The sequence below is a fragment of the Lolium perenne genome, chromosome 7 (assembly GCF_019359855.2).
Source record: "Lolium perenne isolate Kyuss_39 chromosome 7, Kyuss_2.0, whole genome shotgun sequence".
NCBI classification, from domain to species: domain Eukaryota; kingdom Viridiplantae; phylum Streptophyta; class Magnoliopsida; order Poales; family Poaceae; genus Lolium; species Lolium perenne.
Genome location: NC_067250.2, coordinates 226,442,441 through 226,514,333, shown reverse-complemented (window position 1 = coordinate 226,514,333; position 71,893 = coordinate 226,442,441). Strand labels below are relative to the sequence as shown.

The 71,893-nt window shown below is 45.9% G+C and overlaps 2 protein-coding genes across 4 annotated transcripts; both read right to left on the bottom strand.

Annotated features, from left to right (window-relative positions):
- Nucleotides 1-24,101: 24,101 nt before the first annotated feature.
- LOC127313789 (probable apyrase 2) lies at nt 24,102-40,094 on the bottom strand. 3 transcript variants are annotated; one of them, XM_071823315.1, is made up of 9 exons: nt 39,639-40,094; nt 39,468-39,524; nt 39,222-39,314; nt 35,046-35,251; nt 33,740-33,851; nt 33,163-33,342; nt 32,741-32,807; nt 24,913-25,018; nt 24,102-24,452 (listed from the first exon to the last, which is right to left on the bottom strand). In XM_071823315.1, the coding sequence occupies exons 1-5, from the start codon at nt 39,657-39,659 to the stop codon at nt 33,785-33,787; spliced, it is 444 nt and encodes a 147-aa protein (XP_071679416.1). In that variant the 5' UTR covers nt 39,660-40,094; the 3' UTR covers nt 24,102-24,452; nt 24,913-25,018; nt 32,741-32,807; nt 33,163-33,342; nt 33,740-33,784. The 3 variants fall into 3 exon arrangements, with proteins under 3 accessions (XP_071679416.1, XP_071679415.1, XP_071679417.1); XM_071823314.1 differs by lacking the exon at nt 24,913-25,018; XM_071823316.1 differs by lacking the exon at nt 24,913-25,018 and having other exon boundaries at nt 33,740-33,873; nt 39,639-40,093.
- A 2,171-nt stretch (nt 40,095-42,265) lies between these two features.
- Nucleotides 42,266-48,665, bottom strand: LOC127313788 (exonuclease 1). The gene is made up of 11 exons (XM_051344255.2): nt 48,424-48,665; nt 48,122-48,333; nt 47,579-47,657; nt 46,160-46,204; nt 45,937-46,086; nt 45,750-45,864; nt 45,404-45,504; nt 43,921-44,018; nt 43,729-43,821; nt 43,095-43,312; nt 42,266-42,878 (listed from the first exon to the last, which is right to left on the bottom strand). Exons 1-11 carry the CDS (start codon nt 48,499-48,501, stop codon nt 42,409-42,411), a joined length of 1,659 nt encoding a protein of 552 aa, XP_051200215.1. The 5' UTR covers nt 48,502-48,665; the 3' UTR covers nt 42,266-42,408.
- Between the last annotated feature and the right edge of the window lie 23,228 nt (nt 48,666-71,893).

Sequence of the window (71,893 nt, the reverse complement as noted above, 5' to 3'; positions counted from 1 at the left end):
TGTCAGGTGGGCCAAGAACGTCATAAAAGAAGACCGACATTTCACCACCATGGTTATACCCGAAGCTAAATCCAAGACAGCGGGCGCAAAGGTCACCGCGAAATATGAGCCATGGGTACTAGCTTCCCAAGTGGACCAATGCTTCTTCATTACCGACCCGCAAAAGCCCAGCCGTGTTGTCGTGAGGAGAGGCAAAAGGAGCATCATCGGAATGGATGGAGCTGCCAACGAGCTAGACTTTGACCAGTACGGCGATCCGAAGATGGAAGATGACGACGACGATGATGAAGAACCATACACAACAAGAAGAAGCAGGACCACCCTACCTAAAGGCCGTCCATTCAAGAGAAGAAGTCTAGGAGTTCCGGGGCTAAATTATTCAACCGCGAGAAAGAAGGGCAAGAACATTGTGAAAAGATAATTATGTATAATTTTCTTGTATGAATAATGGATGTCATATTGTTAATCTACACATTGTACCGATCAAAATAGACATATAATTTATATTTTTGGATATTTTCTAGATTCTATAGTATTTTAAATATTCTACATAATTATAATTATGTATGCCTTTTATGTTCGTGTATTATGCTATTTTGGATGTTTATTATAGTGTTAAATCAATTTAAAAAGAAAAGGAAAAAAATGGGGCCGCCAGGGTTCGAACCTGGCCGGCAGGGGTTTGGCACAAACCAACCAGGGACAGAGCCAGTGCGGTACTAAGCGGGATATGTCAATCCCCCCCCCCCCCCGCGTTATTCTTTTGACCCAGACATAAAGAGGCAGTGGCGCACCCCTAGAGGTGCGCCATTGCTAAGCCTCATAGTGGCGCACCCCGAGAGGTGCACTATTGCTAAGGCGTCAGGGGACTTAGTGAAATTTCCCCTTTCTTCCCCTGTCCCGACCAGATCCCACCTGAGCCACCCCTCCCCTTCTTCCCCTGAGCGACGCCGCCGTCCCTCGATCTGCCTCGCGCTGCCATCCCTCCCCTTCTTCCTCTCCGCCGGCGACGCCCTGCGCCCAATCAGTACTGCGCCCTCCTCTCCGTCGGCCACCTTCTCCTGGATCTCCGAAGCCACCTGCCCTCCATTCCCCACTGTGGCCAGATCGAGATTTCCCCACTCCCCACCGGCGACTGCCACTCCCCCTCGAATCCCCGCCGGCGACCACCTCTCCCACCACTGGTGCCCCATCCTCTGCCTCGTCACTCCCCAGGCTACGCACCGTGGAGAAGCGCACGCCGCCTGCGACCTCGACCTCTGACGCTTCCTGCGACCTCGTCCTCGACCTCACCGCGGAGGAGCACCCTCGTCAGCCTACCTCAACCACGCGTGCACCCTCCTCAGCCTCGCCGTCAAGCACATCGACCCCGCCGTCGTCGTCCTCTCCAGGTTCCCTCCCCTGATCTTATTAATTGGTGTCCCATTTAACTCATGGTTTAGTTTGATGGCTTCCTTGTGATAAATGGCTTGATTCTGTAAGTGCAAATTTATAATTGCCCAGTAATTAGTGGGGTCCCTCATTTTGGATGATTAGCTCATCCATGGCTTGCTACTAATTTTAATTGAGCTCAAACATGTTGATGATTTCAATACTGCAGCTACTACTGTATAACTTACTTGATGGCATGGAGTATTTTCTAGTCTCAGAATAATCCTCTAGAATTTGTTGGTTGTTACTCTAGCTACTCTAGTTGTTGTTGTGCCTATACTGTGCCTCTGTTTGGATGATGAATTTATCATCAGCACTCTGGATCTAGTGGCTTGTGGGTCGGCTTGTATGAATACCTATATATAGTTTCTTAGCTGCATCTAGGATACTACTTGGTTGGCCTGGGATGAATGTCCTGGACCCTAAGTAGAATTCTGGAGCTTATTGATTAATACTGGCTGCTTATGGTGATGAATGTCCTGCTTATTCTGATGCTTGCTGCTGCTAGTTGCTTGCTGCTTGCTGCTGCTGCTAGCTGTAGCTGCTGCTTGCTGCTGCTAGTTGCTGCTTGCTGCTTGCTGCTTGTTGCTACTTGTTGCTTGATGTATGCCCATGGTTAGCTGATGCATATGGCTAGCTGATGCATGTTGTTGAGTGCTCAGCTGGTGGAGGATCAACTGTATATGTGTCATGGTGTATATGTGCCATGGTGCTCAGCTGGTGGATTGTTTTCCTGGTGTCTTTGTGTCATATTCTTGTGCATGGATCGACTGAGTTGCCCATTATCGCCGAAATGTTGATTCATTTCCGTTTCGGTGAAAATGGGGCACTCATATGTACATAAATTAGCATAGATCATGCCCAATTTTTCCGTGGAAATTTGCGCTAACTTTATGCATTTTTTCCTACTTAGTTCTAACATGGCCGACAATGATGAGGCCGGCGGCAGCGGCAGCAAGCCGTTCTGGATGATAACCGATGAAGTGGAGATGATGGAGTCACAACCTCGCCGCGACGACGGCGAGGATGATGGCACCGATCCAGACTACCTAGCGGATGATGCCGCCGAGGATGCCTCCACTGAAGATGGTGCCGCCGAGGATGACACCACGGATGCCGGCGAACACATGGACGGCGGTGAACACACGGACGGCGGCGAGCCGAGGAAGCAACAGAGGGAGCGTCGCCCGAATGTGCTCAGCACCGTGAAGCAGGCATTCACCAAAGTGGACGCCAGTGGGCATCCAACGGCGCCCCCTGAACTAGTCAAAGGGTACTCGGCCCAACTCGGGTGCATCCTCCGGAGCACGGTCTCGATCAACACCGAGAACCTCAGGCATCCTGACCGAGCGAATTTGCGCTCCCTCCTCTTCACGAAGCTGCACGAACGGTACGAGTTCCCGGTGGACTGCTCAGAAAAACGTCTTGGGCGGAACAAAGTGCACAATGCCGCCCTCACGAAGATGAGCACCGCCCTCGCTAGTTGGCGGAACCGAGTGAAGAAAATGATTCAGAAGGGCGAGAGTTACGAGAAGATCAAGGAGTCAAATCCTTCTATCACCGAGAAAGACTACGCTGATTTCAAGATCAAGTGCGAGAGCGAGTCAACGTCGGATTCTAGTCAGTGGGGGAAGGACATGCGGAGTCTGAACTTAGGCATCCACAAACTTGGTCCTGGCGGGTTTAGGGCGGCGCAACCGAAATGGGACGCCCAGGATAAGGAGCGTGTGAAGAACGGCCTCCAACCCCTCTTCTCACAATACAAAAACAAGCAAACCATGCAGTTCCTCCTGGCCTGGTACCGTGTTGACCCGAAAACAAAGGAGCTCACCACCAATCCAGAGGTGAAGGAGTTTGAGGCTCTTCTGGTACGGAGTGCACCCTCTTAATTAGCTCCTTTATGGTTGCATTCGAATTGATGAATCCAAATTACTAAGTGGTTCATGCATGTTCCTCCCGTAGGATAAGGAGGAAGCTGAAATCAGTAGCGGCGCGGGGTCCACGAGCTCCTCGCAGTGTGCCCCTTGGGACAACCCTTTAAATAGGGCGTTGAATGCCCACAAGAAGAGGGATCCATTGAGTAAGCCGACATCGGCTGGTCGTGTGGTCGGCGAAGGATGCTCTATGAAATGGTCGGATTACTACAAGTCGGGGAAAAAGGAGAAAAAGGCCACCATCGATGAGAAGGAGGTCGCACATCTCAAGGCACAAGTTGCGCAGATCCCGACATTGGTCGAGACATTGGTCGAGGAGCAAGTGCGACAACAAGTGCAACATATCGTGGAGACCCAACAGAGGACGCAACGGCAGCAAGTGGAGGACCAAGTGGGCAACACGCTTAGCTCTATCATCCCTACCTTGGTTGCCGGTCTGGAAGCGTGGTATAGGGGAGGAAAAAAGGGGCCTCCCCCGGTTCCCAGTTTCACGAGCAGCAACTCACACAACGTGGAGCCATCTGTGAGTCCGCAGGTGGCAACAATGGTGTCTCCGGCGGCGCAAACCTTGGTGGCTCCGGCGGCGCCAACATTGGTGGCTCCGGCGGCGCCAACCTTGGTGGCTCCCATGGCGCCAACCTTGGTGTCTCCCGTGGCGCCATTACTTCAGCTCAATGCACCCGTCGCTACGGATAATACGCCGCCCGGCACCGCGCCAACAAGCGGCCACTACATCAGTGGCACGCCCGCCGCCGGCGGTGCCTCGACCTTAGCCGAGCTGGACGCCATCACGGTAACCAACCCTCGTCTCCGATGACTTCAATATCCTTGCCTTTGACTAGCTAGCCATCCCTAACGCCCTACATGTTTTCCGCAGGGTGCCGCCGCTGACGTCCCATGCACTCTCCTGCATTTTGTGAACGGCGAGTTGATCGATGTTGCCAAGGCCAAAATCGTTCAACCGAGCAACCGCCAGTTACACGGTGTACCCATGGCACCCGACGTGTATAGGGTTCAACTGGTTCGGGTGCTTAGTGGCTACGACGACGTGGTACCTCCCTTTCAACCCCATGGTGCCGACGAAGATGAGGTCCTTACCCTCCACCAATGCTTCAATTGGTCCATGGTTTGGCCAAAGAGCCAGATTCGTTTGGGGGCGAGTGACACCACCCCACAGACAGCACCCCAAGCCGTGCCGGTGCCAAGCCATGGCAAGACCACCACAACGGTGCCGCCATCAGCCGACGAGCACATGCATATGGCACAGGATCCTCACGATGGTCCGGACGAGGACAGTACGTTTGCCAACCTTGACTGCAACTTCAATTTTCCGATGGACTATGATCTCCTTGGCCAACCCTCTCAAGCTGCCGCCGAGGGGAAAACCTATTGCAACAAGAGGCGCCTATTCTGCTCTCAGGAGACGCCTCCAGCTGCCGACTTCACCGAGACTCAGCCGATAGACGAGGTGAGAAGTGTTATCAGTCCTAACACACTGAAGAAGGCTTGCGAAGAGGAGAATGCAGTCCCAATACATACGAAGTCGAAGGGACGGAAAAGAAAGAAGAAGGACAACAAGTCTGCCAGTCAGCCGGCACCGAACCGTGCTCAGGACGAGCCACCAGTGCCCAAGGATATGGAGTCGAGGGTGCATGTGTCGGGTGAGCCGATGCTAATTAAAAGATTGTACGATGCTGCACCCGGTCCTATGTGATCTCTGGTGGACGGTGTTTGGCATATGGAGGAGCGGCGTCTCAAGGAGAAAGATAATGGATACCCGGTGTATGTGGCCAAGGTGCCCTCGGGCCATGGCTTTGTCGATAGCGGCTTCGCCCAGAAGATCTTCTTGCGGTATGATGAAATCTTCGCCATGTTGAACAGTTATCCGCTGCACTACACCTTCGTTCGCCTATACTCGATCAGTAAGGCGATGCGGATCATTAGAGACAAGACCCCGGGCATCGCGATAGCCGACCCCTTCTACATGCGTGCCGTCCACTTGGCCAGCGCCGGTGACCGGAAAGCGGCTGAGTACCTCAAAGGCTTCTTTCTAGCGAACCAGAAGAAGTACAACCTCCTCCTGCCTGTATTTCCTGAGTAAGTCATCCCCTCACCGGTCTTAACACGTGATTGTTTTAGATTTCTATCGTCCTGTTCTTAAACATTATGTGTTCTATACGCAGAGACAATACCTGCACACTCATCTCCATAACCCCGAAATATTCCATGGCCACATACTTTGATGCGGATAGTAAGTCAAGCACGGACTACACGAATGTCAAGGCTGTACTTGATGAAGCTCTCAATGGCTACGTCAAAGCTAAAGGCATCATGGAGAGGCCAAATCGTAGGTACGGGAAGCACGTGTTCAAGCACATAACAAATTTCCCCTGCGTCAAGAAGCCGCCTTCTAGTAAGAAGGATGCCTACTACGCCCTCCACCACATGGAGGTGTTCATACGGGACCAGCAGCAGCTTACGCTGCCTGAGCATCTCAGAGAATGGGGCAACGGCTTGTCGCGGATCCGGGACGACGGCATCAAGCAAGAGTTCTTTCGCATCCAAGTAGAGTTTTGTGAAATCATCTTTCAAGATGTCATTAGAAGCGCGGGGGAGTTCTATGCCGGCTATCAGCCGTCAAACAGTGACATAGACACAATGCTCCAAATGCAGGGTGATGACTACCGCTCATGGATGTGCTTGAAGAAAGGCGGCGGTTTTATCCACGCTCCGTCGTCCGTTTAGCCGAGTCTTGATGTGCGAGCCTAGTTATATAGTTGTGAACTAAAGACGAGCTTGTGTTGTAATAAACTTTATCCAACACTTTACTTGCATGTCTGTTTAATTAGTTTCGACGGTTGTTGAACTTATATGTAATCGATGCTATTAATTACTAGTTCGGCTATGTTTGTTTCATTTTGTTTCCATATACCATTTAGTTGATACCACTTGGCTCTTTCTTCCATTTTAGCGCCGATGATTAGAATGTTCGGTGAACTGTACACCCCGGGGTGACGCAAGTGAGCCTGGTGTGATGGCACAAGTATCAATCTCTTGTGCATCCTACCTGGCCTCACTTACGCCATCCCGGGATGTTCATATTTGTTTCGACCAACAATGTATGAGGCCCTCGTCATTCCATTTGCTTTGGTTTTTCAGAATGCCGATGATTAGAATGTTTGGTCACCTATACACTTGGAGGAGGAGCCAGTGAACCTGGTGCGATGACACAAATATCAATCTCTTGTGCATCCTACTTGGTTTCACTGACGCCTTCTCTAAATGTTCATATTTGTTCCGACCAACAAAATATGAGGCATTCCATTTAGTTCATAATAGCTACTTGTCTCTTATTTGAGTTGGCACTTCTTAATTGCATTGGCCTTTCTTCCATTTTAGTGCCGATGATTAGAATGTTCGGTCAACTGTACACTCCGGGGTGACGCCAGTGAGCCTGATGTGATGCACAAATATCAATCTCTTGTGCATCCTACCTGGCCTCACTGACGCCATCCCGAGATGTTCATATTTGTTTCGACCAACAATGTATGAGGCCATCGTCATTCCATTTGCTTTGGTTTTTCAGAATGCCGATGATTAGAATGTTTGGTCACCTATACACTTGGAGGAGGGGCCAGTGAACCTGGTGCGATGACACAAATATCAATCTCTTGTGCATCCTACTTGGTTTCGCTTACCCCTTCTCTGAATGTTAATATTTGTTCCGACCAACAAAATATGAGGCATTCCATTTAGTTCATAATAACTACTTGTCTCTTATTTGAGTTGGCACTTCTTAATTGCATTGGCCTTTCTTCCATTTTAGTGCCGATGATTAGAATGTTTGGTCAATTGTACACTCCGGGGTGACGCCAGTGAGCCTGGTGTGATGGCACAAATATCAATCTCTTGTGCATCATACCTGGCCTCACTGACGCCATCCCGGGATGTTCATATTTGTTTCGACCAAGAATGTATGAGGCATTCCATTTAGTTCATACTACTTGGATCGTTTTTGAGTTTGCTCTTATTCGTTGCAAACATCTATGAGCGTGCACTAATGTTTCTTTGGCTTGTTCATATATGTGCAGATATGACGTGGTATGTCGTGTACAAGGGCAAGGTTCCCGGAGTCTACAACGACTGGGAGGAGTGTCGGAGACAGGTTCACCGTTTTAGCGGTAACAGCTACAAAGGGTACACCACTAGAGCGGAGGCCGAAGACAGATACGCACGCTATCTGGCGGGAGAGAGGACGGAGCGGAGGAGGAACCGGATGAAGACCACTTTCATCGGGACGGTGCTAGTAGTGACTCTAGCTCTCTTCTATGTGATGCTAGTTAGATGATCGACCTTGTGTAACCACTAGCTCATTTGTGACTTGTAACCCCGTAACTTGCATTGTAACCTTCGTAACTTCTCTAATGTGAATGCTTGTGAATCATGTGAGGCTAATGTGAAGAACTATGTATGGATAAGCTGTGCTGTTGTTTATATGCTGTTATATATCCTGTATTGTGCTATTGTACTGTCATATACATACAACCTGTATAAATATCTGCCAGGATACCCAAAAAAATTCGAAATCATAGCAGTGGCGCACTAGTGGACCATCTGTGGCGCACTGCCACTAAGTAGCAGTGGCGCACTGCTCTGGATCCAGTGGCGCACTGTCCTGTGATCCTCTCCGAGACTAGCAGTGGCGCACCAGAATAAGCAGCAGTGGCGCACGTCCTGGAGATGGCAGTGGCGCACGTCCACACGCAGCAGTGGCGCACCGAAACAGTGGCGCACGGAAGACGGTGGCAGTGGCGCACCTCGTCTACACAGTGGTGGGGCACTGCCTCTGACCAACAGTGGCGCACCAATTTGGAGTAATAGTGGCGCACTGCAGGACATGTCAATGGTGCACCAGGCAGTGCGCCACAGGTATCCAGGCTAGTAGTGGCGCACCCCTAGTGTGCCACTACTAGGAGTTAGCAGTGGCGTGATAACAGTGGCGCACTAGTGGTGCGCCACTGAAGGCTATAAGTGGTGCGCCACTGAATGCCTTTTTCCTAGTAGTGACTGGTAAAATGATGTGGATCCATCGTATCCAACATAAGTTTTACAATACAATCATGAAAATGAAAACTGGGAAAAAAAAGTTAGTAGTTCTATTTGTGGTCAGACTCCACGATTAATGCATGATTATGCACAATCAAGGATATTCAAAGTCCTTTGCATGGCAATTCGTTGTGCAAAAAGTTTTGTAATCCAAAGAACACATCGTTAAACCGCAACACATACAGAATACACACATAAGTCGGTAGGTGGACACTAATCAAACAGAAGTGTTGAAGCAAAATAACTTCTATAGTCCATACACACAACAGATGCACTAAAGCAGGCATGCTAATACATGTATTGTTCCCACAAACGACACACTAACATGTCCTTGCCAATTAATACCATGTTCATCACAGTAGAGGCCGCCACAGGAGAAGCAACATGCCAACAGCCCTAGCAACCAAAAATCACAGTGTTTCCTCACTGCAAGCACCATACAATGTCATCAATAAATAGTCTTTGATACTTTCTATCATTTCTTGTTAAACAGGAAACAGAAGGATATGCATACCAATTATGAGGATGGCCACAAAAGCAATATAAGCAGGTTCCAGGAGGCCTGGCCACAAAAGCAATATAAGCAGGTTCCAGGAGGTCCTGAACATAGGAATCAGAGGTGTTAAAAGGCTGGCGTATGTACAACAAAGTTACTAAAAATAAAAGGATAGCTTTTGGAGAATTGGCGCTAGTACTACATATTTGCAGAATATACTATTCTAAAAATAAATAAAACCAAATTATTTTCACAACATCTACAAATATGCATGTGAAATACACACGCCGATGCACGATTGAAGAAGGAAGAAAATCAAAAGCCTTACTCAGTCTTACCATGCACTAATAGAACTAAACAAATGTGAGAAATATCACCACAATAAAGCTGGAGTTCAATATCCCGCGTAAACCAGACTACTTGGAAAATATATGATTTTTATGTGTCATATTTCATTAAATCTAGTCCACAAAATAGATGTTTCAAATATATGTTTCAATTAATCAAAACCAATACCACCAATTTTGTGTTGCTCAACCGAAGTTGTATTTCATGTTCATATTTCGTAAGCATCATATCTTTCCTAGATTACACATGTGACTTTCTTATTGCAAAAATAACGTCTTTACAGATAGTTCCTCTATAAGGTATAACAGATGATGAGAAGCGAAAAGAAAGGACTATCGAGAAATTTACGTGAAAAAGAATCCACTGAACTAAATATGACTTAGCGCTACAAATATAAAGTGTCAAACTACACATAATGGTTTAGTGAAAACTCAGCTTGTTTGTGACAAACCCCAAAATGTTTTAAGAGTAGAAATCCTTAACATATACTCTGTATATATGTTGATGGACTTGATTTGTCTTTTTACTGATGTACATTAAATGAGCACGTGAATAGGAGTACCTTTTAGGGAATTAAACCATGTATGCACTTATTATGGTGTGCTGGCCTCTACAAATTAGCATAAGAAAAAGGGATGAAACCTGACTGCCTTTCAACATTAGGAGGGAAAAATAAACCTCCATTCAAGCATCATGTGTAATCAAAACAACAGTTTTCATAAAAAAAATTACATGTGCGGAATTAAATTCCATACAAATCCACCACAATTATAGGTCATTTCGAAATATAGGGAGCATATGCACCCATGTTCCAAAACCCCGCTCCCTTATTTTCATTACTACTGCTAAAAACACAAGGTAGACCAAAGAAAAGGAAAATTATTGTTTAACAGAGTGATATACCAGAGAAAGATTTAATGTGGTTGGTCATGCCGCTCTCCCTCCTTTTGAAGCCATCCAACATTCACAACGATGCAAGTCATGGATGCACAATACCTGAAATAATAACTCAGTAAGGTTATGCATCAAATTGTCAAGGAAAATCCAGAAGGGAGAAGTCCAAATTATCAGAAGCTCGCAACAACCTATACAAAATTCTAGAGCATCAATCCCATATCTTATCTTCGTCCCCAAGGAGGTGCAACGCCACGTGCTGAAGTGTATTCTGACCAAGAACTGTGAGCCCCTCCACGGAAGCTCCTACCATGGCACAGAGGAGGAATACGGAGCGTGGATGATGCGAGCAGCAGCCTAGATACCTTCTCGTGCGGTGAGGACGTCGGGAGAGCAAGATATTTGGGGCCACTAGGAGCCAATTCGACATCCTCACATGCTGCCTTCTCGTGCCGTGAGACAGCAGCCCTTGCTCACATGCTGTACCTGCCGACACTAGTAGAAAAACGTCCATGCGTACCGATTCCAGAGGGGCATTCGTACCGGTTTTGCAACCGGTATAAAACTTCCGGCACTAAAGCCCCCCCCCCCTTTCGTACCGGTTGCTTACGAACCGGTATAAAAGGGGCCTCCACGTGGGCCAGCAGGAGAGCTCAGGGCTAAGGATCTTTGGTACCGGTTGGTAATACGAACCGGTACCAAAGGTTCCCCCCGCGGCAGGGAATTTGCCCAAATCTCTGCCGCGGCAGAGAATTGGCTTTTTAGGGTTTTGGAGAGGTTTAGGGATATCGGTTTGTTTCATATCGCGTCGATGCACCAGAAACGCGTTTGGGTTTAGGTAGTACATGAAGATCAAGATGATGCATAGCAAGTTGGTGCATTTAATATAACACACATGTTATTGCATAAGATCGCAAATTAAGTAGCACTATGCATGAAGATCGATCTTCATGCATATATAGTGGTGCTCTCCGAGGCGTACTCTATATATGTCTATTACATGTAGCATAGTGGTACTCTTCGAGTCAACTATATATGTAACATGTACATCTTCATTCATAGTGGTGCTCTGCGAGTTGTGGTATGACGTCCCGAAGGAAAAATCCCGCCAATTCCTCGCCTATTGCTATGAAGCGGTCATCGAGTGGGAGCTTGTTCTGCTTTCTTGCCAACTATAAAAGAATAAGATACAAATGAATACATGAAACAACTATTACTGAAACTCAGCACAACTTATGATAACAAAACAAATTTGTGAAGATTGTTTTTGTACCTCTTTATTTCTTTCATTATTCGTTCTCTCGTTGACAATTCTGCGGATGTACTCGCAAATGAAGAATCCACAGAGATCGGTCCCCGGAGGTTGTTGCGGGCATTTCTTTACAAGAATATAATTCAATCAAACAATAGTCAAGTATGACAATTAAAAGGTGTGTGGACCTAGGTAGTACTACTTACTTTCGCACGCCATCGCAGCTTCGGTGTCCATTCACGGGACGTATCTTCCTTGATGAAAGTTTGCCATACGCTGCTCGACAAAAGAAAATGCATAAAAGAGTCATCAATTAGTTCAAAGCAGGAAATTAACGAAACAAACCGATAAGAATTAAAATTACCTTCTGAGCATTAAAAAACAAGACACGTATAGATCCTTTTTTTTGCTTAGTGAGTCCAAGACTTCAACTTCTCCAATTTCCAAATTGATGACGAGAAGAATAAAGTGAAACCTATGCACGTTTCAATATGTAGTGTCATATACATAAGTTATTAGTTAAAATTTTGACATACGGTGAGCAAAATATAATGTGTTATAAGACAGTAAGACTCACTCGAAGTTGTAAGGCCAAAGTATTAGCTTTTTGTCACGTGGTCGCTTCAAAAACCTTAGCAAAGTCTGCGGTGTATCCTTGTTATAGAGGGGATTCTCTATGGTTTTGACATGCATTGTGTTCGGGTCAATGAACCCAATGTCTGTGATATCGTCCCTTTTGCATTCGAGCATCTTCGATCTGCATAATATAGCGCACAAAAGATTATAATCTGCAGACAATGAACGACTTCTCAAATTAAATAAATAAATCACTTACGAGACAATAGCAACCGATGATTGATTTGTCGAGGGCCCGGAGATTGTATAAGCGAAAGAGTTCGGCGAAGTCAACGTTCACACAGTACTCCTGGAAGTAGTGCTCTTCCCTAACTCGCACCATGATAGTCTGGATCCCTTCCTTTGAGGCCTTAAGGTACCACGAATGCAAGTTACGCATACATGTTGGTACCTTCCTGAGATTCTCGACCAAATCTTTCCCTTGAACAAACTGATATGCTCGTTCAGCTAAGGCGTAATCAGTTGCGTCTTGTCGAGAACTTTGAACGGTCTTCCCGTCAAACACCTTGAGAGGGGCGACCGATTGAACGGGTTGTTGTCCGAGCTGGTAGACACTGTGTATCCCTTTTATCTCCCTGATACCCGATTGAACGGGTTTTGTCGCCTCGATCATCTTGTCATACGACCTTTCAATAGAACGCGCATAGTCAGATGGCGGCGATGGTACAGGGTCATATAGATTGTCAACGGTACGCACAACTTTCTCCCGATCTAGTGTCTTCTCGAAAGGTATCTCTGGCACTTTCGGTGCAAAAAATTTCTTCACCTCGGCCTGAACGGCCTCCGCGTTTTCCTCTGGAGTTTTTTCCCAAGGTAACTTCTCAGGAGGCGGCAGTTGTTTCTCCTTTCTAGCTTTCTTCCTAGGCGGCGTACTGTTCCGCTTAACGGACGCTGTCTTACGCGGAGGATCTCGAGATGGTGGACTCACGCTGGGGTCCCTCTCGTGTAGGTGTGGACTTGGCTGCTCACCGGGACTGCCACCAGGAGGAGTCGATGGCATTTGCTGCTCATGTGTAGGAGTCGGTGGCCTTTGCAAAAGGACGACGTACTTCTTCGGCCATAGGGCGAAACCGTGCTTGACATCGGCCGAGTGTCCTCTCATCTTCACCTCTAGGAATATCAAGCTCCACTTTTTCAAAACCCGAAACAACTTCATCCACCCCGACACGAACACAACCAGGTGGAATGGGCATATGATGGTGCATTGCTCCATCTTCACTTGGGTACACATAGCCGACCGCCACCTTAACAGACGCGGTCCTGATTAACATATGTAGCTCGCAATCTGTCTTCTCCGTGACATAATCCACGGGGTAGCTTCCTCCACATCCGTCAAGATGCGAGGAACCGACAATGCTTCTTCGCTGAGATGGGGCAGCATCGGCTTGTGGATCCTGTACAAACAGCGGCTGACTGATCGGGTGCCCTCTGATTTCTCTCAAGAGCCTCCACCCTAGATAACAACTCCGTTACAATGTCGGCGTCCTTCTTCTTCTTTCGCGAACGGCTTCTATAAGTGTCAGCGCTGTCCGGCCACGCTTCCTTCATGGTGAGACCTGGGCGAGCTCGTACCCGTCCAACATGTTCAGGGTTCCCCAGCGAGTGTCGGCTCGTCATTCTCTCGATCGGGAATGTACTCTCCCTTTCGACCTTTTCAATTGCATCTACAAGCTTCGGTACAATTGCCTCAATTTTTTCCTTCCATTTTCCCTTCGCAACGATCAACCCCGTCTTTGGGTCCAACCACTGCCCCATGAGCGAACAACCGTAACTTGGACCGTTCGGGCCAGTCCCATGTCTATGGAGTGATTCCATGATCCATCAGTTTATTCTCAAACGCTGTCCACTTCGGAATGGCACTCTTGTAGCCACCTGACCCCAAATGATGCGGAAGTTTCTTCTTTGCAGCATTTTCGGTATTTTTCTTCGATCGGGACACAAAAGTAGACGATTTCTTATACTCCTTAAATGCGGCCCAGTGATCTTTTATCTTCACTAGATTATCATCGAATCTTTGGATCTTCATTCTTATATTTGTCCCATAAATTTTTCTTGAAGCTCTGGAATTGTATGGCCATCTTCTTCCATGTCCATTCCTTGACTTTATTCTTCCGGCCTTCCGTCATGTCTTCGGTAGGCTGAACTTTGTCATGAGCGTGTCCCAAAGAAATTTTTTCATCGCGTCGTTGACATAACTAGCACCACTCTCCGGGTTCTTCGGCTTATGCCACTCTTGAATGCTGATCGGTACATGGTCCCTAACAATAACTCCGGATTGACTTGTAAATTTGCGGCAAAACTCCTTGGGCTCCACTGGTTCACCATTATCCTTGAATGCCGTGAGGGCTAACCTGCCCTCGCACTTTAGCACCCGCGTCGGGCCTTGTTTTGATCTAACAGACTTGCTCGATGATCCAGAAGGCTAAAAGAAAAAATTATTCGTTAATAAGTGCAATACAAATAAATGAATGCATCTAGGGATGAACATATAGACTAATTGATACATAGATATACACCTCGCCGGAGTTTGTGATGGACACTTCGTTGTCTCTTCTAATTTGTTCAGACTCAAGTCCCTCGCCGAAATCATTCAGAAAGTCTTGGAAATCGTTGTCATCTCCATCGTCGGGTTCCGGACCACGGGCACTCTCATAGATCAATTGCTGCACCGCTTCTTCCCCCTCCTCATCTCGGACGAAGGTGCCGTCCTCCATACCTCAATGTCACTGCAAAATTAAGAAAGCAATTGTATTTCATTCATCATGGATAACAATTGAAATGAAGAAAGCAAAAAACCCTAACCCTAACCCTATCCCCCTCCTCCTCCGCCACCGCCACCGCCACACACTCGGCGTTCCCCCTCCTCCTCCGCCACCGCCACTCCTACTCGGAGTATGGAACTACGTACATGGCGAGTTTATGAACAATGGGATGGGCAGGAGCACCACACACTCACACACCACTTGAGGGAGCGCCAGAGCCAGATGGAGTAAAAAAAACCACCCTGTTTCTGTTAGCTGAGCTGACAGAGTGCAAGCCAAATTATAAATATGTTCCCGAAAGTAAACTAAAAAATCAATCTATGCAAAAGTAGCAGAATGCCTAGATAGAAACGAAATGTAACTAGTGGAAATCATATTGAAGAATCAAATCAGGTTGACTAAAATCTATTATTTCTTCCAAAAAACACGAGTGTTATAAATCAATATTGTTGATCCCAGTTCAGGTGTTATTGTTTTTGAAGCTATTTCCTTAAGAGATACAAAGAAACAATACAAGTGAGACACTAAAGCTGTAAAGCAACAATCTCAATTCATCACTAGTTGACTTTGAAGCTATATCCATTAGACAGGCAAAGAAGCAACAAAACTTTACATAGAAAACACATATCATTGTAGAATCTAAACAGGGTTGATTGTATAACTAAACACTATTTCAAATGATGCATGAGAATGCAAGATTTGAAATCCTCTCACTTTTCTGGTGAGAATAGACATAAAGTTTGTAGAATTTGGAATTGTAGAATTGAAGTTATGAATTATGCCATATTACTCAAATTAATTCAGATTTTAATTTTGTCCAAATTTTAGTTAATCAAAACCAGCCAGATTCTCTGTTCCATTTTGAAAGCTTCTCCAATTCCAGATTCACGAACTAAAGGATCATGGAGGGAGCGCATGCCGCGGCGTGTCGATCATATTCAGTCTCGGAGCACGGCCTCGAAGATCTCCGGGGCGGTGGCGCCATAGAAGGGGACGGTCCCGGAGAGCATCATGTAGAGCGCTCCAAATGTCCACCTTCTCGCCGTACTCCCTCCCGGCGACTACCTCAGGCGCGACGTCCCCGAACCACTCCGCGGACCCAAAGTCGCCGAGCTTGAGCGCGCCCATGGCGGCGTCGAAGAGGAGGTTGTCGGGCTTGACATCCCGGTGCGCGACCCCGCAGCGGTAGCAGGGCGCGCATGCCTTCCCGGACGTCGTCCTCGACCTGCCCTCCTGCGCGCGCGTCGTGCCGCCCGCCTCCGACCGCCGGAACTGCCTCCCCAACCGCCCCGCACAGCGCATGACGCAAAGCGGCGCCGCCTTCTACGCCCGCCCATCGACCGTGCCGCCTTCCACCGCAAGCCCTTCGTCCCGCCTCCGCCGTGGGCGTGGCCCTGGCGCCGCCGCGGGCGCCGCCGCCTTTCTTCGAGCTCCTCGAGCGCGTCCGGGATGTGCTCAGCGCGGCAGGGAGGAAGACGCGCGTCCGACGGCGACGCCGACGGCGTAGGCGGGGCGACGGCGTGGCTGCGGTGTGCGGCTGCTTGCGCGGTGAGGGGAGCGGCGTGCGGGCGAGGGGAAGGAGAAAGGGGAGGGGATGGCGACGGCGGCCGGCGTGGAGAGGGAGGGAAGAAGCTTACCTTGCCGGCGCGGGGAGCTGCTGCACGCGGACGACGGCGACGGCGATGGCGTGGCGACGGCGTGACTGCGAACTGCGGCGCGGCGTGGCTCGGACGGCGGCGCGGCGTGGCTGCGGACGGCGGCGTGGCTCGGACGGTGGCGCGCGCGTTGCAGTACAGTGTCGATTTGGGGATTTCCCCTCCCGCGCGCCTAAGTTAACACAGGGGAGGGGCCTTTGGTACCGGTTGGTACCACCAACCGGTACGAAAGGTCTTTCGTACCGGTTGGTGGTACCAACCGGTACCAAAGGTTTTTTTTTGTTTTTCTTTTGCTGTTTCTTTTGTTTTTCTTTTTCTTTTCTTTTTCTTTCCTGTTTCTTTTGCTGTTTCTGTTTCTTTTCTTTTTATTTTCTGTTTCTTTTCTTTTGCTTTTCTATTTCTTTTTTCTATTGCTTTTCTTTTTTTTCTGTTTCTTTTCTATTCCTGTTTCTTTTTCTTTATTTTCTATTTATTTTTTATATTACTTTTCTTTTTCCTTTCTTTTCTATTTCTTTTCTATTTATTTTTTCTATTGCTTTTGTTTTTCTTTTCTATTTCTTTTCTCTATTCTATTTCTTTTCTTTACTCTCGCCACGACGCCGTCCGCACAGGAAACTTTCCCGCCCCGACGTCGCGCGGGAAACTTTCCGGCCACGACGCCGCGCGGGAAAAGAAAGGGCGGGAATGAAATTTTATTACGATTGAACTCGAATTAAAAGTACATAGCTTAACTGAAAATTAAAGATACATGACCAAATTCTACTGGGGAGTCATTCAGTCATACTCGTGCCTAGCCCTGTAGTAGTCGCCACTGTAGTCGTCGTAGTCGCCGTCATCATCGTCGCTGGCATCGGGGTCGCGGTACTCGAACGTCGGCGGGTGAGCACGCGTGGGCTGGGACTGAGGGTAGCGCAGGCGGGGGCCACGGTAGGCCATGACGCCCTGGAGAGTCCGGCCGCGCCACCACAGCCGACGGCCGGCCTCGTTGAAGTTCGGAGGAGGCGGGCCGCCCTCCTCGTGCCTGGCAAGCGCCCTCTCACGCCGATTGATGAAGAAGCTTTCCCAAGTCGGGCTGTAGTCGGGATGCCACTGGGGATTCCTCCGCTGCTCTGGCGTGAGCTCGAAGTAGTAGTGGTTCGTGATGGCCATCTCGCGCGCCACACCTTGGCTTTCCCAAGTCGGGCTGTAGTCCCCTGGAGATCGGAGGCGGCCGCTATTTGTCGCTGGGACACCCTCCCAAACGAGTCAATGGACTCGGGAGGACTGGGGATGAAAAAACGGTTCGTCTAATCAGAAATACGGGATGGTGGGAGGGCATTTTCAACGTAATAACGTTTCGGTTTAGGGGTAGCTCGGGAAAACCGAAATTTACATAACAGAAGAAGCTCGGGAAGCTGCGGGAAGCTGCCCTTCGCTAGCTTCCCCTAACTACACAGCAAACGACGGTGGCGGAAAAACTAAGCCCGGCTTAAAATTCGAGTTCTTTCCGGCTGAAGCTTAATTTCCCATTTAAGCTGGTTCATAAGCTCAAAAGAACTGGGCCCTAGAGGGACTGGAGGGACCGGTACGCCTCCGACGCTTAGCAACCAGCCGGTCGGGACGCGGTAGCCCGGCGGGCAGGGGTAGTTCGAGGCGCAAAGCGCCTCCGCCTCCCGGGGGGTTAGAGATGCGATGGAAGCCATGGGAGAGAATGATGAGGTTTGCAGATATGAGTCTAGATGTGATATGTAAATGGTGGCCAAGCCTACATATATATAGTGAAAAAATGGCGGGAAGACAGAGGCGGGAACCGGTGGAAAGCGCGGGAAGAAAATAGGCGGGAAGACAGATCGAGGCAAACCTTTAGTACCGGTTGGTGGGTGCAGCCGGTACTAAAGCTGTCGGCAGGATAAGGACGCGTGGGTAACCTTTAGTACCGGTTGGTGGGTGCAACCGGTACTAAAGCTGTCGGCGGGATAAGGACGCCCTGCTCGATGAGATAAAGTATGTAGCGCACGACGCCCTGTCGGTGGGATAAGGACGCGTGGGTAACCTTTAGTACCGGTTGGTGTCTGCAACCGGTACTAAAGCTGTCGGCAGGATAAGGACGCTCTGCCTATAAAAGGAGCATCGATAGACCATGGGAAGCAGCTCAACAAGCCAACATGGATGGAGAGTTTCATCACCATGGATGGAAGAAAGGGTTGGGAAATCTCCCGTGGCGGAACTTGTCGAAGATGCCCTTGGTGCACACGCCCTATGGCATCTTCGGAAGTTCCGCCTCGGAAAAATTTCCCTGCAAGCCCGTGGAAGACTCCATCTCCTCTAACAATGTTGGGGAAAGGGTTGGGAAATCTCCCGCGGCGGAACTTGTCGAAGATGCCCTTGGTGCACACGCCCTATGGCATCTTCGGAAGTTCCGCCTCGGAAAAATTTCCCTGCAAGCCCGTGGAAGACTCCATCTCCTCTAACAATGTTGCGGAAAGGGTTGGGAAATCACCCGTGGCGGAACTTCTCGAATATGCCCTTGGTGCACATGCCCTATATATGGCATATTCGGAAGTTCCGCCTCGGAAAAATTTCCCTGCAAGCCCGTGACTTAACTAGTAAAACAAGCCAACCATCTCCATTGTTAATATCTTACATACAGTAACATCATTACACAAAAGTGATTTCCATATTGAGATACACAAGTTATACTCCATCTCCTCTAGTCTTCTGAGTTTTCTTCGCCCGTTTCCCTTTCTTCTTACTGCGACGCAACCATGGACAATCTTCATTGTTTAAGATGATGCTTGGGTCAATTTTTACCTTGAAGGGTGGAATATCGTCAAACTTATTATAATCTTCTGACATGTCTGTCTTGTCCTCTACTCCCACGATGTTTCTTTTTCCTGAAAGAACTATGTGCCGCTTTGGCTCATCGTATGATGTGTCCTCTTGCCTTTCTTTTCTTTTTTTCGGTTTGCTAGACATATCCTTCACATAAAAAACCTGAGCCACTTCACTGGCTAGGACGAATGGTTCGGTGTCGTACCCAAGATTCTTGAAATCCACTGTAGTCATTCCGTACTGCGGGTCTACCTGTACCCCGTCTTTCAGGTTGAACCATTTACACCGGAACAAAGGGACCTTGAAATTAGGTCCATAGTCAAGTTCCCATATCTCCTCTATGTACCCATAATATGTGACCTTGTTCCCATTGCCATCTTATGCATCAAAGCGGACACCACTGTTTTGGTTGGTGCTCTTTTTGTCTTGGGCGAAAGTGTAAAATGTGTTCCCATTAATCTCGTACCCTTGAAAAGTCGATATAGTAGAAGATGGTTGCTTGGCCAACAAGTACAGCTGCTCGTCATCGGTGACATTCATGAGACGTGTTTGCAACCAACCGCCGAAAGTCTTCATGTGTTCTCCATCAATCCAATCTTCACGTTGCTCCGGGTATTTAGAGCGTAAGATCTCCTTGTGTTCCTCTTTGTATGGAGCCACCAAGATGGAATTATGTAGAACTGTAGTGTGCTTGAGTGAAAGAATGTCCGTCCATACACGTTGCTGATTTCTTTCCTAGCGTGCCTTTTCCACGCAGTGTCCCCTCATAGCGCGATTCAGGAACACCGATCGGCTTAAGGTCAGGAATAAAGTCAACACAAAACTCAATGACCTCCTCTCGTTCCATAGCCCTTGGAGATGCTTCCTTACGGCCTAGCACGGTTATGAACGTACTTCTTTAAGACTCCCATGAATCTCTCAAAGGGGAACATGTTGTGTAGAAATACAGGACCGAGAACGCCAATCTCTTCGACCAGGTGAACTAGGAGATGTGTCATAATATTGAAGAAGGATGGTGGGAACACCAACTCGAAGCTGACTAGACATTGGACCACATCCTTATGTAAATTTTGTAGATTAAGTGGATTGATCACCTTCGAGAAATTGCATTGAGGAACGCACATAGCTTCACAATGGGTACTCGAACATTTTCCGGTGAAGCCCCTCAATGCAACCGGAAGTAATTGTGTCATAATCACGTGGCAGTCATGAGACTTTAGGTTTTGAAACTTTTTCTCCGACATGTTTATTATTCCCTTTATATTCGACGAGAAGCCAGACGGGACCTTGATGCTACTCAGGACTTCAAAAAAGATCTCCTTCTCCTCTTTGGTAAGAGCATAGCTGGCGGGACCTTGATACTTCTCTGGATTCAGGTTGTTTCCTTCGTGGATACTTTGCTGGTCCTGCCGTGCATCCGGTGTATCTTTTGTCTTCCCATACACGCCCAAGAAGTTTAGCAGGTTCACGCAAAGATTTTTCGTCACGTGCATCACGTCGATTGCGAGTGAACCTCGAAGCATTTCCGGTAGGGTAGCTCCCAAAATATCGACTTCTTCTTCCACATGGGTACGTGTCCGTCAACATCATGCGGAACAGATTGTCCGCCGAGACCCTTTCCAAAGATCACTTTTAAATCCTTGACCATATCATATATAACTTCCCCATTAGGGCGGGTAGGCTTCGTTCGGTTATCTGCCTCACCTCCGAAATGCTTTCCTCTCTTTCTTACGTGATGTTGTTTTGGAAGAAATCGACGATGCCCCGGTACACATTCTTGTTTCCCAAATAATTACTATCAGTCTCACCTAAACAGTGTGTGCATGCATTGTATCCCTTGTTTGACTGCCCTGAAATGTTACCAAGAGCAGGCCAATCATCGATGGTTACAAATAACAACGCTCGTAGGTTAAATTCCTTTTGTTCGTGCTCATCCCACACAGGTACACCTTCGTCACGCCACAACTCTAAAAGTTCTTCAACCATTGGCCTCAGGTACACATCAATGTCGTTGCACTGGTTGCTTCGGGCCCTGGATGAGCACCGGCATCATAATGAACTTCCGCTTCATGCACAACCAAGGAGGAAGGTTATAGATACATAGAGTCACCGGCCAGGTGCTATGATCGGAGCTCTGCTCCCGAAAGGATTAAAGCCATCTGTACTTAGACCAAATCTTAAGTTCCTTGCGTCATCTGAAAATGACTTGAACTCTCTGTCGATTTTTCTCCACTGCGACCCGTCAGCGGGGTGTCTCAGCATCACATCTTTCTTACGGTCCTCTTTGTGCCATCGCAACAACTTGGCATGCTCTTTGTTGGAACAAACGTTTCAACCGTGGTATTATAGGAGCATACCACATCACCTTCGCAGAACCCTCTTCCCGGGGGTGGACTCACCCTCAACATCGCCAGAGGTCATCTCGCGTGATCTTATAGCTCTATGCAGTACATTACGTGCATGCATTCAAATTCTCGTACTCCCGAGGTAGAGGATGCGATCATTGATGCATGCAAGTATCTTATGAACCTCTAATCCTAGAGGGCAGACAACCTTCTTTGCTTCGTACGTGCTAGAGGGCAACACGTTCTCCCCTGGAAGCATCTTCTTTATTATTTTCAGCAACTTTTCAAATCCCTTGTCAGAAGTACCATTCTCTGCCTTCCACTGCAGCAATTCCAGCGTGGTACCTAGCTTTTTCTGACCATTTTCGCAATTTGGGTACAACAGTTTGTTGTGATCCTCTAACATTTTCTCCAACTTCAACCTCTCCTTTTCATTTCCGCAGTTCATCTTCGCATCAAGAATGGCCCGACCCAAATCGTCATCCGGGTCATCAAAAATCGGCTCATCGAAAATGAGCTCTTCTTCAGCTTCGTCTTCCCCCATTCTACTACCACCGTCTTCGTTGAATAAGGGATAGTTGTCACTATCCTCTTCTTCTTCGTTGTCTTCCAATATAACCCCTCTTTCTCCGTGCTTGGTCCAACAATTATAGCTGGGCATGAAACCATTCTCCAGCAGGTGGACGTGAAGGGTCTTCGAGGTAGAGTAATCCTTCATATTCTTACAGGAACTACATGGACAATACATGAAACCATTCGACTGCCTGTTTGCCTCAGCCACGTTGAGAAAATAATGCATGCCAGTAATGAACTCGGGATGGCACCGGTCACCGTACATCCATTGTCGACTCATCTGCATTTTATATGTATATCAAAAATCATTAAGTACACAACATCATGGATATATGAGTGACCAACTTAATTAATATTCAAGTTCATCACATAAAACTAAGTTTTTTTTAAAAAAAAGAAGAGGCTCACCGAGGTTGTACGGTGCCGGCTAGGGGACGACGCTAGCGATCGACGGCGGTGAGGACGGGGATGATACTAATTAAAACCTACAAAATATACCATAATTTCAGCTCAAATTGATTATAAAAAAAGTAAAATCCCTAACTTAGGCATTTCATCAAACACCTTGCTAGCACTAGAAAAATAGTACGAGTTAAACTACCAAAGAAATGAGCTAAATTAGGAACGCCGGAAGAAAGGATGATATTGCTAACCCTTGGATAGATGGAGGTCGTTAATCTTGTTAAAATGGTGGAGAAAAATAAAGATTATTGGAGTGTGAGAGGTGGAGAAAAATTTAGAGTGTGAGGAAGAAGAGAAAAATGAGAGCCAGCATGCAGGGGGCTCGGGAAGGGATCTGGCGATTTGATATAGCTGGGTACCCTTTGGTACCGGTTCGTGTTACGAATCGGTACCAAAGGTCCAGCCCGGGCCCCACCACGCGTCTGAATTTTGGCCGAAGACCTTTCGTACCGGTTCCTAACACGAACCGGTACGAAAGCTCCTAACGAACCGGTACCAAATCTCCTCGCCCGCCAGAGCCATTCAACCGGTATAGATAACCCCATTGGTACCGGTTCGTAAGGGAACCGGTACCAATGGCTTAGATGGATGAGAGGTTTTCTACTAGTGCGAGCAGCGGAGATGAACGAGGCAGCTGTTGGACGGAAGAGATGCTCGTCGAAAGGCACCACCATAGACGCTCCTCCTTCCTGTGCAGCCGACGATGCCGGAAAGGTGGAGGCCCGCACGCTGAACGGCTGAAGGCGAGGACGACGACGGCTTCAATGGCTCTATGGCCCGAGCGCAAAGGGACGAGAACAACATCCTTCTCCTCAATCTCGCTAGGGTTCCCTCCATGGATCCCCTTGCGCCGACGAGCTGGGATGGCGAGGAGAAACGGCGGAGGTCGCCGATGACGGTCGGGCCGGCCGATTGGAGGTAGGATGAGAAGGAGATGACACTACGACAGGTACCCAAATTGCCAGCACCTAAAAGTGCCGCTAATTCTACCAAAAGTGCCGACAATAGTTTTTGGAGGCAGAAAAAAAGTGTTGTATTTGATCTAGTCGAGGTAGGTCTTTGCCGGCACTTTTCAGAAAATGTCATTAATTGTTTTTTCAGGCACTTACATAAATGCCACTAGTTACTATTTTCGGCATTTTTTGAAGATGTCGAGAATCTTTTTGGCAGCATTTTTAAAAGATGCCGTTGAATCTTTTTACCGGCACTTTTGAAAATGCCATCAAATCTTTTTGCCGGCACTTTTGAAGATGCCTTTGAATATTTTTGCCGGCACTTTTGAAAGATGCCTTCTATTACATTTGGAGGTTGTTTTCAACAATGTTTTTAATTATGTTTGTACGCACTATTGAGGACTGCCATTAATTCTTTGCAAGCATTTTTTGAAACTGCCAAATTCAAAACAAGGCAATAATCATAGCACCTTCATATTGCTTGGCATTTTGATCCAACACAGCGACATGATCATGCATTAAAATTACAACCATGCATCTAAATTACATGATGGGACCAATATTTGCAAGCGACATTGTGTCAACATGGTTTGAAACCAACATTTGCAAGCAACATGGTGTCAACATGGTCTAGAACAAACATTTCCATGTAGCATCTAAATTACAGAATCTAATTACAGGATCTTGAATTGTACTGCTCCGGAAAAAAAACAATGATCCTCACCAAAAAGATAATGCTCCTCACAAAGAAGATGCAGGTATACTTCCAGTCCCAACACTTCCAGTAATTTATCCTGACAAAAAACAGAGTAAAGCTTCCAATAATGCAAGTATGCATACAACAATTATGGACACATAGGCAAACAATATTCAGAGATTTGTTGCTCTACATGAACAAAATAGAACCAGTAAATGCCACCAGAAAAGATTAAACAGATATGTTGCTATTTAATTTTGGTTACAAGATAATATATGATTAAGATTAAGCAGGCTTAGCATCCATTCCCCTCAACTGTAAATAAAGCCTAACATATCCTTCATGGATAGGTGAACAAGGAATTATAATACTACTGACATCTTTGGAATAAGAAGTAATTGTTTCAGTTTGGTATCACACACAATGTCAACTTAAAACCAGAGACTGAAACCTGAGATTTGAAACCTACAATTTGCTTCATTTGCTAATGGGCCACATCTTAGGGAAAAACATTAGAAAGTTTGCAAGTTGTGACAAAAAAAGATGTGAACACTAACCATATTTTAAAAGCAGGGTGTTTTTAAAGCCATATATCTCCTTCGAAGTGTAAGAATTTAGTGGACTGGACTCCACAAATCTCAGTCACCGCTCTCTTTTGTCACTCTGCACCACACACGAAACTTAAATCACTGAGCTAATAAAAATACACAAGTACCCTTTGTACCCAAGTTATATGACTGCATATAATTCAAGATGCGATATTCGAATTCAAGTGAACAACCTATACACAAATTGCTCTAGCCTCTTTGAAAAAGAAACCGAGAATAAGGTTGTTGGCAAACGCCTCAGCGCTTTCTTTGTCTACTGTCTTCCTAGCTAGCTCTCATGTTGTTTGTAGTCTGTATATCATACTGCTTTTTTCTCCTGACTATATGAATTCAAGTGAATATCCTAATATTGGCACATGCACAGACGGCAGGTGCATGTGTCAATTGCATATTAATGAACTTGGAACTGTCTATGATGCACTTTTACTGATCGAAAGTTGAAGGGCTCTTTTGGAACTAAAAACTACATACGTGGATTGCACAACTAGCACGTTATGGTAAGGCTAGATTTTTTTTTTTTCGAGAAAACGCAAAGGACCTTTGCGCTTCATTTCATTGAAAAGATAGAATAGGTTTACAACCTCCTAAGAGGTGGGTTACAAGAAACAGTTTTTACATCAGTGTACATCCCAGATTGATGGCAGAACTACACGTAGTCCCCTAGCACCAGCCTTTGCCCATGAGCTAATCTCTTCCTTGATCATGGAAAGTAGGAGTGTGATTGATGGCCGGGCACCCTCAAAAACGCAGGAGTTTCGGTGTTTCCAAACCATCCATGGGATGAGGAGGGTGGCAGAGGCAAGGCCTTTGCGCAGTGGCTTGGGAGTGTCCAATCTTGCGCGTCGCCACCAGTCCATGATGGATGGCTCGTGGTCAGGGGCAGCCGTAGTCATCCTAAGCCATGCAAGGGTCTCATGCCAAGCCTGTCGGGTGAAGGGGCATTCAAGCATCAAGTATCGCATGGACTCAGGTGCCTGGTCGCAAAGCAAGCACCTGGCATGGTGTGGGAGTCCGTGTCTGGCAAGGCGCTCAGCGGTCCAGCATCTGTCAAGGTTGGCGAGCCAATGGAAGAACTTCACCTTCGGCGGCGCCCAGGTTCTCCAGATGAGCCTCCAGGAGTAACAAGCTGTTGATCCGTGGAAGGTGGCTAGATAGCATGAGCGAGCGGTGTATGTGCCAGTGGTAGTCCACTTCCATATCAGTCTGTCCGCTGAGTCGGTGAGAGGGGTATCCTGGATCAAGAGCCATAGCTGAAGGTACTGGCCGATCTCATGTACCCCAAGCACGCCCTGGATGTCTCTTGCCCAGCTATTCCCTTGGAGCCCATCAGCCACAGTCCTAGATTTGCAGCGTCTCTTGGGGATGCAGTTGTATAACAAGGGTGCGATCTCCTTGATGGCTTTACTGTTGACCCACCGGTCCTCCCAAAACAGGGCTTTCTGCCCATTGCCAATGCACATGGTCGTCGACGCGAAGAAGAGTGCACGCTCCTCCTCAGAAAACTGTAAGTCCAGGCCGCTCCAGGCTCTGCCGTCGTCCGTGCGGGACAGCCATAGCCATCTGAGTCTGAGGGCAAGCCCTGCCCGCCCAATGTCTTGGACGCCGAGACCGCCAAGGGATAGGGGCCGGCACACACGGCTCCAATTAACATGACAATGGCCGCCGTTGGCGGCAGCGCGTCCGGCCCATAGGAAGCCACGCTTGACCTTCTCGATCATCTTTAGCGATTTCTTCGGCGGTGCATAGACCAGCAGCTGATGTATAGGAATGGCACAGAGCACAAACTTGACCATGGCTAGGCGCCCTGCCTTGTTCATGAGCCCAGCCTTCCAGGTTGGCAGGCGGCCGGCAATGCTGTCGACAATAGGCTGGAGCTGAGCAGCGGTCGGTCGCCTGATCGTGAGCGGGATGCCAAGGTAGGTGATAGGGAGGGCTGCCACCGGGCAGCCAAGGCGCTCAGCAGTCAGCGCAATATCCTCCGTGGTGCAGCGCAGCGGCGTGGCCGAGCTCTTGGCGAAGTTGACGTGGAGGCCGGATGAGCGACCAAACAAGTTGAGGATTTCCTTGACATCCATGGTGTCTCCAACGGATGGGTGGCAAAAGAGCACTACGTCGTCGGCATACAGGGAGATGGACGGTATCAGCTTCCTTGGGTGTAGACTCTGCATGATTCCCAGCTCGACTGCGCGCTTGAAGAGCCTACTCAGGACGTCGATGGCGAGGACGAACAGTTGGGGCAACAGGGGGTCTCCCTGGCGTAGCCCTTGCTGGTGCCATATAGGTGGTCCTGGCTCCCCGTTCAAGAGGATGCGTGTGCTCGCGGAGGACAGGAGGATGGATAGCCACTCAAGGAACCTGTCCCCGAACCCATACTGCTTCATGGCTTCAAAAAGGAAGGGCCATGAGAGGGAGTCAAAGGCCTTTGCCATGTCAAGCTTGAGCAGAATCCTTAGCGCCCCCAGCTGATGCAGCAGCCTCGCAGATTGCCGCACAAGGATGAAGTTGTCGTGGAGGCTTCTTCCCGTGATGAACGCGTTCTGGTTGTTGCTGACGAGGCTGTCAAGGCTGGGATCAAGCCTAAGGGACAGAACTTTGGCGAAGATCTTGGCGACTAGGTGAATCAGGCTGATCGGGCATAGTCGGCCACGTGGCTTGCGTCGGCACGCTTGGGCAAGTGAGGAGGGCCTGGTTGAGCTTGCTGAAGCCGCGGCCACGCATGTCGAACAATTGCTGGAAAACGTCAACGAAGTCTTGCTTGACCGTGGGCCAGCAAGCCCGCAGAAACTCTGCAGTGAAGCCGTCTGGCCTCGGCGCCTTGCGTGCCGGCAGCCTCTTAATCGCACTCCAAATCTCTTCAGCGCCAAAAGGCTCATCGATGTGGCTTAGGTCTTGGGGCTCAATCAGGTTTGAAAGGTCTAGCGTGTGCTCCCGGCGAACAGCCGTGCCAAGGAGTGCGTCAAAGTGCGCAAAAACTGCCCCCGCCATGTCCTCATGCGAGGTGAGCACCTGATCATCCGTGGTGATGCTGAAAATCCTGTTCTTCTGCCTCCTAAACGTGCATTGGCGGTGGTAAAAGGAGGTGTTGGCATCTCCTTCCTTGAGATAGGCTAAGCGGGCATGCTGCCGAGCAATTGTTCGATCCAGGGAAGCGAGGCCTAGGTAGGCAACCTTGAGCTGTTTGCGAAACTGGTTCTCATGGGCAGTGAGCGTTCTGTCCTCCTCGGCCTTGTCGAAGTGCAACATGAGCTCGCGCGAGATGGCCATCTTATCCCTGACGTTTCCAACGGAGCGTGCACTCCAGCTCGTGAGTTTGCGTGCGGTGGCCTGTAGCCGTAGTCGCAGCCGTTGGAAAGGGTCCACGTCCCATACAGAGTTCCACGCCTCAGCCACAACCTCCTGGAAGCCATCTAGGCGCAACCAGAAGTCCTCAAAGTGGAATCGCCTGTGGGCAGCGGGCATGGGAGAGCAGTCCAGCAACAAGGGGCTATGGTCAGAAACAACCGATGCGAGGCATCTGAGGTGGCATTCCCTCTGTAGCTCCTCCCAGTCAGCGGTGCAGAGCACACGGTCGAGGTGAACAAGCGTCGGAGGGGGCTGCTCATTCGACCAAGTGTAGCGGCGCCCGTTCAAGTACACCTCCTTGAGCAGCAAATCATTGAGGAGGCGGCGGAACTTGCCCATCATTCTCCGGTTTAAGTTGCTGTTGTTTTTATCTTCTGCACGATATATGAGATTGAAATCTCCACAAAGCATCCATGGCCCTTGGCAGTCAGCCCTAACGTGACGCAGCTCCTGGAGGAAATTGATCTTGTCGTCCTCCTCTTGCGGGCCGTAAACCACCGAGATCCACCAGGGAGTGCTGGCGCCCACGGTGACCTTGGCAGTAATGGCGTTCATGGTGAACATTGGGTCCGTGATGGACACGTCCCTGCTCTTCCATGCTAGGAGAATACCCCCTCTGGTGCCTTGCGCCGGCAAGTATGTGTAGTCATCGAATTCGGAGCCAAGAGTTTCTAAGACAATGGAGGAGTAGATCAAGTTCATGTTTGTTTCTTGAAGGCAAACAATGGATGCGTTTGCAGTGTCAATCAGCGATCTAATGGCCAGGCGCCTAGCACGCGCGTTGAGCCCCCTAACATTCCAGATAGCGATACGTAAGCCGTGATCCATCAAGGAGTGGTCGACGGCAAAGGACAGGTCAGAATCGATCACTCGCATGCAACGTCGACAGCCATGGGTATTGGCGAAGGGGCGGCGGAGGCTGGGATCTGTTGATCAACCAGTGCTGCGATGGCCGTCAGGACAGCAAGAGGGATCGGCGCAGCGAACACATGATCGTATGCGGCCATCTCGGCGGCAGATATGGCCTGATTCACTCCAATGATGCCCAAGGTTCGTAGGACCTGGGTCTGGGCCCTGCGCTCAGCCGTGGGCGGTGCCCCATTGCATGCGGCAGTGGCCGATCGTCCACGACGAGGGGTGAAGTTCAGGGGCTGCCGGCGTGATTTCCTTCCGGGGGTTGGCAGGGTGGCATCTAGATGCTTGGTGGCAGCTTTGAGGAAGTCTCCCAGGGTCCACTGCTGTGGCGGCGCTGCGGCGATGTTTCTGGAGCGGCGCAGCGTGATCGGTGGCGACGCGAAGCGGCCTGGCGCAGATCGTAGCGCTGCACGGTCGTCGGTTGGCGGAGTCGGAGTTGTGGGCCTTTGGGGCAGCTGGGCTTGGGGCTGGTGGGCTTGCTGGGCTTCCGATTCACGAGCTGGAGAGGACGGCCCAGACGAGGCAGCTTGCACAGGAGTCGCATCTACAGGAGTCGTGCGCTGGTGCACGGTCGCAGCCATCTGGTTCTCCTTTGCAGTAACCAGGCTAGAGGTGGGCATGGGATCGTTGGCAGGTTCTTGGCAGGTAGCAGCCTCGCTTTGCCCCGACAAGGAATCAGCATTGGGAGCAGGTTCCGCCAGCAGAGAGTCAGGTACCATGCTGTCCAAAGAGAAGGAGGGGTCCCGATGTGAGCAGGCGTTGGTCTCGTCAGGGGTGGCCCGCTCCTGGCTGTCGGGAGGTGCAGCTGGCGACGCAGGATTCAAAATGGTCGGCGACCTGGTCGTGTGCGGGTCCACCGCCTCTCCCTCTCGTGCTGGGTTGGGCTGCGTGAGTGGGGGATCGGCCAATGGGCTCATGCCATCTGGGGATCCAGCAGGTTCTACCGGCCTCGGATCCGCTGCGGTCGTGGCGACCGTGGCCGCAACGTCAGCACGGGTCGTGGCGGGTCCCTGTGGCTGGTCCTTTCGGCGCCATTCCAGCCTTCCACTTTGCGCTAGGCGACGAGGTTGACGTGGCTGGCGCCGCCTTTCCTGACCGGGCCATGCATCCATGGTGCGCCACTGCGCGACGGTGACGGCGCGGCGCCAGCGCCGGCGCGGCGGCGGAACTGGCCGGCGTGCATCAGCCCAGCGGCGGTCCATGCAGACGCCGTCAGCACGCGTCTGGGTGCAGTCCATGGTCCAGGCAGGCTCGTCCAAGGCCATGCCATCTGCGCGCCCGGCGGGAGGAGCAGCGTCGGCGTCGGGTGGCGGCATTTGCGGCAGCGGCGGCGAGGGCCGCGCCGCGCGGCCCGTCCAGAGCCCTCAGCGTCCTTGTCGGCTCCGTCGTTGTCGCCCGGCGGATCATCGGCGGCACCAGGCCGCGGGCCGTCGATGACATCCGGCGTGATCCTGATCGATATGGGATACGTGAGCGTTCTTATGGTTGGCGGCTCCGTCGGGTTGCGCGCGGGGATGATCTCGACGACCTCGAGGATGGCTTGCCGACGGATGGTGGAGGGGTCGTGGGTGCGGGCGGTGAGCCGGAAGACGGCCATGTCGGCCCTGGAGCGCGTGCCAGGATGAATCCTCTCCACCCAGCAGCTATCTCTCAGCAGCGATTCCGCCGTGGAGACGTTCCAGGCTTGCGCGGGGATGCCACGGAGCTCAAGCTCGACGCGGTGCTCGAACCTGCCGCAGCCGGCGTGCGCCAGTTTGCACCAAGGACGGACGGTGAGCGAGAAGCTTGTGTTGCCGATGAAGTGGTCGCCAGACAGCCTGTCTTTGAGCTCTTGGGTGGCGAAAATGATGAGGAACTCCTCGGGGTGGTGAAGATGGACGGTAAAGTCGCCGGCTTGGAGGTTGAAACTGGCCGTGAGCACCTCCGCCACTTGGTCAGCAGAGACGGTCGGCCTCGTTCCGGTGACGGAGGCGACCATCGCGCGTCGTAGGACGGCTTCCGCCTGCTCCATCTCAACGCTGCGCGAGAGGATGACACGCACCGGACCCGTAGGATCAACAGTACGTGCCGTCGTCGTCGCGGCTGGGGCACGCACTGGACCCAAAGGATCGACGGTGCGCGCCAGCAGCATGGGTTGCTGCGGAGGAGGAGGCAGAGGCGGCGCGGCTATGGTGACGAGCGCGGTGGACACCGGGAGAGTTTGCTGAGCTAGCAGCTGGGGTGAGGGCGGAGGCGGCGCGGCCGGTGCGGTGCGGCGGCGTTGAGGTGGGCCTTCTTCTCTTGGCGGCGGGCGGGCCCGAGCGCGGTCGTAGGCGCGTTGCTCAGGCGTGCAGTCTCTGCTGGCGTGGCCGGAGAGGAGGCAGCGGCGACACCGCACCTCGTTGGTGCAGCCACGGACAGGATGTCCAGGCTCCAGGCACCTGAAGCAGAGGCCGCCCTCCAGCTCGGGAGAAGGACTGCGGCGTCGCTGCGCGTGGCCTCCGGCGTGCTGGGGGCGGCGCCGCTGGTGGTGCCGGCGTCGCGGCTGCTGCCAGCCGTTGGCGTCAGGCCCGCGAGGCGCGTCGTCGCGGCGGACGCGGTGCACCTCAGAGCGGGGGCCGATGCGGGTGGAGGCCGGCGCGCGAGGGGCAACCTGGGTGGCTTCCGGCGGAGGGGGAGGCAGCGGCGGCGGCGTGGCGGAGCGGGGCGGCGTGCGGGCGACGTCGCTGTAGCTGCGCGAGCTGGATGCGGAGAAGTTGCCGTCGGAGATCCAGCGCTCCTGGCGGCGGTGGCCGCGACCGTCGCAGCTGTCGCCGGACGACATGACGCCGGGGAGGGCGCCGGCTCGGGAGGAGGAGAGGGAGGGAGGCTACCGGCGAGGGCACGGCGGCGGCGGGGCTAGAGGTGGGAGGTGGGTGCTAGCGCAGGCGTGCGTCTAGAATCGTGCAGCCCCATCCTGTCTCTTAGTTTCTGGGTCGTAAGGCTAGATATTACTATTATTAGTTAAGTGATCACAAGTGTTGCATACAAAAATATGCAAGAATAGGTGAAAGCCAGAGAAAGTGTAGAGGCTAGGGGTGAAAAGAGATGCACCAATCAAGTTCATATAGTCGGGAGAAAAAAGGAGCATGATATACAGTCTACAAACAACCTGAGAGCTAGCTAGCAAAACAGGAAAAACGACTAACTCTTAACTTGTCTGATGAAATTGACAGTGTCAAACAAGCGACACGAAAACGAGAAATTCAGACTAAGGGAGAGAGACAGGATTTAAGCCAACACTAGCATCCTAATAAACAAAAATTATCACTACGCTTCCCCTTTCTAGATGTTTGCCTAGACAATCTAAATCGTCCATTGGCATCACATCCATTTTTCATATCCATAGTTGTTCCTATTCTTTCTAGCATTCAACCATTAGGCTAGTTACTAGTTTGTATCTGTACAACTAGTGAAAAAAACCAGCACCTCTAATATACACGCAAGATTCTGAACATGAACAGAACCCACTATCTGAAGATGCAGGGATGAGAGGTCTCACCGTGGGCGGAGTAGGAGGGCAGGCAGGAGTTGAGCCAGCCTGCTTCGACGGAGGAGGACAGATAAACCTGAACATTAAGATTTCCCAGTTATCACACAGATTGTCATGAGTGAGCAAAGCTTCTTTATTAGTTAGTGTATGCAATGAAGTACACAATAGAAATGACACTCTCATTTTATAATTTTAACAAGAACAAAATTAACGCTCCTGTTGAAAATATACATGTACACAGGTGCATAAAACAAATGAAAAATCACTAGTATGAACTATGGACGGCAAGATGATTGAAACGCCATGAGTAAAAAAGCAAGATTTAGGACAGTAGTAACAAGTTGTATTGTATTTTGCCTTCACTGTCAGTAACATTGAATTTTATATGTAATTCATGAGGATAAAATAGAAGGAGATACACAGTAACGTACTCAAAGACTTGAGCATTTGAATGAAGAGGATAGTCCAGTAGTTGCCATTCCAATGCATTGACCTGCCATTGCATCTCTCGGTATCTGGTCAGTCTTCATTCCTGGCTCACAAAGAAAAACTGACTACTAGTAGCAGTGGCTATATGTTTGGTGAGGGACAACGAGCCCCATTGAATTGACCTACGAAACAACAATGAAAACATCAAGAATAAGTATGAACGTCAGTAGAACATCTGTATTTTCAGAATACAGATAAGATAGAATACGGAGGATTTTATAAGGTATATCCAATGTGACTACTTGAAGGAGACCAATGTTGTAAGCTATTTCTCTAGAGATTAGTTATACGGAATGTCCCTGTATTCCATAAATAAAGTTCTAACAAGAAAAACTTGACAAATGAGCACCAATATATCAGTAAAATCTTATAAAATCTTCTGTATACAAAATCTCAAAGCTAGTGCAGTTCCCTAGATTCTCTGGAAAATGCTACAATAGTTTAAAAATCCTTGTAATATATGTATACTGCAAGACACGAGAATATGTGGAAAAAAAAGAACACAGTTACACAGCCCACCAAATTTGTCGAAGAATCCCAAAATGAGTTCTGTAGGCCTGTAGGTCATCGTATACTCTTCTTTTCGCTCTGTAAGACCTTGTGCATCAACTCCTCAAGGATTCTTCCGCATCTGTAAAAACTTGCTTCAGTTCCTTTGAATAGACAGTCATTTTGCACCAGAAGCAGACACTCCATCAGCAATGCAATAGTTTCCATATGAAAGTGAGAACCGACAGATTTTTAATGTTACTGGAAACAGAATATGTAGCTCTGGAAACAGAATAAATGATCCTCTGTTTCTATCTTGAGTGCATTTTCACAAGACACATGCATAAACTTCGAAAAATAAATCCATGTACTGCAGCATATCTCATATATGCACGTGTTTTTATAGTGTATTTTCAGAGCATTGCTATTATACTATCAGCCATACCTTGCATCTAGTAAGATATTGAGATGTTATAGTGTGAAATGTAAAGCACAATAACACATCATTTGTTCCAGCAGTTAGCTGACTAAAGCATTTCTCCACATCTTAAATCCATGGATAAAAGTTGCCAAGAAGTTTACAGTTCAATTACTTGTTCCATTCAGGCAACCAGACTTCACATTTGCTAGTGCTAGCCTCGAACAGAAAAAAATAGACCTACTAGTACTAGTAATAGGAGCAACCGGACCACTTCTCATGTCCAGCAATTTGGTTCCAAACACCGAACACGTTTAATAGCACACTAATTACAGAAATTAAACTGCAGGATGTGGACTAACTTAACAAAACTTTAGATCACAAGTAAAGGTGAACAACCAAGCTACCAAATGACATCTGGATGCAGGACTTTATGTCAGATTAAATGTTGGTTAAATGACAGAAAAATATCTTCTATCCAAAATGTAGTAGCCTTGAAACACGGTTACTAGAATACAGTTAAGCTTTTGTGAAGACGGCATGCATGCTCTTTATGGAGGACGTTTACACGTCTAATTGCATTTTAACTTGAGTTGTCCTGAAGTTTCTCACACATCCAATACAATAGGAATTATGTTACGTACTTTTAGCAGTACATGGTAGCTTCATCCAGAATAACAAACTTTTCATATAAGTAGTTTATATGAATCATGAATCCGACTAGACATAAACAAGAGATTGCACCACCAACAGGTTCTTAAAATAGGTTCTGAAAATTGTTACTTTGATCTATGCTTAACATCAGCAGGAGAGGGTTCCCATTCAAATAAAAAAAGCAGATGGTTCAGAATTTACCATGACAATATTTTGGCCAGACAATAGAAACAACGAAAAACTATTAAAAGTTACGGTACTAACCTGTGGACATAAACATAATATGTCGTTCCCTTAAGGAAGAGCTTCTTCACATATGCATCTTCACCATCTGCTGGTTTAGGAGCCTTCGCGGCATCCTTCTCTGCGATAGCGTATGCCATTTGGACGGATCCACCGCCAAGATCAACCACACAAATAGTGTCTGGGTAGGTCTTTCCCAAATTTCCCAACAGATAATTAATGGTAACCTACAAGGACAGGGACGAGAAAATGGGTGATACATGTTATGTATCCCTGCAATATAAACTAAACAAAGCAGCACTGCTTATGAACAATTCCTAAATCTACATCTACACTACTTAAAAAGGAGGAACATGTTCCTTATTCTGCCAGACTCCAATACGTCAGACTTTTCGTCGTCCCTCATGTACTCCCGTCCCGCACGCGCCTATGGGCCGCGCCAACATGGGCCGCGCTCCACCGCCCACACGCAAGGATCCCGTCGTTCCCCTCGCCCTCGTCTCCTACGCCGCATGTTGTTCCCCATCTTTGAGAACGTCGCATGGCTCCTCCGCGACGCGCCGCCATGGACGCCCCGGAGCGCGTCCTCCTCGAGTTGAGCTGATGCCGCTACTTCTCCTTCCTGGCCCGGACACCTTACTCCGCCTCCGCCAGTCCACCCCTCCCTCCACCTCTTCGAGTGTCCCTAGGGTTCCCCTCTCGGCTGCTCGCGTGCCACGGGGTTCCGAGGAGGGTTGTGTTGCTCACTGCTCGGGGGTCACCCAAATCGGGCCTCGCGGGAGCCTATTTCCTCGCCTGCGGCCGGTGCTTCCGCTGTTCTGGAATTGAGCTTTCGTTTTCGCCTCCGAGAGCTAGCGACGGGGGGTTCGGGCGTTTCCGGGGTCTAGATCTGAGGTCTGCGAGCTCGCTGCCCGCAATGCCGCAGAGGTTGGGCGTCGATTGCTAGGGTTTTGCTCGCGGATTTGCGGAGAGAGAGCTGGGGATCGTCTCGAATGCGATGGCATATCCGTGGCCCGGTGCTTGGTTTGGTGTTCCCGGAGCAGCGTCTCCTCGATTTGGTTTCCTGCTAAGCTCGTCAAGGCGGGGAGGAGGGCTTTTGGTGGAGAATTTGGTGATTTGGTTGCAATGTCCGGGTCTAGCTCAAGGGGGCGGCTGTCGCCGGCGTCTAGCGGCTCATACTCTGAGCCGAGGTCCGCGGGGACCAAGACCTGCTAACCGGGGCCGGAAGGCGTCGCCGAGGCCTGGGAGGGATTCCGCCGCCGCAGTGTAAGAGAAGAAGCCGGCTGCCGTGCCTACATTGCTAACGTCCCTCGGCGTACCCACAGGGATGCGCCGGCAGGAACTGCTGCTGCGCTCAGGTTCTCTCTTGACGCGTCGTGCTCATCAGAACCATCGACGGACTCGTTCTGCAGCCGGGCGTCCATGGGGCGGATCGGGAAGCCGTTGTTCAGGCCGAGGAAGAACAAGGTCGTCTCTCATACTGATCATAAGCTTGCTGCCATAATGGAAAGGGAGGCTGGATCGGCTTCTCCGGGTTGGGTTACGCTTCTGGTCTGAAGAGGAGTTGTGCGTGGGTGACAGCAAATACTGGTGCGTCTTTTTTCCATTTAACCATTGCCCTGTTGAACATATAAGCCTGCAATTCATCTAGCACAATCGTTTAAGTACTGCGGTAGTGGTTTTGTTGTAGGAACAGGGAATCTCCATTAGATCTACTCCCTCCATTCCCATGTAATCGACATGAGCTACTCCTAGCCTATGTAGTATGCACGTACACAAGCGTATTGATGAAATCGGAACCGAGGGACTACAATTCAGATTAGAGAGTCCATTTTGTGTTGAGTATAAAATGCTACTAGATCCTAGATGCAAACCCGGACCAGGACTTTATCATTCATTTTTGTTCAAAGCATTTCAGGGATCTTTAAAATTAAGTTGCAATGACTAAGAATATGATCAAGTAGCATTGGCCTTGAAGAAAATTCATTCATTTTCAAGGATTTGTGATTAATTGTGGGTTGCTGAAGATGGCATGAAGATGCAGGTTATTTTTTATTTTGACCTGGACTCTGTTTATACATAATTTCAGTTGAGGGGATTGCTCGAACAATATACTTTTCCACACGTGCTCCAGTATTGCAGAGTTACTTTAGCACTTTCAGTTGGAATGGTATCTACTGTTCAATTGATGAATTAAATATAGGCTCAACTTCTTCAAACAATGCGCTTATCTGGTTTCTGGGAAGGTACTAAGAGTAGTGAAATGGTCTTGTACTACAGGGTTATAATGGTAGCCAACTTTGGATACCATAACTGGAGCCATATTAGCCAGATTGTTTAGTGTTATGAAGGATTGGAGGTACACTCAGTTTGAGATCGGTTTTCTTAGTGCCAACTTCAGTTCATGGTGGCATGTTCTTTCCAGGTAGTGTTTAACTGCATATTGTTATTGTTAACACACCATGATTCTGCAAACCCATCCCAGGTTATACCATTCCATTGGTTCATTGTCCATTGTAGTCGGGCAGATAAATTAAATTGACTTTGGTGTGGTCAGTTATAAAAGGTGAACAGATGAGCATGCCACTTGCAGGTGTGTACAGATTCTTTATTGTAGATGCCAAAGCCCACTCTATTCTCATTGGTCTGAATAATTCAATGATGCTTCAAAGTAATTTGATGTTCACTGAGTAGACATAATTAGCATGGTTTCTTTCTTTTTGACAGTTTCGGACTCGGAGTAAATTAGTTCAAATACAACTCCGGTTCTCCAATCCTCTACAATTAGTTGAGCACCAACAAAATCGGAGAAGCACAGACTTCAAAGTAGCTACAGATTCCAATTAAGTTATAACCACCCAAGTACTTATATAGTTTGTATCATGATCACAAACAAAGCTGTCATTGACATGGGACCTTCCCTTTATTGCCAGGCTATAGTTTGAATGTTATTAGAATCTTTGGTGTATTGCATCATTTCAATATAGTTCAATGTGACCTGAAACTATAGCATATCCTTATGAAGAGCTACAATATGTGTAACAAAGGTTATTGATATTGAAAGCAGTTGCTTATTAACAGACAACATAAGCACTTGCTAATTGTAGCTTTCGTCTCCATAAAAATAATGTCACTTGATTGAGACCCATGACTAGGTTATGTTTGTGTAAAGGGAAAAACTGTCCACTACATCCATCACACTAGGAGCCTAGAGGTATGTACTGTATGTCTTATTGAGGAAATTCAATGGGTTGTATGTACTTTTCGTGTTCATGTTTGTGTCTCGTATTGATAAAAAATTTATTAGCAGACATGAACACGCGGGTGTTTGTGATACCATTGTTCCTCATTGTCATTCACATGGATTTTGAGCTTTGTTTTGTCTTTCCTTAAATTATAGCCTAAGCTCTAGGGTCTCATACTTACTTTATTAAAAATTGTTTCCGGTGTATAAAGGAGGGGAACTCTACAATATTTCTTTCTTGCTGCTTTGCATTCTGTGTTCAATCGATTCAGGACCAACATAACCTTTATTATTATTGATGTGCTTACACGAAGGAAGTGTTGAAGATTGTCTTTTGCAAGAATAGATAACGTGGCGTGAAGTTGCTAGATCGCATGATAAATGAGATGCATGATGGAATGCAAAGCTAAAAGGGATATAAAGAACACCTTGGTTGTCCTCGGAGCATTATGAAGAGGAAAAAATGTCAGTGTATAATGCGGAGTACTGTGTATAGTGTCTAAACTACAAATGTGGCAACATAGTGTAATTGTATGGGGGTATTTGACTATAAATGAAAAATTATAAGTGGTCGTGCTTGGAGGTACCAACAATATTAAATCGCCTCCCTCCATGTCTTGTTTTTCCGTGGCAACGCACGGGCACATTTGCTAGTACTGTAAAGGTGTATAAGCTTTGTATATCAGGACATGACACGACCTCATACTATGCCTTGTTAGTGGTCACCTTGAGCTCTGGTTACATAAAATTTGAGATCTAAACTGGCGTATATCAGTTCATAATAAAAAAAAAACCTGGAATGTAGTCTTCTAAAAAAATTGAAAATGCACACTGATACTATTTTTTCCATATAAAACCTTAGATAGACAGGGAATATTGACAGGAATTTCTAAGAGTCAGGGGACGAAGTAATAGTTGAGAGAATTTATGGATAAATATGGCCAGCATCTTACCCATTCATATGCACCTTCCTGAGATCCATCAAGAACTGTAACCCAGTCCGGTTGGTTTTTAAATGAACTCTTTTCACGAAGAAGATCCCTAACCTGCAGATTTGTGAATTCAGTAGCATCCAGTATTAAATGATCATTCAGGGTACTAAATAAAACCCTCACTGAAACAAAAACAAAAATACTATATATTCTAGTAGCGTGCAATGCAGACAATAATGACATCCGTAGTGGTGGAAGAGCACTTACCGCTTGCAAAATCTGGTCAGACTTTTCTGTTCCCAATGCTCTCAGACTCGCGGTGGCCTGTGCATGGATGATGAAGCTTAAGAACACCATGGTAGAGTACAAATTCCAGAATCTATACTAGTGTCGTCGTGCTACCAGCCGTACGAAATAGAACAGGAAGTCAGGACTAACCAAACTAATCGGGAACACCATGATCTACAACGGCAGCCACTCGGCCTAGCAGCGGAAGTTCCGTGACGACCTTGAGGATGGGGATTGAGGACATGGTCGACGGGGGAACCTGGAGGTGGTCATAGGCGTCGGGCTGGAGCAGCCATGGTACTAGAGGTCAGAGCGGGGTCGTAGACGACGTGGGCATCCGTAGTTGTCGGAGGTAAGCAACTGGAGGCTTGAGGACGCGCCAACGCAGCGAAGACGAGCCACACGGCTAAGGGTTTTCCGTGGGGGCGCGCACTGGAGGAGAGCAGCGTCGTGGCGGCGAGGAATCAAGGTAAAATACCGGGGCGGAGCTGTGCCGGCGAGCCGCAACGGAGGAGGAGGCCGGCGACGGTCGGAGCCGTGGGTGGCGGCGGCGGCATAGCATGGGCGTGAAAGGGGACTAGAGCGAGGTCGCGTGCGTGCGAGACAGAACGAATGGGCGAGAGGGGGTCGGGCTCAGGACTACATGCGCATAATCTAATATACCGAGGGCTTCTATGCAAACGCTCATCAAAAAATATTGCCGGCACTTTTGCTAAACTACGGCTAATTAGCACTACATTAGCGGCACTTTTCCAGCGTTGCCGTTAATTACCGAAACATTAGAGGCGCCTCATTAATCTGCCGATAATTAAGTACTTAATTAGTGGCACTACTGTAAAAACTGCCGGTAAACCTAACATTAGAGGCAGAATTGCAAAGTGCCGGCCACCAAAGTGCCGGCAATACTAACACGTGAGGTAGTGTGAGGATATCTCCCACGGCGGACGCAACGGACGCTCACCGAAAATACGGCTGGAACCAGGTCCAAGGCTCGACTCAAAGTGTTCACGCTGTCTCCCGAGACGCGAACCTGGCTCAAATATACGTCTCGGATGTGAATGTTGCGTGGACGCGTAAAGTGTTGGCTCGCTGGTGGACGTTTCTACGAGCCCGCCTGCCAGCGACCCAGACTCGATGCGTCTTCTTAGGCGTGCCAGTGAGTGGCGCCGAGGCGTCGCATCGGCAGTCTGCGCCACGTTAATGGCGATGCCTCGCCCGCCGAGCGGCCGCCGCCCACCTCTGCCAACGAAGTAATGGCGATGACACGCGTGCCGTCCGGCGTATATAAAGAGGGCGCGCGCTCGTCTTCCTCATCCACTCCTCCACACAAACCCTAGCCTCCACAATCTTCACTGTAGCGTCGCCTAGCTCTTCCTGCGGCGCAACCAGGCCCGCGGGGAACTCCATAGCGGGTCCAGGTGGCCGGCGAGGTGGGCGTGGCCGCCCCCGAGGCTGGGGCCGCCGTGATGGAGCAGCTACGGCCCCACCATCGTATGCGCCGTTGTCGTCTTTGCAGGAGGACCGGTGCTTCGAGTTCCTCCTCCGCATCGACTAAGACCCCTCGACATCAAGCGGCTCCCGAACAAATTCGCCGAGTTCGTTGATAGCGTCGAGCCGACCCAGTTGCAGCTACGGGAGGCTAGCTACTTTTGTCGGTGGCCTGTCAAGGTCTTTTTCGACGGGCAGAGCAAGATGTACCTGCACACCGGGTGAGACAATTTCGCCCGCGACCTCGCCCTCGATCCCGGCTCCCAGCTCACCTTTCCCTACGAGGGGGATGGCGACATGATCGTCAAGGGGTTCGACGACACATCCTGCCGCAAGCACTACCACACCGGCGATGCGTTAGTTTGTGTAAAACCATGTTTCCAATTATATATTAGTTTGTGTGATGTTTGCAACTATGTTTAAATGAAAAGGAGAAAAGGAGAAAAAAATGTGGAAAAATAATATGTGTCTCGGGCCGCTGGAGCCACCCCAGACGCAAACGGACGCGCTGACAAAAAAAAAAAACCATTTTCGCGTCTGCAAGGTGACGGAGACGGAAGCGGGAGGAGGACAATTTGAGCGTCCGTTTTGCATTGCTCCGTTGGAGATGCCCTGAATGGAATTGGGGAGAGAGCCACAAGGATTGGGTGACCGCGGCTCGGCATGGGATTAGGGAGAGGCGGCTAGGGTTTCCCTCCGCCGGATCCCCTTTTATACTGCTACAGTAATAAATTGACGGACGAGATTCATGGAGGTAAGATCCTAGGGACGGTCAAATCTAATTTACCGGATAGCTCAGTGAGGATGCGTCTATTATACCTTTAGATGACATAGAAGCATAGTTGACATTATCCACCTCTCAAAAAAGAGTTGACACTGTCCAATTGTACACGTACTTGGTGATTTTTAAGTGTTGTCAATTTTACCCTTCAAACTTTGAAGTTCAAATTATCAGATTGCATGTGCATATCGGTAGTTTAAAATCTCAAAATCATGTGAAAAGGCAGACCCTTCAAAACTGCGCCTCGTAATTATGTTAGCCAGTCTCATGTTGTAAAACGAATTGTTAGCCAGTCTCATTATCTACCTCCGGAGTTTAGACATAAATCTCAAGAATAGCTTGGCTTCAAATAAATGAAACCAAAACAGCAAGGTTAACATCGCCCACCTTTGGATTTCAAATGTTGATTTGGATGATTTTTTGCAGGATCACATGGTATATCACGCATGACCACCATGTTTATTTTTTTTATGCAAAATTACTTATACAACTTTATGCAGTGAATATCTGTTTGAAATAAAACCTTATCTGATTCAATTTTGAGCAATGAACTCGTGCTTTGATACATTCAAACTTTTTCCCACTACAATGTGCTAATTAATTTCTCAACAAATAGAATTGGAGAAAGGGAAGATGGAACTTGGATCAGAATTACAGCGGCACGAAAAATTTCAATATTCCGCTCCTCTCGGTAACCTTCTTGTTAGTTTTATCCCTGAAAGCCTTCAGGTGATTTTGCCTCTTAGACGATCTCCCATTCGGCCCAGATTCCACACTTCCTTGCGACAATGGCCAGCACAATCCAGCTGAAACTTCATTTCTATCTTGAGATTCTGCTTGGCTAAAACTCTCTGGTGACAATGATGAACATAATACAACTGGTTCTTCATCATCCAGATCGATCAGCAACTCGCTTTGATCTGGTGCTTGACCATGGTCAGTGGGTAATTTCCTCTTCTTGAATGGGTTGTTCTCAGGGGTGTTTTTCTGCTCCACTTGGTTGCGTTCCAACACAGGAGAGGAATGCTTCTTTGTTGCACTTGGCAATAGAAATTTGCCAAGGGCAAGGGCTCCTTTGTTGCCCTTCCTTTCACCACTAGTAATCTTATCAGTAGCAAATTCTGTTGAAGAAAGTAAGAAACAGTTCTGAGAAATCCTGGAGTAGAGTTATTTCATTGCAGTACAGAGCAGCGAAGTAAGGGCAAAAATGTCACTCCTTTTTTCAATAAAAATAAGGAAAAACTAGTAAAACCCCTTGAGCAACGAAGTAACTAATGCATAGCTTAACAGTGGTTTAGACTTGGCATACATTTTAGAGCGTAAAAGAGAACACTTGCCTATGGTGTCATCTTTGCTTTCCTGGGATGAGCAGATTGTGATAGAACTCTCTTGTGTCAAAATTTCCTGAGAACCATACTGATTAATAACACTGAGAGTCGATGTATCAATAAACTCGATGGGGCTAATGGTTCTGGAGAATTTATCAAATGTCTCCATTGTAATAGGATTCAAGCGTCCCTCTGCAATCGCTCTTGCCATTGATGGGGCTAGCTCTCTTTAGATGGTCAAGGAATGCGCACTGGTAAGATAAGGAAATATACAATAGTTCTATGAAACAATATTTGAAACTGTGTTAATGTGACATGTGCCAATTACCACATTTCTGTAAATAAAAGACATCATCCCTAATTTTATGAAACTGTCCTTGGTAATAACTTGTGTCCTGCCTAATTCTGGTTTTGTTTGTGTACCCTTTGCGTCATCTTGACGCCTTTTAGTACATAAAGGCACGCATTTGGGTGCATGTTCGAGAGAAAAGGTACCACTAAATGCATGTCTTGAAAATTGGTTGTGCCAAAATCATGTTCTATATTGATGCCATTACTGTCAGAGAAGAATTAGTGCATTAAAGTTTTACAGACAGATATCACATGCTCCAGCTCATGAATAAAATGGAACTTTTAAGGATACGGTCCAAGAATATCCAGATCTCCAGCCAAATAGTGAAGATACTGTTCCTCCAAAGGTTTCAAGTGTTTGAGTGACTTGCTTTTGACATCATATCTGGGACATTTCAAGGAAAGCGACTTATCAGATTTGTACAACACAATGTCTATTTAAAATACATAAAGATACACATAGCTAACATAAAGACAATCTTACACTCTAGCATGATTGAATACTGCAAGAGTTTTCCAGAAAGAATCAGTGTAATCATCCGGCACGGAATACCGCTTATCAAGCGTCAAGGTTGATAATACCTGGCAATAATTGTATCAGAGATGCTAGAGGGCGTGTTTGTTCACAAGAACGGATAATTTTTGAAAACTTCTAGCAGAGGGCACAATTTAATCACTGAGATTGCACACTGTTGAGAATTAATTACAGCGTACATCGTAATGAATATCACATAATGATGGAGATTGCACAGTTTATGTATTTAGATGTAATGAGATATCTCGGTAGAAAACTCAAGCAACTGAGGTCATCTTACAAAATGAAAATGCTGTCCATCAGATGCCATGTTATTTTATTATATAAAAATATGAGTTCGCTGCAGTTCAATCAGCATACTGCAGTTGCTGTAAGAAAAAAACGTGCTAAATGGTTTTCACAAAGATCCCCCTCTCAAATAGGGCCATCTATCTTATTGGACTCGGAATTTACTTCCTAACCTGGCCGGCTGGACGAATAACAGCCAATCTCCATCCAACACCCCTAAATAAACTGAACTGGTCTGCCAGTACTACACGCCGTCAGACTAGTGCTGTGCTGCCACAGCCATACAACCAGCCGCTCTTTTTTCCCTGACTAGCTGAAAAAGTCTGCACATTGCTATCGAACTAATAAAAATAAAACCAATCGTGTGGCATACGAGTCTTCATACAAATCTATATCTATGACCACACAAACTTGAGTTGGAGTTGGAAAAAAACAGCAATTTAGAGATATCAAACAGTACACTGGTGGAAATCATGGAGAAGAGAGGTGGGATGGCAGCAGTGTTCAATTAACTGGCCGATTAATCCTTGCTTGGAGGGTCACCAAGCAGCCGATTAACTGATTAATCGGCAAATTAACTGGCCAATGCACCTATTAATCCTCTACTCACCAGCCGACCAAGCAGTTAACAGTTAATGATTGCCTCAACATTGGATGGCAGACAAACCATCACCAACTCCAATATTTATAGAAAGTGAGTAAGATCAAGAAGTCTTGCGAAAATAGAAGTCCACAACAGTGTTGCGTTGTAAATATATAGTTAGCAAACAGGATGCATCTGAAAATCCTGATACTGTACTACAACATATAATTCCCAGCCTCCTTTCTCTCATTCATCTTGCCCCAATATGAGTTTACGAAGTGCTGCATTCTAGATAAAATTCGCTGATAGTACATATCTCCAATTACCCAATAACTTTAATGAGCAAATAGCCCTTGTGAAATTACCCAATAGTGTACTGTACCACTTTGATGAGCAAATAGCCCGTGTGCTACATAATGGTAATAAACTAATTCACATGCTCATAGCTGGTCTCTAGTTTAGTAAGTAATGAAACATTTGCAAATAATATCCAGAGAGTACTTGATATTTTCTTTTCTGAACAGCATGAGATCAATAGAGTAGTCATTCTTAATTTCTTACACTGTCTATATTTTTATGTTTTGAGATGAGAGAATATGCTCTTTTAGTACCAATGCCAGAAATTGAGGGAAGAAAATCGCATCCTGCAAGGACACACATACCTGTCCAAATAAAATTTAAAAGTCAATAGAAGGAAATACTTCAGTGCATAGTGCATACAGGGTGAGAACTGGGAAAATATTGAAAAAAGGGAGGCCAGAATATGAACAGAGGCAAAGTTAGACTAGCAACTCCACAATATGAACAGAAGCAAGAAAAAAAGTGATTCTTCAACAAGTGTCAAATCAGTCAACTTTGCATCATGGTGCTTTAGTTCAAATCTTCAAGATGTAGAAATGACATTTACCAGTAAATAGGTTTTGATCAAAATCCTGAAAGGAAAGACCATCTTTGACAGTCATCAAGGTTTTGTCCATTATGAATTCTTCACCCTTCCCGAAGCGATCCATCTTAAATATAATCTACAACTTAACGCGTGTTAGAGAAAATAGAGGAATCAAAAACATAAAATTTAGACCAAAGTGAATTCTCACGGCGCTGCAACCATATGCTATTAAGTCACTGTCTTCTGTTATAACTGCAGCTATGCCCCCTTGATCAGCATCTAGAGTAGCTAGATATGCCAGCTGCGCATCTGCTTCGTATGGAGCAACCACGAACTCAACATTTTCTGACCTTAAAAGCTGGGTTGAGAAACATTAGATTTCGCTACATCAGGTGAAGAATGGTTACATGGAATAACTTTCAAAGAAGCACCTGAATCAGTTGATAAGCCATTGATGGAGTAATTTGCACAGCTTTCTGCAGATGAACAAATATTAGGATGCTTTTGGAACAAACATAATGAAATCTGCACTCAAAATTTAGAAACATCAAAGCATATTTCCTTTAAGATGCAAGAAAATCAAGTCACTGGCTCAAGGAAATTTTGTGCTGATTTTTGTATATAGTTAAACACAGTGCAAAGGGTCTAGATGGCAAGGGTTGACTGAAGAATACTAAGAGAATAAAAACGTTGACCAACAGGGGAAGGGTCTAGAGGCCCTAGGTCTAACAAAGTTAGCCCTGTACAGTTCTGTTTCTTTCTTCTTTTCTTTTTTCTCTGAAGTTCCTTTGTAGCTCTGCTACTCCCTGTATGCTCCCGTCTTCTCGACGGTTTTCTTCTAATATATTATGACGCATGCTTTGGCATGTGTTCGAGAAAAAAAAAACAGGGGAAGGATCCCTCCTTTGCATATATGTTGTTGGATACTAAGAGAATGATGAGGCCATTGACTGAAATTGTGAAATTTAAGAGATAAAAACAGTTCATCTTTCTTGCTAAATCAAGAAATATAAAACTGTCTGGTTATTTATAATAAGCTCCTAACAAGTTAGATCAAGAGACTTATTTATGCCACTAGGCTGAACACATGAGTTTATGGGCAAGCATAGTTCCACGTTTCTACTTCAACCTATTGAAATCAATATGATAAACAGGAAAAAGAATCTGATGACTAGAACTACATACCTAATAACAGAAAATGTATTGAAACAAAAGGGCAAAACTCCAAAGATCAAGTGCATGTTAAATTCTTAATCATGGTTGCGCATCTTGTATTTGTTCTTTTGTTAAAAGCAGTTTTTGATCGACTTAACAATATTCCCAAAGACTAGAAAAACACCAGTTTCTCCATTCTCTTTACTTGACACTCTACAATGCGTATACTCAATTTCTACTGACCACATATGTGTGTACCACATGGAAACGATATTAGTAGATTTTTTATTCAAAAGTATTTCCATCTCATTATAAATTCTAACCTTTTTCTGACATCAGTCACATTTAAAATCTTGGACAAGGAATATACATAAAGATATTATATTTCTCTCAAAAGAATATATATTAGATCTTGCTTGCCTAAAAAAATTCTATGCCGTTATATTTTTCAAGGGCTTCTCTAACATATGGCTAGCAAAGACCAAACATAGTCAAAGGAGTATATGCAAGATCATGTGGATATCCAAAATGACAAGTAAAAGAGAACAGGGACTGTACTGGTTCAATGTTCAAAATGACGAAGCGAAGAGAATGGAGGGAGTCATTTTTATGTGGACTGAATGACAGACTACATCCGATGTTCAGCAATTTTCTTGGTCTGATAAATACTACAAGAAGGAAAATTAGATGCTTACCCGGAAAAAGTCAATGGCAGCAGCTGTATTTCCTTGCTTAAGCTTTTCTTTCCCCAATACCAAACTGAGTTCCCTCTTCCTGATTTTTAGTAACCAAGTGACTTATAAAGTTATATAATTTTTACGTATTAGGAACTGGGCAGTAACAGTATTATCATTGCAACTGAATCCATTAAAGAAATATCTACAACAGGGCAATATTGTATTGCTATCACTGGATGAGCTGTGAATATAAATATGTTTTGTTAAGAGGTACTTTGGTGAACTTTTTTTCAACAAGCAGAACCAATCTTCAAGGAACATATATAACAATCGTTAATGGTAAATTGTGCTATCTAAACATTACTCCTTAAATCAAAGCTGTACATGGAGCTAGACACAAAGCTAATGTTGCAGAGACTTAAATGCCTCAAATACTAACAAACCGTACAATCTCAAATCATCGCGCCAAGTTAGTACCCAACAGATGCAACTACACTAAAGAAGGGGCGAAAAGGAACTGCATTTCTTAGCCAAGTGGTCTGACAGTTGGAAGTGGCGTACTTGTGCCGGTCTTTATCCGTGGCGGCCTTGCAAGGCATGCTGCCGCCGTCAAAGACGACGACGGGCACGACCTTGTGGTGGCGCAGGAGGTTGACATGGTGCATGAAGTAGCTGATGTAGCGCCTGGCGCCGGCGCTCTTGGGGTTCATGCACAGCTCCATGCTGCAGGAGTAGGCCCCTTTGTGGAGCCACGAGTAGGCGTCGATGCCGACCTGCCAGGGCGATGGAGAGATTCCAATAAGGAAGAAACATAGCAGAAACTGCAGGTGCAAGGTGAGGTATTGGGGATCTGTTTAATTTACCCGTTGGCCGGCGTACTTCTTGATGTGCACGGGCTCGATGAATGGCTTCATGAAGCGGAGAAGGTTGGGGATTCCCATCAGTGCGGTGCGCCGCCACGAACCAGCTGGTTTCGGGGAGGATTGGATTGGGAAGTTGGGATTCGGAAGAGAGCAGGGAGATGACGCTCCAAGCTCCGAGTGGGCGAGACGGGCTGCCAGGTCACTGACAGGTTTAGCGGGATGTGGGTCCCAGGATTGCCTAGGTCAGTGTTGGGCTGGGAACTTGACTAGCGAACATCTCTGCTTCGCGCGCACCGGATTACTTTCCCGCGCTTCCCCGCGTCTCAATTCTCAAAGCTATTCAGCGCCAAGTTACAGTTTGCAAGCGAAACCCCTCCCGGTCACTTTTCTTGGCGCGGCAGCGCTCGCGCTATGCGCGAAATCAATTCCCTTTTTGTTTTGTAGTGTTTAATTACGTTCACATTTAGCTTTGTATTCACACTAACAACTCATGTTCCCACTTGCATGTTGCATACAACCAAGAGCGTTCACACTGCATGCATGCATAAAGTATCTCATGAGTTTGCATTTAATGGTAACTTTTCAAAGACGAGACTAGCTCTAACAAGTTTCTGCATGCATGCACAGAGCATCTCGCTCTTTTTTTTCAGCACGACGCATACTTTCAATTCTCTTTATTTGCAATTCCCTTTTGACAATTCTCTTTTTTTGCAATTCCCTTTATGTTGTTATTTCGTACGGTAATTCATGTTTTTCTGGATTAATTTTTATAATTCCCTTTTTTGGGCCAGTGGTTTTTATGGGGAAAAATAACGGGCGGGGAAATCCACTTGCAACTCAAATGAACTACCACTTGCTACTCAAATTAAGTACTTTTTTAAGTTGTAAGCTAACGAAAGTTGCTAAAATATTCTAAATGAAATTTACTTTTTAGGGTTGCTAGGTATTTATATTTACCGTTGATAAATAACGGGGCACCGGGTTGATAACTTGTAAACAAAAAAAGAGTCGCTACATATTTTAAATTTAAATTAATTTTTTAGGGTTGACATTTATTTATATTTACCATAGATAAATTGCGGGCCACCGGGTTGATAGCTTGTAACCAAAAGAGAGTCGCTAAAATATTCTAAATAAAATATTTTTAGGGTTATTATTTATTTTATATTTACAGTTGATGATAAATAACGAGGCACCAGGTTGATAGCTTGTAAAATAAAAAAATGCTCGCTAAAATATTCTAAATGAAATACTTTTTAGGGTTGGTAGTTTTTTATAATTACCATTGATAAATAACGGAGCACCGGATTGATAACTTGTAAACTAAAAAGAGTCGCCAAAATATTCGAAATGAAGCTAGATTTTTACGATTGGTAGTTATTTATATTTACTGTTGATAAATAACAGGACACCGGGTTGATAGCTTCTAAACTAAAAAAAATATTCGCTGAAATGTTTAAAATAAAATTAACTTTGGGGTCGATAATTTTATACATTTACCATTGATCACTCAAGTACGGAGGGGTTGATTATTCAAAACAGAGAGGCTTGATAACTTTTAGCCCGGATTTTTTTTTCTCGAAACATATCAACATGGGTGCTAGTTTTGAAGATCTCGTCGAGACGGATTTATTGGTGAAAGCAAATCTTAATTTGGAATTGTTGTTTGAAAGTTAAAACGTTTTAAATTTTCAAATTTGGAAAAGATTTCGCTGACATCAGCAGATTCGTCTATTTGTGCATGCATGCAGAACTTTTCCTCAATACCCTGCACCAGGTTGATAATTTTATACATTTACCGTTGATCACTCAAGTACGGAGGGGTTGAGTATTCAAATAGAGAGGCTTGATAACTTTTAGCCCGAAAAAAAATTTCTCGAAACATATCAACATGGGTGCTAGTTTTGAAGATCTCGTCGAGACGGATTTATTGGTGAAAGCGGATCTTAATTTGGAGTTATCGTTTGAAAGTTAAAACGTTTTGAATTTACAAATTTGGAAAAGATTCCGCTGACATCAACAAATTCGTCTATTTTGTGCATGCATGCAGAACTTTTTCTCAATAGTCTGCACCAGGTTGATAATTTTATACATTTACCGTTGATCACTCAAATACGGAGGGGTTGATTATTCAAATAGAAAGGGTTGATAAATTTTAGGAAGAAAAAAAGTTTGTCGAAACATATTAACATGAGTGCTAGTTTTGAAGATCTCGTCGAGACGAATTTATTGGTGAAAGCGGATCTTAATTTGGAGTTGTCGTTTAAAAGTTAAAACGTTTTGAATTCTCAAATTTGGAAAAGATTCCGCTGACATCAGCAAATTCGTCTATTTGCATGCATGTAGAACTTTTTCTAAATAGCCTGCATCAGGTTGATAATTTTATACATTTACCGTTGATCACTCAAATACGGAGGGGTTGATTATTCAGATAGAGATGGTTGATAACTTTTAGCCCAAAAAAAAGTTTCTCGAAACATATCAACATGGGTGCTAGTTTTGAAGATCTCGTCGAAACGGATTTATTGGAGAAAGCGAATCTTAATTTGGAGTTATCGTTTGAAAGTTAAAACGTTTTGAATTTACAAATTTGGAAAAGATTCCGCTGACATCAGCAGATTCGTCTATTTGTGCATGAATGCAGAACTTTTCCTCAATAGTCTGCACCAGTTAATAATTTTATGCATTTACCGTTGATCACTCAAGTACGGAGGGGTTGATTATTCAGATAGAGAGGGTTGATAACTTTTAGGCAGAAAAAAGTTTGTCGAAACATATCAACATGGGTGCTAGTTTTGAAGATCTCGTCGAGACGGATTTATTGGTGAAAGCGGATCTTAATTTGGAGTTGTCGTTTGTGAGATAAAACATTTTAAATTCTCAAATTTGGAAAAGATTCCGCTGACATCAGCAAATTCGTCTATTTTGTGCATGCATGTAGAACTTTTTCTAAATAGCCTGCATCAGGTTGATAATTTTATACATTTACCGTTGATCACTCAAGTACGAAGGGGTTGATTATTTCGATAGAGAGGGTTGATAAATTTTAGCCCGAAAAAAAGTTTCTCAAAACATATCAACATGGGTGCTAGTTTTGAATATCTCGTCGAGACGGATTTATTGGTGAAAGCGAATCTTAATTTGGAGTTGTCGTTTGAAAGTTAAAACGTTTTGAATTTACAAATTTGGAAAAGATTCCGCTGACATCAGCAGATTCGTCTATTTTGTGCATGAATGCAGAACTTTCCCTCAATAGCCTGCACCAGGTTGATAATTTTATATATTTACCGTTGATCACTCAAATACGGAGGGATTGATTATTCAGATAGAGAGGGTTGATAACTGTTAGCCCGAAAAAAAGTTTCTCGAAACATATCAACATGGGTGCTAGTTTTGAAGATCTCGTCGAGACGGATTTATTGGTGAAAACAGATCTTAAATCGGAGTTGTCGTTTGTGAGATAAAACATTTTGAATTTTCGAATTTGGAAAGATACTCGTTCACGTCATCAGATTTGTTCATTTTTACATGCATGCAGACGTACGAGACGTAACCTGCGCGTGGTCCACAACATACTAATGATTTCCCGCACGTAGCTTACCAGGAAAGGGAAAACGCGTTTTTTCAAAATCAGGTTGTCAGAAACAGATCGCTCCCTAAGCCCCTGGCGGTCGTGCGCCAGCTAGGGCCGCCCGCATTTGCAAGGTAGGCAGTATCTTTTTTCCATTAACAATATCGTATGGTATGATCATGTCGTGATATCACGATATTATGAGATTTATATTTTTTCAAAATTGTTATCTAGCATATATTTATGGAGAAACATAGAGTCATATCATATTGTTCTCAAGGGAGTGTTATATCATATTCTAAACTTAGAGCATGTAGGCCAACACGGCAACACCACATGAGGGATGTGGAGGCGGTAAATAGTATGTCTAGTTCACAATATGAAACCAGTGAAGCGATTATTATACACTATATAAAAGATAAACCAGTCAACGCATCTCTTAGAGATTTGGGAACTGTTGATGCCTCAATTTCTCCTCTATCCCTCCAATTATTTTATGACACGTATCCTTTCTGCTTTTCATCTGGTTAATTTCTTTTTGCTGATTTTTTTTAGGTTAAAATTTGATACCGGTTACCGGTTGCTACGCGCCCTTGTGTGTGCCGCTCCCGGTTACTGCATGTTTCCCTCTGAAAATATCAGTCAAGTGGGCCCCATCTTGACCATTTTGGGCCATCCCCACGCCGCTTTGACCGATGCAGTAGAACTCACTAGACTCCCGAACGCTCCATCTCAAAATAGCCTCTCCCTGCCGTCCTAAATTCACGCCGCATTCCTCTCAAAAAAATAAATTTCACGCCGCATTGCACGCCTCCACCGCCCTCACCTTCCCCCGATCCGCCGCTTCCGAGCTCCCCCGGCGGCCCGGCCGATCTTCTTCGTTGCCGGCGGCTCCGTGGGTAGGGTCCTCACTGCCGTCGCGGCGGCTGCCAAGGAAGTCCGGCTTCCCCGCTAGCTGGTTTGCCACGCCCGCGTTCGAAGGTTAGCAGTGCGGCCGCCGTGTCCGTTCCTACTGGGGAAGGCTATTTGGTCGCTTTTCCTCCACTCGTGAAATTCTTTGGGCGTTCGCCACGGTTTCGTCCGGTATAGGGCAGAGGATAGGCGGGGGATACTGCTGGCGTGTCTGCCGGATGGGAGCCTGGGAGGAAGGCAGTGGTGATTCAAGAGTGGAGACATCAATCCCATGGTCGCTCAGGTGAGCCCGTCTCCTCTATTTCCAGCGTCACTCTGTGTCCTAAGTCCTAACTGAAGTTAGTAATTCTTTGTGAGGCATGTAGCTGACAGAACCTAGGTACGAAGGACTAAATGTTGCATAGTATTTTATTTTCTTTTTGTTACCCTATATACGTAGCTTTGTTTTCTCACTGAATCTGAGCATGTTTGGATTTACAGCCTGAAGATGTGTATACTTTGCTACTGCAGGCATGAGCTTTGCTTTTCACTTTTTGTTCCTGGGATTTTTTGAAGCTCAACGCACCTGGTGTTAATACATTTCACAGGCCATCAGGATGGATATGTAAAACCACTACTGGGTGTTGGACAACTGGGACATCATCTCCGTCGATTCATCCGCAACTGCGAAGCTATGTCGCTTTCGTCCCTGTCCCTGGCCAGCTCCACCTCGACGACTATCATTCATGGAGCTCCAGGATAATTGTATGCAATGAAGGTTAGCTCTCTTTCCTGTTGTGCCTTCTTCATCTGCTTTCGTTGGCCTATTTTCCTTCAGTTTGCTGCTTCCATTCACTAATTTATCTTGGATACTACTATCCTTAGCTGGTTTATATGTAGAACTGACTAGGTGAGCCTCAAAAGACATCAATGGTCGGCGTGCACGTACGCAGAGCTAGCATGATAAGCACAAAGTGGCGGCCAGCAGCAGGTCGTAGACCCTTAATATTTTCTTGCTGGCCGCGTTCCTCGAATCTCCTTCTCTCTCTTTTTCACCTTTTTCTTCCTGAATTTCTCACTCTATTATGCAACTACAATTCTCATTTCCATCAGTTTATGGCTGCCGGTACTAAAACCATACAATTTCAGGCAGATTGGAAAAGCAAGGATGCACATTCCCTTGGTAAAAGATGTATCACTCCCATCAATGAAAAACCTTGGTGCGTGTTATGTCCATCTTTGAATAGGGAGATCTTATACAAGCTGGATTTCGTTGTCGTCAACCTTGAGGTTTACCCTCAAAATTTCAAATGGTTGTTAGCTCACGTTGGCTTATAAACCATATGAATTATTGGGACCAATATGTGGCCTTTCTCTTCCCAATAAATATATTTCTATCTCCATTTTTTGTAATTCAACTTCATATATGATGGCTTCTTTTTTACCATTGTAATGACATTCTTTTATACATATTTAACCCTATTCAAATTCAGCTATGACTAAATCAACGCTTATAAACTCCCATTTATTTAACCTACATATATAAACAATTGATCAGTTCATACTAGAATTTGGTTTCAGTTGATGCATCCAAAGATAATTGCTGCACACAATTAACTCCATGTATAGTTGTTTTTCATATGGAGACCTGGAGCTTAGTTTTACCAATTTGCCATTTGGATGAGATTATACATATTCTACTTTAGGAAGGGTTCTTGCGATCGGACTCTATGTCAGTATGATTATTGGTGGAATAGTGCTTGCTGATGTATCATTCACTGCATAGTTCTCACTTCTCAGAGGAATCTATCTCGGCGCGATTATGCTTCGAGGGTTTTCAGCTGCAGTGTTGGGATTCAACTGTTATAGTAAGGTGTGTTGGTTAAGGGTGAGAGAAAGGAAGAAGCCATGGATTTATTCGCTGCTATCTTCTGAATTGTGTGAACCTTCCTTAGTTTCAGCTTGGAGAAAAGGAGAAGGTATCCATATAATTTCCGTTCCACACTTTACTCATTGCATGTACCATAACGTTATTTTCTTCTTTCAATCTCCAGCCCTATTTTCCAGATCCTTTCATTTGGGTTAGAAAATAATAATATAGTGTGAGATTTCAGAATATTGAGTAAGTAGTACTAAGTTGAGAAGATGACATATGGAAAGACTATCTGTATTTTTCAAATGGAACTTCAGGTGTGTCGTAGCTTACAAGCGAGAAATAACACGTAGGGATTGCTAAATTATAATAACACTACTGTTTTACCCTAAAATGAACTCAGCCTTTTGAACTCAAACTATATGGCTTCTCTGGTCATATTCTGTTTTGATTGGTTGGCTTAGTTTGCAACTTTCGACAGTTTAGGGGTGGATACAATGACATGAAATGCCCATGTCGGCAATATATATATGTAGTAGGAAGAGGAACTAAAACCCTTAGTTACTTTGTGATTTTGTTCATCCGGTGCTTGCATTTTGTAACAATGTATGCATCCTTACGAACTGCTCTCTATTGCTATTATGTAGGTAGGACCTAAGTTGTACTTTAGCTTTTAGGCTACATAAATATATAGCACAGTGCACATTGATTTAATTTGATACCCGACTGCCATATATACAAATTCTAAACACTGATTCGATGCACCACTCAGACATTGCTATGATAACAATTTCTTCAGTATTGAAGATCACCCTTACAAGATAGAATTGGCAGGTTCTGGAAGCACAAAAATGAGCTGATTGAAATAACACTTAATGCCGGGACTAAACGCCCTGGTGGATACAATCGTGGTAAATCCTTGCATGTTATTTCAAGATGTCAGAAAAAGATACCAATTATGATGTATTCATCTCAGGTGTTATCAACTTTCAGGAAAACTTCAGAAATTAAGAGTAGTTGTAAATTCAATTCATGCGGCTCTCCATATCGTCTCACGGGCGCGGCGTGCCGCCGCGCCTTGGCTTCCTAGTTTGCTTATAAGACTCGCTAATTTCAGCATGTTAACTAATTCTTTGATTAATTTTAATTGATGTGTGCCATCACATGTCGTAGAAGTATCTGGGTACCACTAATTCAAGGCATGGTATCACATCCCGATAACGATACCACCCGATTAGGATACACAATGTGATATGTATCGTGATATTGATAACCGTGATAATTTCCACTCTCTTGCGCTCTCTCTTGGCTCATCGGGCCCCGGAAGGCAGGAGACATTGGCACATCTAGGAATTTATCTATGCATAGGTAAACCGTAATTGCAAACGTATATCGTGTACACTTTGACAATATAAATATCAGGTAAAAATGTATTATCTCTGGTTTGAAATGTAAGCCTTTTTGGAAAGCCAATAAACCGTAACAAACTTATATTGTGTACACTTATCTTCCGAGCAACCATGAGAAAAAAAAAATCCAAAATCAATCTTACGATGCAGGATCTGAAGATAGAAACTCAATCTTTCAACACCACCACTGATGTTGGAAAGAAAATTTTGTCGTCTAACGAAGGGCCAAAGAGCAGTTATTGAAAAACCCACCGCCTTCATCGACATAATGTTCAGTAGGAAGAACCAACGAATGGAAGAGATAAGGGGCAGTGGATCTTTCACGAATAGTTATAAAACAATAGTTTTTCTTGTTCTTCCGGGATACAACATACTACCTCCATCCCAAGGCTTAAGTTTTTTTTTTTTTTTGGAAAAGTCAAAGCAAGTAAAGTTTGACCAAAATTTTACAATAATCTATCAATAAATATGATATTTTGTAGATAGCACATTAAAATATGGAGTATTTCATTATCTATCTAATAATATTAATTTTGTATTTGACATGTTAATGATTTTTTATAAAAATTTAGTCAAACTTAACATAGTTTGACTTTCTGAAAAAATTATAGGCCTTAAGCTTTGGGATGGAGGTAGTAAGCTAAAGGAAAATGATCTGGGTAGCGCCCGCTCCTTTTGTTTTGGGTCATCCCTTTGCCCGCTCCCCCTTTTTTGGCCCAACTGCCGCACGAGCGTGAGCCTAGTAGCCCAACATACATGTGTTTGGAGCCCATCTTCTACTTGTTGCCAACCATATGCATGTTTATATATAAAAAAAACTTAGCACAAGATCTTGCATACGTCTTCAAAATTCTTGACAAAGTCGCACAAGTTTTATTGAGAAAGCACACAAAAGATATTGCAAGATTTCCTAGGCATTCAACAACAAGTTTGTTTTTTTTCCAGGATTTTTCAAATGTTGCTTGCGTGCATTTTTTAGAAAATAGTTGGTTTCCTAGTTTTTAGTTTGCTACAAACACATATTTTTTTGTTGTAATTGTTTGTGTTCTTTTGTTAACACTAGTAAAAGTGCACGTGCAATGCACGTATAATATTTTTAAAAATCGCTCGTCCTGAAATCAACAAACTTGTTCGTCGGAGAGCATTCATATGTACCCAACATGCTTAGAACATGGCATTGAAACTATAATTATTTCAATAGCTTGTAACACATAACACAACTTATCAAAATGACAACAGAGGGACACAAAAGAATATTTATATCCTACTGAAGCAACTAAGAATCAGGGCTGACATAACTTATATTCCACAGTTATTCTATTGTCGTGGTAATATAGGAAAGCCAGTATTGAATATACGATAAAATGGCAGTGGAAATGTTACTTCCACAACCAAACACCAATATATCTAGCATAATCTATTTTTCTTCTGAACCTACCAATCTGATTTCAATCTGTGGTAGATGTACCACCCCGGTGCTCATTACATCATCTTACAATCCTTCTTTCAGCAGCTCAATAAGCTAACGGAATAGAAAATCAAGTTTCAACGTAGCCAAAAATAGCAGAACTAAACAAAGAAGATGATAAAACTAACCTAGTTGAAAAAATGACGAAAAATGCCTAGAGGTTAACTTGACCATCAATTTTCGATCTCCCTTGTTGCTTCAGAGTAATACTGACCATCTTGACCCCTGAATGCATTCACTCCATCTCCACAAACAGCATTATAAAAAAGATCCAACTCGTAACCATGTAATGCTCCAATGACAACTTATCCGCAGTCTAACAGTTTGCATTCTCTTGAAAATTAAATCCTAGTCTAAAATTAAAGAACACACATCTTCGAAAAAAAAACATTAGAAGAAAGGTAACTGTTCTCACCATCCTCTTAAGAAAGCCAAACAGTCTTACGGAAATATATAGAGAGCTAGAGCAACAACGCAGTTAGCAATAGAGCACACACCCAAAGATTTTACATCTTCTTACCACAAGTTCGGAGTATCTTCAGCATATGTAAGGACAACTTCAAGATCTGCAGGATTACCATGTAAAAAACCACTTGTGATGTAACTGGATATATTACACTTGACATATCTATATGCTATTTTCATGCCTTTTCAAGATTATGAGTATACACCATTGCACCAAGAGAAAAAATGAGATCATGAGTAATCTACATATTAATAGAAGACATATTTTATACCCAATACATGTGAGAAACTTGATTAATAGTCACCCTTGGGCAGATAAAGTTTGCCTCCATCCAAGTTTGATGCTTTAAAAATAATTATTACAAGGCAAATAGTGTTTTCCACCTATGTGTAGACTGAAGTTACTACATTTGTTGTACCAGAACAATATGTGAAAAATAAAGATGTAAGTTTCTTCTCCAAGTACTGCTGTACACTCTTGCGTAACCAAGGATTAAAGTCATCTGGCCTAGCTGGTTCATTTTATTGCGCAGGGATCCCCTGCAAATTATGTAACAGTTACTTTAATTTGATATATCGAGCGGTAGAAGCCTCTCTTGCTGTAATTTCTAAACTCTAAAGAGAAATGCACTTTAGCGACGGAAAACTTTGATGTCAAATTCGGACATATGGGACCTTGACACTTGTTAATGTTAATGTCAAATTATAAGTCCTGCCAGCGATAAAACCATCAAGAGGTAAGTCCTACTAAATTTTTTGTCAAACCCCTAAACGGTGTAGCATAAACATAAGATTCAATGTTAGGCCACAAGGCTCCAACCTGAGCTCTAAGTGTGTACAACGTGTATACTGGTACCTCAGGAGAGGGTGAAGTGCAGCTGTGCAGGTTAAGGATTGTCAAATACTCAAATGCTTTTTGAGTACTTGGTACAGTCAAATGGAAGTACATCTTATTGCAGACCTTAATACGAAGTTTGAAAAGTGATTGGTGTAAAGTGAAGCCTCCGTGGCAGCAAGCCATTTTCCAAAAATTTGTGCTTTGAAATATCATCATTATTTTTTGCATACTACTCCCTATCTCTCTGCCTCTTGACCTCTTTAAGATCTGCATATCATGTTTTAGTAATTCACATAATTTGTACCATGCTCAACACGGCATTCGTTGTTAATTACCTTGGCTTTGCCCATTAGTTGTGTCCTGAGTGGAGTGCCCTTGGAAAATGAAATCCATTGGGTGATTGCCAATATCATGTTATTGAGCAACTGACGATAAATAAACATTCATAACCAAATAAATAAATTTCTAAAAAACAAAATGAAGTGTCAGGCGACTAATTTCCATATGCTAGTAACTATTTGAGAACATTCCAACTTAGTGTAGTGCATGAATGGAAGGAAAACTTGAATTCAACTGCATAAGTGTATGAGCTTCATACACTCCAAGATGTGGACATAATTTGTATAGGTTTAGGCATCCAAAACATTACTACAATTATACATGTAACCATTTATATCAAAATACCTGCACCACTCACTGGGTGTATGGTAGGCAGAGGACTGTTTCTTAATATGATGTTCTTTCCAATTATACCTTGAAATTATTGCACATAATTACTTTAGAGTAGAATCTGCATGAAAATAATAAATCTCGTGAGTAATCTGAAACAACGTGCTTGAAGTGAAAAATAAAAAGTTCAAATAATACTTTTTAAGATGAAAATATAGCTTTATCCTTCTAAGAACAAAAGTACTAATAATATATATCTCAATATCTGGACATCCAAAAAGGCTGAAACAAAAATATCAGTTCTTCAGGTCTTACCAAGGATGAGGATCTGTTAATACATATATCAGTTCTTCAGGTCTTACCAAGGATGAGGATCTGTTAATACATAGACCAAAGTAACTGAAAATGTCAAATTCGGAAATCAGTGAGGCATATGCAAATCAACTCCATACACAACATTGGATATTGAAAATACTTCCCAGCTTGCTAAATAGTTGATGAAGAGCCTGGTTAAAAGCCTAATCTTTCTCATATTTAATTAATCAAACCGATTTCTTTCATTATCTGAACAACTTTCAAATTGTTTACTGAACTTTTCTTTGTCAAACTGCACAAGTTCAGCTTTTTTACTTCGTCAATTTTAACTCCTACAATAATTCAAGCAATGTGACAAAAAAATAGTTCTATCTCCCATGTAAAAAAGAATATAATCCTAGTCAAATTGCAAAACCAACAACGCAGGACAAGGAATCCCCTCCAAACTTTAAAGACATTTGCCGGCCATTGATGCCCTAGATGAATCCCCTCCAATCTTTAAAGACATGCAAATAGATTACTCATCCTCCCTCCAATCTTTTAAAATCAAAGGAAAACAACAGCTGTCACACCGACCTGAAGGATTAACGAATTACCTCCATTACTCTAGCAACATAAGCGTGTCAAGGCGTGGTAGATGGAGAGGTTCCGTCAGTGGACGGGATAAGTGGCAGAAATAAAGGCGCGCGGCCGGAGCCCAGCGAGACCCTGTCGTCGAGGATGAAGATGTCGCGGTGGGTACGGACTATTGGCGGGAGCAGGCAACGTAACCGCGACGCTCGAGTCCGGTGCTCTCACTGACAAAAAAAATCATACCGGCGAGCTCCACGAAGGCAGCGGCAGATCTCGAGTTTCTTGCAAATCCCGCGACGGTGGCATAGGATACGACGTTTCTTCGAACTGAGGAAGACTGCAGGGGCGGCGTCCGCGGCGGCGTGCGCGAGGACGGGGGGACTGCGATTGTGGAGAGTGGCGCCGCGGTGTGATGGTCGACGTGGGCGGCGGCATGCGGCGGCACGGCGGTGCGCGGCGACGCGCTGGGGAATTACGGCGGCGCGCTGGAGGAGGCGCGGTGGCATGCGCGCAGGGAAGTTTCCGCAGGGGCGTTTGGGGAAGTGCTTAGCGGTTTGCGTTGATGGTTTGATTAGTAGTGGGATTACCCCTTGTACATGGACGTCTAACACTGTTTTAGGGGTAATTAAAACCGTAGGATTAAAACCGTAGGATTAGATGATTAGATGGCCCAGATGTTTTGGATCTGCCACTCTGGTTCTTTTAATAGTAGTAGAGATACATGGCGGTTTTTATTGTCAATCAATTTACTTGGCGGTTTTATTGTCAATCAATTTACAGAAAAAACTATTGTTTAACCACTTTTGTGACTGTCGAGGGTGCTCCTCGGCAATGCCCTCCGATAGGGGCTTAGGGTTGATCGAATCCTACAAGCTGACACGAGATATCGGTTCACAGACAAGCGGGGAGAGCGATTTACCCAGGTTCGGGGCCCTCGATGAGGTAAAACCCTTACATCCTGCCTGTCTGTTCTTGATTATGATGATAATGGGTTACAATGGGGTGCCGAATAGTTCGGCTGAGGTTTCGTCGAGATGGCTAAGTGCTATGATGACCTAGCTCTAAGCTTCTGTTGGCTAAGATTGCTAAGATTGATCGTGTCCCTCGGTAGCCCCTCTCCTGGCTTTTATATAGGAGACCAGGTCTCAAGAGGTCTAATCGAGTACGACTAGGTTTACAGTAGATCTATCTCTAAACTTTCCTTGTTCGGCTCCTTCCGTGTCTTGTACTTCAAGGAATCTTCTGTTGCACCGTCCTAGTGGCCCACCTTGCCATCGAGTGCCTTCATGGGCCTCCAGCTAGACCGTATAGGGTAGAGCAACAACGGTTACCCGAAGGGTAGTGCCCATGTCAGTAGCCCCCGAGTGTCTAGCCGAACATAGTTCGGGTAGAGACTGAAGCATGTCTTCTTCTGATGTTCTTCTCCTCGATCGTTCTTGTTTTCCTTCTGCCCGCATCATCTTCTTCTATCGGGTGCGCGTCAGCGCTCCCGATGGGAGTAGCCCCCGAGTCTAGGTACGGATGCTTGGAATCCGTGCGTAGACTCAAGTTGTATCACTCGAACATTTTGCTCTGCCGAAGTTTCTTCGTAAGTTTTCGTAGTTCATCCGATACATTTTCCTCATGCAAGGGATAATGAATAACATGCCCAACTTTTGCTGGTTAACTGTCGATGGCAAAACAATGTTACCCTACACAGAATCAAGTCCCCGGGCATGATCCTGGAGTGCAAAAAAGTTTCTGTCGGGTGCGCGTCCAGCGCTCCCGATGGGAGTATCTCTTCCTTCAAGGCTTATTTCTTCGAGTCTTCATTCTATCGGGTGCGCGTCTAGCGCTCCCGATGGGAGTAGCCCCCGAGTCTAGGTGCAGATGCTTTGCAATCTGTGCGTAGACTCAAATTCACCACCCGATATCTTTTTCTTTATTCCTTCGAATGCTTTTGAGTATTCCTCATGACGTCATTGATGACGCTTTACTGATATCTCGATTTTGACTGATAGGACGTAACCTGCTGGGCCTATTCTTTCTCTGTTTGGCCCTGTTTTTAAGCAATATCCGCCCTTTTCGCACAGTTACCAAGGCGTCTCCTCGATTCCCGCAAACTTTAATGGAAAAGGTCCACTTAAAGAGCTGGCAGTAACGACACATGCCCACACAGCCCTCGAGTTTTCCCTCTCTTAAAATCCCCAAAGGATGAAAATCCCTAATATTTTCCTTCATTTGTCATAACATCCTCTTGTTCTTTCTTCTTCTTCTCCCTTTCGCAACTGCTGCGCCACCACCACCGCTTTTTCGGTTCTTCCTAGATCTCGCAATGGTGAAAAAGAAGAACTCCAGCGCCACCGCCAGCTCCACGAGCGGTGGCGCCACCGCCAAATTCTCTTCTAGTCTTCCGAAGGGGAGCGCTTCGAACGCTCCTCCCCCAGCTCCGGCGCCGCCAGCACCGCCGAGCTCGACAACCAAACCCGGGGATTGGATAGCGTCAACCATCACCAAGTGCGACGAGAAGAGATCCCGAAGCCTGGGATTAATTTCCTCCGACGAGGGGAACGTGGTCCTCCCAGGTGCGATTTCTCGGCCCAATCCCCCTCCTGGCTTTACCGTGGTATTCCTATCGTTCCTGTACCGGGGTCTCTCGCTCCCTGCCCATCAATTCCTTCTCCATCTCTTGCGGACTTACGAGATACAACTATGGCAACTCACCCCCAACTCAATCCTTCACGTTGTTGTGTTCATCACCCTCTGCGAGGCGTTTCTGGGCATCGAACCTCATTTCGGTCTGTGGAAGAAGATCTTCTATGTAAAGAGGTACAGCAGCAGTAACGGATCCTTCGTCATTGGAGGAGTGGGGTTTGTGGCTCGTTCAGAGGTTAACTATTTCAGTTTCCCAATGAGAGAATCCGTGCAAGGATGGAGACTGAAGTGGTTTTATGTTAAAGACTCTTCAACAGCCGAATCCCAGCTTCCTTGCTTTGTCGATGTCCCTGAAGCCAAGCCGAAGGAATCTTGGAAGAACATTCTTTCTCCCGACAAAAAGATAACAACCGACGAACTATTCGCCAAATTCCTTCGGATCAAAGAAGCCGATGGTCAAACTATGATCGGCACAGAGGTAGCAGCGGTGTTCTTGAAACGTCGAGTCCAGCCAGTCATGGCCAGAATCCGCCCGATGTGGTTGTATTCGGGTGCAAAGGATGAAACCAGGATAAATGTTGCTGAACTGTCAGAAAAGGAGCTGCTTGACGAAGTCCGTCGCCTTACTTTCTTTAGTCAGGAAGACTCGATCCCGTTGATATCTTCTTATACCCCCTTCGATGTCGATCATCCACCACCAGAGGTATCTTTCCTTTGTTATACTATTATTACGCTGCTCCTATCTTAGTCGATATAATCACCATTCGTACTTACTTGCTCTTTTCTTTGACAGATTGCCATAGTTCCGGGAAACTCGCATGATTCTCCAAATGACACTTCTGAGGGAAGAGGCTCCTCAGTCCCTGTTGATTTTCACGCTGCTGAACACATAGATCCAGAGGGTGAACATGATGACCCGATAAATTCCGAAGCTGCCCATGCCGATCATCCTTCCTTAGCCGATGATGCTTGGGACACAGAGGGATCAGTGCGTGATGATGACGCTGATCGTGATGCCTTTATTGATGCAGCTGTGGAGGAGACCAGGGCTTCACCCACGAAGAGATCGACTGGCGGCTTTGCCGATGAAGACGATCTTTTCGATATGTAAGCACCTTTTTCTCTAAAGCCGTATTTTGCTCTTTTATTCTTTGCATTCCTTTTATAACTTCTGCTTAATCATTTCCTTTTGCAGTGACGAAGGTCTCATTGAGCCTCTGTCTAAAAAAAGCCAAAACTGGCGCTGCTCCACCGGACGCTGCGGCTTCCGAAGCTTCGGCTCCTAAGGCAACCCCCACGGCTCAGGTATCAACAGCTTCCTCCCTTTCCAAGGGGAAAGATGTTCCTTCAGCTGCCACTACCGCGACTCCTCCTTCTGTGAGTCACTTTTTGATTACAACTTGAATTTTCCTGGTGCATACTTTGTTTAATGATTCTTTGCTTAAATGTCTTTCTTCCTTAAGGACCTGCGAGGTGTTATATCTTCGTTAGAGGCCTTTGCCTCTCAATTTACTTCTCTGGAAGCAGACAAAGTTCGACTGCAGGAGGAGGTTAAATCTTCTTCTTCGAAGTTGGACGGCGCCATTAAAAAGGCTGCCACAGCTCGCCAGGAAGTCGACTCCCTGAAGGAGGAACTGGGCAAACTGAAGGAGAGGCTGAAAGAGGAAGAAGCTCGGGCAGCTGAAAAGGATGAGCTCCTTCGTCAGTCTTCTTTGGCTCTACTTGGTAATCTCTTTTGCACACCTCTGTCGATTATTGCACTTATGAATTCGTTCCTTTGTCAACGATCTTTCCCAATTTATTTTCTTGTAGAAGCCGCCAACATCCCTGCCACTGCCTTGGACAAGGTTCCAAACAACTCTCCGGCAAATGGTGTGTCGATGGCTCTCGCCTCCCACCAGCTTACACGGGAGCTTCTTGAAAAGGGAAAAGGTGCCATGGCGCGGATGCACTCGATGATCTTTTCCAAGATCAATCAAGACAAAACTCTGGGGCAGCTGATTGACGCCTTCGCGGTTGACAGCAAGGAAGTCATCGAGGTATTCAAACGCACCTCGCGTACCTATGGTGCCCTCCTTGCCTTCCAACTTATGATGGGTCACGACTTTAAAGCTGACATTAAAGAAATGTCTAAAGAGCTGCCGAAAGAGCAAGATGGGCGGTTCGTTGACTTAAGCACCTTCAAGATATCGGCTCTTAAGTGTGCTCGCCAGCTTCTCAAGCTGGTGTCATCAAAGAAGACATCGGCCGACCCTAGTTTATCGACTCAAACCCAAGCCATTTGATTTCTGTAGCAAACTTTCCTTTGAACTGTTGTGAAACAATGTTCTGTCGGATAACTTGTGTTTGTAATAAACTCCGTGCTAGCAATGTTGCTGGTACACTTTTGTTATGATATTTTTCCTTGCACTTCTCCCGATGGGAGTTACTTCGGATGCTCGAATTGACCCGATCCGTCATCCTTTTTAACGCTGTTTCCTGCAGGTTTTTCCAGTGCCTTCATTTGTCGACGACTCTTCGGGTGCTCTTCCTGAAGGTGATCGAATCTAGCGTATGAAGGATCGGATCACTCAGATGGAAAAAGATCTACGCGGCACTTACGCCTTAGCTGCTATTGTCAACAAGAAGAGCGAGATTGCAGCCGAGGTGGAGCGGTACGCTCTTACTGAACTGCATAAAGCTACCGAGAGTTTGAGCTGTAAGTTTCTTGATCCTTGCACTTTTTTATCAACAACGCCTTGTCTGATCCTCTATTTGATTCCTTTACCAGTCATAGCCCTGAACCGTGCGGAAGAGAACAAACGAATTCACGAGCGTGTGCACGCTTTAGCCCAGCTGTCATCAGCCGAAGAGATTTTCTGGCGGGAACACTCGAAGGCTTCGGCTGTCGCACAATTTCAGGATCGGGTTCAGCAAGTCCACCATTTCTTCGACAAGTGTTACAAAGCCATGAGGGTAGTTTGGAAGACGATGTTCCCTTTAAACGCGGTTCCCCCTACGCTGCTGACTTTGATGTCTGAGTTTGGGAATGCCAAGAAGATTCGAGACTTGGTGCGAGCTCAGGTTTTCGCAGGAGCCAGGTTTACACTTGCCCTTGTGCTTGCACGTTACCCCTCAGCGAATCTGCTTGCTATCGCCAACGCGGTTGGTGACTTAGAGACTTTATATCCGAAGGTATTGCTTCCTGCCAATATAATTGTCGACAAGCTTGACGAGTATTCGAAGGTACCTGAGGCAAGAGAAACTCCGCAAGGGTGATTTCATGGATTAGGGTTGTTTTGTAAATAGGTTATTTTGGCTAATTCATCCAAGTGTTAGGATTGTTTAGACGAAAAAAAATTATTCAGTAGATACATGTATATGTACTTTTACCGTGTTGATGCCGTTGGCAATTTTTGAGGGAGCAAATCTTAATTGTCCGTTTAAGAGTTTTTCGTATTCATTGGTCAGCAAACGTTTGAGTGATCAGCTCGTGTTGCAGGTCTTGCTAAACCCGTTGTATGTGCAACTTTGCTTTCAACCGATGTATGTTTCGACAGTCACTCCCGAATATTTCAGGTGTAATGATTCTACCAATGAGCCCGTTGTTTTTTGATATTTCCATAAGTGAAATATCGAACGTGGGTTGTGTTATATGTATTTCCAAACTCTTGCTACTTTCGGCGCTCGTAGAGGCATCTATAGCAGAGGGAAAGGTCATCGTCCTTATTTTTTGCATCCTTTAGCGCTCGTAGAGGCTTTTTCGGAACACAATCTTTTGCCGCGTACTTCATTGCACCATTGTTCACCAAGGGGTGTAAGCAAAGGTTATGATGATGCGGATTAAGTGCTCCAAATTACTGCATGCTTATCAAGGGATCAAAACTGAAGTTCTCATTAATAAGGTAAGCATGAGACTAGAGGGCGAAAAAAGGAAGGCCCTGTTTATATAAAGGGAAAAAATTAAACGCTAATGAATTGCTTAAGCAAGGAAAGGGTTCTTCTCATCTTCTGGCTTTTTCACCACGTTAGTGGTTGTTGCAGCATTGTTGATTTCACCAGGGGTCTGGTCAATGGTTGCCAGCGTCTTGATGTCTCCTATGTCTTCTGTGCCATCGACTGCCGAACCTTTTGCTGCCGAGACTTTCGCTGCCGAAGCTTCTGCTGCCGAAGCTTTAAGAGCAAGGTCAGCTGGCTTCTTCTTGGTTTCCCTGACATGCTTTTCCTCCTTGATTTCTCATAACGTCAACTTGGGCAGAGGGTCGATGATTTCTTGTTGTGACCCAAACTTCGCAGCAATCTTCTGAAAATCGCGATCACAATTGTCCGAGCGTGAAAAACTTCCATAGACTGTGATGTTTGTCCCGTTGTTCCCAGGCATTTTCAGCTTGAGGTATGCATAGTGCGGCACAACCATGAACTTGGCATAAGCTGGTCTCCCGAGTATAGCGTGATACTGTGACTCCCAGTTCACTACTTCAAACTCGATCTTCTCCTTCCTGAAATTGTAGGTTTTGCCAAAGACGACGTTCAGGTAAACTTTGCCAAGAGAGTAGCCCGGTGCAGTTGGAAGGATCCCATGGAAGCAAGTGTCTGTTTCTTCTAGCATCCTCATGGTGATCCCCATACTTTTGATTGTGTCGACGAATTTCAGGTTTAACCCGCTTCCGCCATCCATGAAGACTTTGCTCATCTTGAACCCCCCGATTTGTGCCTCGACTACTAAGGCAGCGTGTCCTGGTTTTGGTATGGTCATCGGGTGATCTGCTCGACTGAACGTAATGTTCTGAGAGGACCACTCGACATACTCGGGGATGTTCGCCATGATGCTTTCTGCCAGGTTAATCTCTCGGGTGAGCTTCTTCATCTCTCTTTTCGAGACACCTGTCCTATGGATCATGCTCATCTGCCCACGTGGTGGTGGAAACGCCTCGTTTGGTTGATGAGGTTGAGCCTGCTGGACTTGATGCTGCGGTGGAGGTGGGGGTGGTGGTGGCAGCGGTTCTGGCACACTTTGCTGGATGAGTTTGTGCATGTCAATGAACTGCCGACAGTCCCTGAGCAGGTGACTCGACTTCGTTTTGCCGTCCTTAGAATCGACATACGAGTGCAGGTAACAGGGGGCGTTGATCTGCTCAGCGTAGGACAGTTCGGGAGTCCTCTGCTGTCGTGGTTTATAATTGCCACGGTTCCCAGAGTTGTTCCGATTACCGTCCTGTCGATCGTCTCTTCTATCGTCATATCGATCGTCCTGCCGATCAGAGTACCCTGCGGCTACCAGGTTGTTGTCATCATAGTTGCGGTTCTTCCTTCTCTTGTGACGATCCCTTCGGCCACCCGAATCGTGCTTTGGCTGGTCATCGTCTTCGTCGTCGCTGCGCTGTCGTGGCCTTCGCACGTTGTCCTCACCATCAGCCCAGCTGTTGGCGATTTCCATTAACTTGGTTATGGTTTTTGGCTTTTTGCGTCCGAGTTCTTCTATGTAGCTCTCACGCCGGACGCCATCGTTGAAAGCGTCGATTGCTCTATCGACAGATACATCTTCGGCAGCATTTAGGAGTTTGGTGAATCTCTCGATGTATGAGTGCATCGACTCCTTCTGCTTTTGCTGGCAATTCCGTAACTCTTCAATCCCGACGGGTCTCTTGTATGTTGCTTGGAAATTGGCAACGAAGGCGTCTACTAGGTCGTCCCATGATTTAATGGAACCCTTCGGCAACCCCCTTAGCCAGGCTCGCGCTGAATCTTTGAGGTAGAGTTGCAAGCACTACATTGCTGCTATCTGGTTCCCCTTATGCAGAATCACAGTCTGCAGGTAGTCGTCTATCCAAGATCTTGGCTCATGCTGCCCATCGTATTTGGCAGCGTCGGTAGGTGTGTGCTTGAACTTTTTGGGCGGCATCGCCTCGCGGATTTTGTAACTTAGACAGTCGGCTCCCCTGAGCTCGTCGTCGTACTCCTGATCCTCACCCGAAGAATCACTGTCGTTCTCCTTCCTAATTGTGCGTCGTCGCCTTGCTTTGTCGATCCTGCTCTGGGTGATTTCATCCCGATCATCTCTCGCATGATGCTTTGAGCCACTAGCCTGCAATGTGGTCTTTTCCTTTTGCGGAACTAGATTATTTCCCAATATCGCAAGACTTTCCAGGGCGCCTCGATGAGCTTGAGCCATGGATCCTTCAGGGCGCAGGTTGATGAGGTACGCAGCGAGGTTGGTTGTTGCTCCTGCAACGGTTTTTGGCCGTGGCATACCTGCGGTGTCTGTAGTTATAATTGACTTGGTCAGGTTCGACATGATTTCTCTAGCGTCATCTTCCGAAAGCCTGGATAGTCTCGACCAGTGTTTGCCTGCCCCGTGAGTATTTCGAGAGGCGCTCCCTTGCGAGCCTCTTCGTCGTTCGCTGGATCGATCTGCCGCAGATAGGCGTCTCTCGAGGGTGGCTTGCTCTTTCGATAAGTGCACCCGGTTGTTCTCTAGTATAGAGCGATAAGCATTGAGGGTTCCAACCGAAGTTCCTGCGGGGAGCGGCGTATTGTTAAGTACTGCTGCTTTGGCTGCTGCCCACTCCTCGTCCGCGATGGTGTAGTCGCTGTTGCGGTTGCTGGCGCTATTTTCGAAACTTGTTCGTCTGGTAGAACGAGGAGTATGATTGTCAACACCCGGATTTTTAAGTCCGAATGCCTATTATGTCATACATCGCAATCCCAGGAATATTGTTGTTGCGAGGCATAATAGTTAAGTATCACAGTCATCATTCATTACAAACCATAAGTCTTACAAATTTGGAATCACATGATCCATATTACACGAATAGTTGATCTATTGATCAACGAACAAACACAAGTTCATAGTTCAACATAGCGGAAGCGTAAGATACAAGGACTCTCTAGTCCACAGGCCAACGCTTGACGTCGGAAGGCGCTTAGTTGTCGTAGGCGTCCTGCTGGTCATCTCCTTGGTCATCTTCATACTCTGGCCATTTGAATAGCCAGGGACAAAGCCGTGAGTACGTTGAGTACTCGCAAACTAATACTAATGTAAGTGCTAGACATTCTAGTAGGGTTTGCTAAGCTCTAGTTTATTTGCATAAAGCTAGTTTTAGTTCACAAAGTTTGAGAAAAGCTTGTTCAAGTGCTAACTAACTCAAGTGGGAACATTAGTGTCATTCCCACCATTCAAGTGGTGATTTCAATTCAATCTACCACAAGTCATTTTACCATCATCTTTCAACATCATTTTCAAAGATATGACATCGGAAACTGTATAGCCTTTCCAACCGTCCGTAACCGTGGACGCGGCTATTCGAATAGGTTTACACTCTGCAGAGGTTGCACACTTGTGCCACAACATTTGATTTCATCCGTCGGGATTACCCCGAATCATCGTAACACAGTACGCGGATCATCAACCATAACCTTTCACTTACGAATCCTAGTATGAGCACCTCTCCCCATGAGCTTGGCCTCCCAGTGAAGACCAAGCTGTCGGCACAGGAACTGCACAGGGCTTGGGCCGGACATTCACCTCATTTCGCATCATATCATATCATTTCTTTTGTGGTAGAGGCAGCTTTCGGCATAACCCCGATGACGCTTGTTTAGAGGGAACCCATACTAAGACGCATAAACTTCCAGTTAAGCCCTACCCATAATCAGGTATTTTGGGGGTACTTGATAATTGGAAATGTATCGCATTCAAACCAACATCATTGTTTATCAAAAATCACCATCTTCTCTTGTTCATATTCACCTTCAAAAATCATTCAATGGAATGCATCATCATTCCAAGGTTTCAAAAATCATTTAAAAATCACATTGTTCCCATCTAGAGTAGTCAAGTTTAGTTCATTAGCACTAGCTCTAATTCATGAGGGGTGCTATCTTGCTTTGCTTGGGAAAGACTAACTCACTACTCTAGTAACCAACTTGTACTTTGACCAAAGTTAACTATAAAAGTAACTCATTTAGAAAACAAGTAAAAACTTGTAAAGTAAAAACTTGGGATGGGTTCATATAAGATAAGATAAGAAACATGGTGCCTTGCCCCAAGGGGCTTTGCACTTTGCAAGAATATTAGCTTGCATTGGTAGTAGCTTGCCTTGGTAGTTCTCAAGCTGTTCCTCCTCCTCCTCTTGGTAGCAAACTTCTTCTTCGGTGTACTCTCCGGTGCTACCGTCTAAATTGGAATACGAGTATAATTACTCACTAATTCAATGGCTATTCCATACATCACATACAACACACAAACTATTCTATGCACACAAATAAATTAACTAGAGTGCATGGGTTGTGGGATTTAAATAGAATTCACTTCTTGGTATTTCATATGTAAATGATAGTTTCCATAGGGTTCTTGAGAAATAATTTCCTCTCATTGAAATCTTCTTAAGATTTAATTTCTCCAACAATCATGGATGAACTCATATTGACCTAAGTCAAATGTTCATCATCATCATTTGGGGAAATGATTTAAATGAGGTAGATCACCTCATACTATTTAAATAACACTATATTTGATTTAAATCTCAAGTAATTCATATAAGAGAGTTTGAAACCAGGGGTCCAAACATCCCATGAATCCATATGAGACAAGTTTAAGTGAAGTGTAAGACTCCACATAATTTGTTTTAATAGTTTTGGATAATATCAACTAGTTAAACTAGCCATAATATCCATTCCTTAAACTATGGCATGATCATACAAAGTGACCACACCATTTTATTGCATAAACAATTAGTGTAAGTCACTTGTGAGCTATTAGAGTTGGAATTAACTTAATATCTAT

Coding starts and splice junctions, on each gene's coding strand:
- LOC127313789 (XM_071823315.1), bottom strand. CDS start 39,659: ATGGTGTTCCCGATTAGTTTG. Junction 39,525..39,638: donor TGGTGTTCCCGATTAGTTTG/GTTAGTCCTGAC, acceptor ATCCATGCACAG/GCCACCGCGAGTCTGAGAGC. Junction 39,315..39,467: donor CTGACCAGATTTTGCAAGCG/GTAAGTGCTCTT, acceptor ACAAATCTGCAG/GTTAGGGATCTTCTTCGTGA.
- LOC127313788 (XM_051344255.2), bottom strand. CDS start 48,501: ATGGGAATCCCCAACCTTCTCCGCTTCATGAAGCCATTCATCGAGCCC. Junction 47,658..48,121: donor ACGGATAAAGACCGGCACAA/GTACGCCACTTC, acceptor ACTAAAAATCAG/GAAGAGGGAACTCAGTTTGG. Junction 44,019..45,403: donor AACATAAAAATATAGACAGT/GTAAGAAATTAA, acceptor AATTATTGCCAG/GTATTATCAACCTTGACGCT.